The following is a 72089-nucleotide window of genomic DNA, read 5'->3' as shown; positions in this document are numbered from 1 at the left end:
GGATGTATGCCAAGGAATGATTAAAGGCTATTGACTCTAAGCTGGTCAAGGAGAGAATTGAGGACATAGGTTGGTGAGGGTGGGATAAAATGAACTGTGAAAAAGAGGTGTGGAAGTGGGGGAGAGTTGAATGGGTTGAAGGTCCTGACAGAGTCAAGAACAAATGGAGTGGAATAGTAGGGAAAATGGGACTAAAGAGAGTAACAGGTTCACACAGGATGCTGGGAATTGATATTTTGGTGGTAAGACCAATATTGCCTAAGACAAGGTTGAGGGTATGATTCTGAAGTGCACAGTGAGAAGGACAAGACCACTGGAAGTTAGGAAGTCAAGGCACTGACTGGCAAATTGGTGGATTGCCTGTTTAGTATCAAACTGATGGAAGGAGTTTAAGAGAGATGAGTATTTTAGCCACATGCTAAGTTTTCAATAAATGATACATAGAACTGGTTTACATTATAAACTCTACTATTGAACTATTAGCTTGTTAAAAATAGAAGCTCTTTATTTTTTATCTTTAATGTCTAGAAGAATGTCTAGTGCATAATAGCTATTTAATAAATGTTTGATAAGCCATCTCCCATAGTTTCTGTTCTTAATTTTCCCCTTAGCCCAAGATCAATTTAGCAGAATTGACATGAAAAGGGGAAAGTGAGCCACATATCAGAGATGAATGAAGACATAAAGATGACTCAGGAAAGCGTTAAGCTTTGGTGTTGTTCTCAACAAAAACTTTGTGATGACTTTACCATCTTCAGAGGGGAGGACACTGCATCTTTAGAGGACACCCCTCTAAAGACACTGAATCTTTAGAGGGTAGGTCCTCCTCTGTCTTCTGTTGAGAGCATAGTCAGCTTCTTCTGTTCCCTAACAGTTCAACCCCAGTTCCAAATGTTCATCTCTCACACGCACACAAATTAAAGTCCCTATGTTAACCAAACTCTGTTTTCTTGTAGAATAATTTAGCTTCATTATATAAATATGCCTTTTGCATTCTCACCTACCTCCTACTCCAAGTACTTTATAAACACATCTCTTGCAACTTAATTGAATACAAGTCCTTAAATGACCAGTGATGTTTCAGAACTTCTCACAGATCAGCATTCAGTATCTTTCCTGAGCTCTTCAACCAGTCTAGCTCTCTCCCCATCAGGTACCAGAAGAACCAGAGGAGGATTAAGGCAAAAGTCATGCCAACAGATGCATGAAAGGTCAATCTATAAAGGTGTTAAAATAACACTGGAATAAATTGTCATATTTTAAATTCATCCTCTATCACAAGATTATAATGCCCTCAAATTAAACACATCTCTCTACTGCAGATCTAGCTCTACCGAGCATTTTTTAGATGAACATTTGTAGGCAGATAAAAGTCAACTGCAATTAGCTGAAATTCCAAAAACTGAATGATGCTTGTTTACTGAAATGCTATTTTATTTTGTTACCTAAATTTTAAGTAATTTTAAATTATTTGCCTCCTAAGAAGTTGTATTAGTTTGCTCATTAAAAAAGAAAAGAAATCTGGAGACAGAAGAGCAGCATGTTAATAATATTTATATCTAACTTGAGATTAAATGATTTAACTGATTTAAATCCAGGCAACATGGCCTAGAACCTGAACTCTTCACTATTATACTACTTTTTTTGTCATTTTCCCCTCAAAATATTGGCACTGGTTTGGCAAGCAAAAGTAAATTACTGAGTAAATGTTTCTTTTTGCACAATTTGTTGCAATAGACATTTATTTTCTTTCCATCTCCCAGAAAGAAACACTAAACAACTATTTAAAGAAAATTGGCTTTAGAAGGTACAAAAATTTTAGTCTCCCTGAGGCATGCACATGTTCTGTATTTAGTCCTGAGTGGTAGATTGCATTGTTGTTCTCAACTCTATACCTTCCCTTGAATCTATCCTTTGTCATGTGATTCTGCAGTTCCTCCTGCAAGATGTGGAGTTTATTTCCTGGCCTTTGACTTGGGGTCAGGTCATGTAACATTTTTAGCCAATGGGATATTAACAAGTAGAGGCTTGAGGTGTGCTTATACAACTGGATGTGTCCTCTTACACTCTGCCCTGGACATGAAAAGAACATGGCCTGAGTAGCCCTGTGATCCCCAAAGAATGGGACGCCTGGAACAAACCTAAGCCTCACCTCCAGTCTGTAGTCAATCCCAGTCTCCCTCAGCTGTCATTGTTTTTCAGGTACCAAGTCGTGTCCAACCCTTTGTGACCCCATGGACTGCAGCACGTCAGGCTTCCCTGTCCCTCACCATCTCCTGGAGTTTGCCTAAGTTAATGTCCGTTGAATCAGTGATGCCATCCAACCATCTCATCCTCTGTCACCCTCTTCTCCTTCCTAGAATCAGGGTATTTTCCAATGAGTCAGGTGTTTGCATGAGGTGACCAAAGTATTGGAGCTTCAGCCTCAGCATCAGTCCTTCCAAAGAGTATTCAGGGTTGATTTCCTTTAAAATTGACTGATTTGATCTCTTTGGTGTCCAAGGGGCTCTCAAGAGTCTTCTCCAACACCACAGTTCAAAAGCATCATTTATTTGGTTCTCTCCCTTCTTTATTGTCTAGCTCTCACATCTGTCCATGACTACAGGAAAGACCATAGCCTTGACTATACAGACTTTTGTTGGCAAAGTGATGTTTTTGCTCTTTAACACACTGTCTAGAAGCAATCTAGAAAGTGCTTTCCTGCCAAGAAGCAATCTTCTTCTAATTTCATGGCTGCAGTCACCATCCACAGTGATTTTAGAGCCAGAGTGAGGAAATCTGTCACTTCTTCCACCTTTTCTCCTTCTATATGCCATGAAGTGATAGGACCTCAGCTGAGCCCTGCCAAATCTCAGATGCAGGAGCAAGAGAGAATTGTTTGCTGCTGCCTGTCACTGACTTTCAGAGGGGTTTTTAATCGCATCAATATGGCCAAAATTAACTGATAAACTCTGTTGAAGACCCATGAGGCTTTATAGTCCATCCTTCTACTATCAGACTCTGGTCCAGGAGAACCTAACCACAAACATTCGAAATAGAAAAAATATTTTGATTGTCCTTTGGAAGTAAAATATTTCTGCCTTTTAGTATTTACATAAAAGTCTGCTTCCTTATTGTGAGCAACCAAAAAAGAATACATAAAAAGTAAATACAGAAGAGAGTTTGGGGGGCTCTTTGCATTGTTTTCTTTCTTTTTAAATATTTGGTACACTTTACTTTCTTGTCATTAGCACAAAGAAGAAGACAATACAAAAAAGAAAACCCCTCAAGAACAGGATTGTTTTCTCCTTAATGTCAGGACGAGTCATGTTTTAAAATATATATGAAACTACGTATTTCATATGGAGGATCAGGGAGATAGAAACCAATTAATGGAACCAGCAGAAGAAAAAAAGGGTGGCACACAATTTTTGCAGGACTTAAAAGGCCTCCCAGGAAGATGGACCTATTGGAGCCTGAGAAGTTTTTATTCAGAAGTGGGGGAAATCAGCAATGAGTACTTACTCCAGTGTATTACAGAAAACTCTGTAGCTGGCATCACTCCAAAATGAAAATCTGAAAGCATTTTCTCATAGGAATGGTTTTCTACATCATGGTTAGAATTTATAGTTTTAACATAATATTCAGTCACTCATTTCACAAATTTTATTTAGCACCTACCATGTATTCAACATTCAAAAAAACAAGATCATGTCATGCAGTCCCTTCACTTCATGGCAGAGGGGAGAACGTAGAAACATTGACAGATTTTATTTTCTTGGGCTCCAAAATCACTGTGGATGGTGACTGCAGCCATGAAATTAAAAGATGTTTACCATTTGGAAGTAAAGCTATGACAAAACTAGACAGCATATTAAAAAGCAATGACATCATTTTGCTGACAAAGATCCATATAGTCAAAGCTATGGTTTTTCCAGTAGTCACGTACGGATGTGAGAGTTGAACCATAAAGAAGGCTGAGCGCTGAAGAACTGATGCTTTTGAATTGTGGTGCTGGAGAAGACTCTTGAGAGTCACTTGGACTGCAAGGAGATCCAACCAGTCAATCCTAAAGGAAATCAACCCTGAATATTCATTGGAAGGACTGATGGTGAAGCTGAAGCTCCAACACTTTGGCCATCTGATGTGAAGAGCTGACTCATTGGAAAAGAACCCTGATGCTGGGAAAGATTTAGGACAGGAAGAGAAGAGGGGAGCAGAGGATGAAATGTTTAGATAGCATATTGGATCAATGGACATGAATTTGAGCCAACTGCAGGAGATAGTGAAGGACAGGGAAGCCTGGCATGCTTGTGCTATAGTAAATTATAAGGATAAAGACTTGAAGACTGCCATCCAAACCTAAGCAACAAGTATAGCATTGTCTATGGGGAAATGAGTGTTATTTTAAACTACTTTACAAATGACCGTTCAGAATATAATCTCTCTATAAATTAGGAACAGCGTTCTATACATTTTCGCACTAAGTATGTCAGGGAAGCTCAAGGAACTTGTGGATTAAAAATAGACATGTTGGCTAATTTTTAAAGGGAAACTGAAATGAGATTACTACATGGAAAGAGTGGGTCAAAACTGCAGTTTATATGATTGATTAGTCAGCCTGGAATGGCTTCATTCCAACTGGCTGGTATTATAACAAATACAGCCAGTAACTTTAATAGGTGCTTAGCTGAAAAGAAGATAGTTTATCGCCTGCTGTTTTAGAAACCTATTGACAATTCAGGAGAATGCATTTAAACTACAGTTCCTTCTTCAATTAAACACTGTATATATTGAGAACAATTTTCAGAAATATCCCAAGCACATTTTAGATTTTAAAAAGGATAATTTACGCTGTGAAAGTTTGGAAAGCTAGACTGAGAAGCCATATATAGAAAAATCAGAAAAGATTTCCAAATGCCTAACAGCTTGTTGAACCTGGAGGATTCTACCAGTATAGAGTGAGAGACTTTACTGTCATGCCCATAAATCCTATCCAAGGATAGAGCCTATCTTATTAGATCAAAGTGTGAATTAATTGACTCTTTCCACATAACAGGATCTACTTCAGCTCACACACCAGTTTATGTGAAAATGAGAGCGAACAGCGGAGTAAAGCATAAAGGACTTAAAAGCGGTAATAGTATTCATAACCAGCTGAGTAATAGCAAATTAAACACAAGACGGTGCATCTCAGTTTTGAAATTGATGATGCTGAGGATGTCATAAAGAAGGGTTTAGAGACACAATAAATGCAGTTTTGAGAGAAGTTAATTATGGCATTTTCATAATTTAAGGCAAAGAGGAATAAAAGTGGGTTATTTAATGAACAATCTTGAGACTTAAAATAAAAAAAATTAAGAATCAGGAATGATACAAAATTTAAAAGACTGATTACATTCCATTAAAATATTACTGAAATCAATGTGCCTTTAATTATCCATCTCTGTCACTCCATGTATAGTTTCACCACAAAGCCACTAACACAAAGATTAAAGAGTCCACCCTCTCACTTGTATCAATTCAGCTAGATTTTATTTAAATAATAAATGTTGTACCTCTGATTGACATATAGGACACATGTGCAAATAGAGTAAAATAAACCTTTCCATTTTACGTAACATCTACTTGTTAAGAGGCCTGTCTAAATCACAGATGTCATTGTTTTCCTATGGGTGACTCTGCCATGTTAGTGTAGATTATAATTGCTTAACAGGAAAAAACTTTATAAACTTTTTTGAGCCAAATATATAAATTTCTGATTTAGTTTTCTTATTACCCTTATTTGAGATGCATATAAAATTGTTGATAGAGCTTGGGCAACATTTTAAGTATCAAAACTAACTGTCATTTTAGTTATTTTTCATATTTCCTTTTGCAAATAGACACTTCCAAATGTGTAAAGGTTATTATCTCCCACTCAGAGAAGGCTGTTTCTGAACTTATAAGTGAATATATCTTGCCGAATGAGCCAGTACAGATATCATGGATCAAAGAAATAACGTGAATCAAGAAAAGACTGTCGTCGTCACTTTCGTCTCCATGCGGAAGTCAAATTCATAGGTTTATGCAGAAAGTGAGTTTATTAGCTTATGCAAAAAAGATAAATGGGTAAAGGATGATTTAGAATATTAAACAAAACAAAGAAGCATACAAAACTCATGTTTTTTTTAAATTTAAATTTATTTATTTTAATTGGATGCTAATTACTTTACAATATTGTATTGGTTTTGCCATACATCAACATGAATCTGCCACGGGTATACACGTGTTCCCCATCCTGGGCCCCCTTCCACCTCCCTCCCCGTACCATCCCTCTGGGTCATCCCAGTGCACCAGCCCTGAGCATCCTGTATCATGCATTGAACCTGGACTGGCGATTCGTTTCTTATATGATATTATACATGTTTCAATGTCATTCTCCCAAATCATCCCACCCTCTCCCTCTCCCACAGAGTCCCAAAGACTGTTCTATACATCTGTGTCTCTTTTGCTGTCTTGCATACAGGGTTATAGTTACCATCTTTCTAAATTCCATATATATGGGTTAGCATACTGTATTGGTGTTTTTCTTTCTGGCTTACTTCACTCTGTATAATAGGCTCCAGTTTCATCCACCTCATTAGAACTGATTCAAATGTATTCTTTTTAATGGCTGAGTAATACTCCATTGTGTATATGTACCACAGCTTTCTTATCCATTTGTTTGCTGATTGGACATCTAGATCCTGGCTATTATAAACAGTGCTGTGATGAACATTGGGGTAAACATGTCTGTTTCAATTCTGGTTTCCTTGGTGTGTATGCCCAGCAGTGGGATTGCTGCATCGTATGGCAGTTCTATTTCCAGTTTTTTAAGGAATCTCCACACTGTTCTCCATAGTGGCTGTACTAGTTTGCATTCCCACCAACAGTGTAAGATGGTTCCCTTTTCTCCACACCCTCTCCAGCATTTATTGCTTGCAGACTTTTGGATCGCAGCCATTCTGACTGGCATGAAATGGTACCTCATAGTGGTTTTGATTTGCATTTCTCTGATAATGAGTGATGTTGAGCATCTTTTCATGTGTTTGTTAGCCATCTGTATGTCTTCTTTGGAGAGATGTCTATTTAGTTCTTTGGCCCATTTTTTGATTGGGTTGTTTATTTTTCTGGAATTGAGCTGCAGGAGTTGCTTGTATATTTTTGAGATTAGTTGTTTGTCAGTTGCTTCATTTGCTATTATTTTCTCCCATTCCGAAGGCTGTCTTTTCACCTTGCTTATAGTTTCCTTTGTTGTGCAGAAGCTTTTAATTTTAATTAGGTCCCATTAAATCACCGTTATTCAGAATCAGTATCCTGTATATCAGTGAATGTGAGGATGAATAAGTTAAAAATCGAGTTACGAGTATAATTACAGGATTATAATTAATTTTCTTATACAAAATACGAAAATAAACATGATACTATGGTGAAAATTTTGAGAAGTGGTAGAAAATCACGTGCAGCGCATGCCACATCTGATGACTATACCCTTGTACACAAAGTAAAATATCCTTTATATACAAAGGAAAATGCATGCAAGATGCTGGTTAGAAACAGCCACCATTGAGCCAGAGACTGTCAGAAATAGAACTCCAGAGGAAAACCCAGAGAACAGCTCTCTCATTCATGTCAACGGCCACAACAGGATATTCCTCGAAACCCCGGGAAAATGAGACAGATACTATGAGTGTATGCTGCTGCTGCTAAGGCGCTTCAGTCGTGTCTGACTCTGTGTGACCCCATAGAGGGCAGCCCACCAGGCTCCCCCGTCCCTGGGATTCTCCAGGCAAGAACACTGGAGTGGGTTGCCATTTCCTTCTCCAATGCATGAAAGTGAAAAGTGAAAGTGAAGTCGCTCAGTCTTGTCTGACTCTTCGAGACCCCATGGACTGCAGTCCACCAGGCTCCTCCGTCCATGGGATTTTCCCCTATGTGTATGTTTTCTTTTCTCCATGAAGTTGCTTTGATTTCAGAATTTCCTTAGAAATAGATGAGACTTAGGACTGAAATCCCTTTCAGGAGCACCAACCTCTGAATGAAACAATTCCAGGGTTCTGAAGTCAAAATCACCTTCCATGTCAAGGGCAAATAATCATTTGGTTTCCAATTAGAGTTTGGTTCTATAGCACCATGCCAATGATTTGAAAGTTTTGCTCTCCTTTTTATGAAAAAAAAAATCTTAATAGCCCACTATCTTTTCTTTTGTGGTGGTCATAAAAATCCCCCTAATTTTTTTAAAAAACTACCTCTACTGCGTGTCACTCTAAGGCTTATAATAATACACTTGTTGAGGCCACAATATGTCATGAAATGAAGCATCTTAAATGACATCCTTTTAAAGTCTTGAGACGCCTGTATTTGTTATTCTAAGAGTAGCTGTAGGAATAGCGACATTAATTATTGAACTGAAGGTAGATGAATGCATTCTTCATGGTGTTCAAAAGCACTCTGGGAGTAGAGGCTCAATCCCGAATCCCTTCTGAGCACCTGAGCCTGTTTCCAAGGTGCTTTTCCTGCCCTTGAAGCCCCACCTGACGCCAACCAAGTCCCTCGTTTTTACTAGAGATGACTTGAAAGGGAATTGAAAAATCCACATGCTGCCTAACTTTATTTATCTGGGCAGTTATTAAGGCAGTAACTTATCCTCACATAAACTGCTTTTGTGTTTCCAAGTGCCAAATAGAGAGAAATCCCAGCCCTTTCTCAAATATGTTACTGAAAACCTCGTTTGTCCTCTTCCCAGAAAACAGGCACTTATGTATAGTTGTCTCTTATTTTGTCTAGGAGGCTCTGAAAACACTTCAGTCAGAAATGAACAAGACGTAGCTGTCATTTTCTCTGTGGCAGAAATCTAGCTTCAGAACACATTTTAAATTCCTTTTTCTAAGGATGAGAAGGGCTTAGTTTAAAAATTCAGACGAAAGATGACAAAATTCCATTAACTGATAGTGAAACGATATGCTCAAAAGGCAAGATGTGAGGGAACAGGCTCAAATTGTACAAGATGTGATTTAGATTTGATATTATAAAGAATTTAACGACATAATGGTTATGAAAATTGGGAAAATTTATCAACAGATAATTGGATGTGCTTTATTTTCAATAAAGGATTTCAGAAACAGAATACAGTTAGAATCTTTCAAGGCTTCAAGCCACATTTATGATTTTTCTGTATTGTTTTCATCTTCCATTTGGATTCCATTTGTGTTACAAGTTAAATTGTTTTAATCATCTTTGCCCCTTGGTTCAAATGAATTTTATTTCTGAATCACTATGAACAACAGTCCCAGCATCAAAAGAGACCCCTAACTTTTACATATGGTACTTGTTAATAACACAAAATCACAGACAGACCTCCATTTGGTGAATTGTGAAGCTAGTCTCCATTGCCCCCCTAGAAACCTATCCTGCCTCTTTTCCTCCCCCAAGGACATCCCCTTCAATTTTTTCCAATATTCAAAATTTTCATGTTTTCCTTTTCATCATCTTGCTTTCACAATTCATGTAAATTATTGATAGCGCCTTAAGACACCATTGCCTCAAATATGCTGATGAGAAATTAGATCCTTGGGATATTAATGGAACTTATTTGAGAAAAGATCTCATGGTCAAGTATATTTTAAGAAATGTCGTGTCAATTTTTTTTTATTAGCTCTTGGAGCTTTAGTATGCTGTTGCTGCTGCTGCTAAGTCGCTTCAGTCATGTCCGACTCTGTGCAACCCCATAGATGGCAACCCACCAGGCTCCCCTGTCCCTGGGATTCTCCAGGCAAGAACACTGGAGTGGATTGCCATTTCCTTCTCCAATGCATGAAAGTGAAAAGTGAAAGTGAAGTCGCTCAGTCATGTCCGACTCTTAGTGACCCCATGGACTGCAGCCTACCAGGCTCCTCCATCCATGGGATTTTCCAGGCAAGAGTACTGGAGTGGGGTGCCATTGCCTTCTCTGTGTAGTATGCTGGTATCATGCATTATGATTCACCAGGAGAGAGCTGTAGCAGACAACATTGCCCAAACTTATCTGGATATAGAACATTTTTTTTTTTTTTTTCTGAAACAACTAAGGATATCTTGAGTTCTCAGGAAGACATTCTAAGAAATCCCAGGAAAAGAAAGTACGCTAGATTGCTGATGGGTCTTCAACCCTGAGGTTTTACCAGCTCCTGTTACTGTGGTCATGCATCCAGGAGTCTTTTACTCAAGTTCCTAAACTCATTCTCTGTATGTATGTTAAGTTGATATAGAAGACTAAAGTATTAAAAAAAAACAAAAAGACTAAAGTATTAGGAAAAAAGTATGTAATATTTGGATCCAAAATACAACTGTTGTCAATGGCATGTGGTCTAGAATAAACAGACTAGTTACATTTTAATTTTAGATGTATTGTTTGCATTTGGCTCTATATACACCTCAGTGCTAATACAGAATTTATTAAAAATTAATTTTCTTCAATATGATTTAATGAATCCAAGAATTGTTTGTTTAATGCTTACTATGTGCCAAGCATTAGGCAAAAAACTCAATAAATATTTGATAACATTATTAATAAGTATGATAATAATATTCAGTGAGATAAACTATCTTACAGGTACAAGGCAAACATTTTATTAAAAGCTAACCAAAGATCTGTTATGTCAACATCAAATACAAATCAACTATGCACTATCTTTTCAAAGGATTGAAATGAGATTTTTATCTCTTTTGACTTATTTCCATGAAGATAACTTTTTAAGTAATTTTCTTGTTTGTGTATATTTACATTCTTTAATATTAATTCATATATATATATTTTTTCTTATCTAATGTCCAAAATGCCCATCAGAACAGTAGTTATAGAGCCTGACTTTCCTACTGTAAAATATTTCATACTTTAAAAGGTATGTGAGTGGGACTTCCCTAGTGGCCCAGTGGCTAAGTCTCTGAGTTCTCAGTGCAGGGAACCCAGGTTCAATCCCTGGTCAGTGAACTAGACCCACATGCTGCAACTAAGATCTGGTGCAGCCAAATAAATAATGTATTTTTTAATATTAAAAAAAAAGCTAAGTGAGTTCTTTCAGATCATAAAAGTCTCCCACTCTAACCTAAAGAAAACACATAGAACATGAACAAAATGGTTCTAGAACATTTTACTCCATGCTTATTTAATAGTAGACAAAGTCCAGCACTATTAGTGGTAAGTTGCTGCTTCTCTATATTAATTAGCCTGAGGCTATTCATGCAGTCTCCAGCTGTGCCTAATTTGTAATCTGTAAAATGCTAATAACCCCCCTGTTTGCATACATGATACTTTGCTAAACATCAAAAAGAGTGACTCAGTTTTCAGAGTCTAAAGAAAAACAATCTTTTGTGGTACACCTGAAATAAAACATTGAATCAATGAAGCAAAACAGGAGCAGTTAATAAATTAAAAAAACACAGGTGAGGCACAGAAAGGGTATGTCAAGTTGAAGACTTCAGGCACTTATTATCATATAGATTGGTCTTAAAGTTGCGTAAAAAAATTTGGCAAGGAAGGATGCAATTTCCACCAGGAGGACAGAGTAATATGAAAGAACTAAATTATCTAGAAGATTCAGTTCTATTACTACAGTTCTATTGCTAAATCTACCAAACAGAATTTGAGGGGTTTTTTTAATGCCAGGGCTGTGATGAAGTACTTGGTAAATTAAATGTTATTAAATTTCAAGTGCATTATTTTCAGCCAACTGCATCTGTAAGATATTTTAATAAGTTATGCATATGCTAGCTATATGAAAAACTTGTAGGGAGCATTCACACTGAAAGCAATGCTCTGGTAAACACATTTGATTCAATGTTTATAACTGAAAGGACTCAGCTAGATCACTAATGTTTCGAACCAAAGAAGCATATTTCATCTACAGAACTCTGCATTTTTTTTTAACATTGATGCTAATCCTCAGAACATACCTGTCACTGCAGGGAGGTCTAGGACTGGGTGATCTTATCAAAACAAGGAAAAAACTGTTACGACATGGGGCCTAGAATCAGAGACTTAAATCTCAGAAAATCCTAAAATCCCAGCAGTAGCTATAAAGCTTTAACACACTCAAGCCTTTTAAGTCAAAGAAATCCCAGAGCACACCTGAACTTAGCTTTGAGAGGAAAGAAACTGTGCACCTCACAGGGGTGTAATATAAATTCACATACATGAGATTTTGCCCTTCTATTAAATCAAACCAAGAAACATGTATTACAACAGTCCCAAGAGATGTCAGGAAGTATGAATTGGTAAGGGACTTAATCTATATCTATACACATGAGTTTTTTTAATTAGAACTTTGTCTTTCACACTAGCAATTTATTTTAAAAAATAACTTAATCTCCATTAGGTGTAGAAATATGTGTGGCAAGTCAAACATTCAAGCTGAGAGCTCTCTAATTAACTTCCCTTTTTGGTTTGTCTACCAATCTATGGAAGAATCAGCCTATTTGAATGACAGTCATAGATGAGGAGGAAGAAAAACACACCACCCAGAAATGTGGATCAGTATATTTCCTGATTTCTCAGAAGCAACAGTTCAAGGCATTTTTGGAGGAAACTCCTCTAAAACTGTGTTGCAATTAATTTTATTTCCTCTTTAGTTACAGATCAGCTGTACAGATGAGGGAAAGTCTATATGTGACCATGTGCCAGGAGCTGGAACATAGTTACGGAAAGGGCAAAAGCTCTCTCTGTTCTCAAAGAGCTAATATTAGGACATGCTGATTTCATATTTTAAACATTTGACACAATGATTTTAAGTACCCATGGCATCATTTTTTATTTTCCAATGTGCTAATATATTCCCATATTGTGATGAAGCATGTAGTCTTAATTATTGGAGATATTAAGACTGGAGAATCACTTTTGATGCCTTAATTCATGCATTGTTTCACTCAACAGATATATACTGAGCAGTTACTATGTGCTGGTCAATGTGCTAGATGCTAACAATAAAATGATTAACAGAACAGTCCTTGCCCTCAGCAGCTACAAGGGGTGACAATTAATAATGCATATACAGTGCATGCAGGCGTACTCAGTCACTTCAGTCGTGTCCGACTCTTTGCAACCCTTTGGACTATAGTCCAGCAGTCTCCTCAGTCCACAGGATTCTCCAGGCAAGAATACTGGAGTGGGTTGCCATGCCCTCCTCCAGGGGATCTTCCCGACCCAAGGATTGAACCCGTGTCCCCTTCATCTCCTGCATTGCAGGCAGATTCTTTACTGCACAGGGAAATGCTGCATATGCAGCAAAAGGTATTTATTAAGCTCCTAATATGTGCCAGAAGCAAAGAAGTGAAGTGAAGTCTCTCAGTAGCATCCGACTCTTTGAGACCCCATGGACTGTAGCCGACCAGGCTCCTCTGTCCATGGAATTTTCCAAGCAAGAGTACTGGAGTGGGTTGCCATTTCTTCTCCAGGGATCTTCCCGACCCAGGGATCGCACCTAGGTCTCCTAAATTGCAGGCAGACGCTTTACCGTCTGAGCCAAATGTGCCAGGCATTATGCTAAATCAGGAGATACAGCAGTGAGTGAACATAAGTTAGAATACTGTTCAAACAGAGTTCACATCTGAGTGGAGAGACAGAAAAATAAACAAGGAATAAAGTTGATGAGATAAAGAGCAATTCAGGAGGTTAAGTAGGAAATGGAAGGCACTGAAAATGTTTAAACAAAGGATTAAAGTGATCCAATGTATATTTTAGGAAGGTTGACTGATACAGAAAAAAAAGAAGGCAGCTAGGATGTAGCAAACCTGCTATTCTTCTATTGCCTGAGTCCGGACAAAAAATGTCAGTGGAGAGGAGCAGCCAATAGTATAGTGATTCCCTGTGAACAGAAGAGAAACTGGGACAAGCACAAGATCCTATAGATTACAACAGTACCAACAATAACAACACAATAACCATAACACCAATTTTATGGTGTTTGTTGTGTACCTGTCAATTTGATTGGTACATGTTAGAAATTAACTCTTCTAATTCTTAGAGGAGATATTAGTATATCTATTTTTACATACAATGAAACTGAGGCCTAAAAGTTAATCAACTGCAAGATCACATAGCTAGTAGGTGGTGGAGGAAGAATTTGAACTCAAGTTCCTGACTCTAACTCAGAATGTTTAACTCTTAAAGGAACAATTATACTAGCAAGAATGTTTATTGTTCAGTGGTCTGAATCAAGTCTTACATTATGTGCAATTATATAGCTAATTATTATAAAACTTTAATAATTAATGTAGTATATGCTATATAATTATCATTTACAACATAAGTTACATAAGTACAGTATTATATTTAGTTAGCCAAAGTGTTCACTCCAATTTTCCTTTGCTTGTCTCTTCTCCTCTTCAATGTTAAGAGTTCCCCAAGGCTCTGTCCTAAGCCCACTTATCTTCTTTTCCTTCTCTGTCTCCCTAGCTGACCTTTATCTTTTTCATATATTCAAAGATTATTTTTTGCCAGAGACCAGCAATCAATAAAACAGACTAGAATTCATATATCCAAATATGTCTTCTGGGTATCTTACTTGGTGTCTCACAAAGCATATGAAAAATAGCATGTCCAGAAGCTAACCCAATACCAAATCCGCTTGAATTCCTGTCACCACATCTCAGTAAATGATCCTTCCATCACCCAGTTTTTTATGCTATAAGCCTGGAAACTGTTATTGATTCCTTCCTCTTCCTTATTTGCAGTACACAGTCCATCACCAAGTTTGGTCCAGTCTCCTTATAAATATATTTATGATCCATCCATTTGTCATTTTTCTCCATCTCCTCTTCCATCACCATTATCAATTAGTTGTATCATTGCAATAACCTCATAATCAACTTACTATCTATTCTTGTCATCTTAAATCCAATTGCCATGCTCAGCAGAAAACATCTTTATAAAACATAAATTGCTTCTTACAATCCCTTTACTTGAAATCACTCAAGTCTTCTCCTAGCTAACAAAAGAGGTTCTAACTCCTTACCATCATGTATGACTCCCTGCGTGATGCGGCTTTTGCCTACGTCTCTAGCCCCATCTGTTGCCACTGTCACGCTGATACAAATAATACAGCCATATCAGCCCTCATACGCTACCTGGACCAAGAGAAATTCTTCCCACAGCATTTCACTCTGCCTGGAATGCTCTTCCCACATTGTTCCCCCATGCTAGCCCAAGCATATCATCAAGATCTCATCCCAGATTTTTGTTCTTTCAGTCCTTCCCAGATTCCTTGATCTAAATTTCCATGTTATCTTCTTGTAACATTGAACATATTTTGGAATTACATATTTATTTTGCACTCATATAATTTTTATCTTCCCCAATAGACTCTATGTCCAGTAGTAAAACTTACTGGAAAATTAAAGCAACTCAATTTTTTTAAAATATGAATTTATTTAATTGGAGGCTAATTACTTTACAATATTGTATTGGTTTTGCCATACATCAACATGAATCCACCACGGGTATACACGTGTTCCCCATCCTGAGCCCCCCTCCCACCACACTCCCCGTACCGTCCCTCTGGGTCATCCCAGTGCACCAGCCCCGAGCATCCTGTATCATGCATCGAACCTGGACTGGCGATTTGTTTCTTATATGACATTATACATGTTTCAATGCCATTCTCCCAAATCATCCCACCCTCGCCCTCTCCTACAGAGTCCAAAAGACTGTTCTATACATCTGTGTCTCTTTTGCTGTCTCGCATACAGGGTTATCGTTACCATCTTTCTAAATTTCATATGTATGCATTAGTATACTGTATTGGTGTTTTTCTTTCTGGCTTACTTCACTCTGTGTAATAGGCTCCAGTTTCATCCACCTCATTAGAACTGATTCAAATGTATTCTTTTTAATGGCTGAGTAATACTCCATTGTGTATATGTACCACTGCTTTCTTATCCATTCATCTGCTGATGGACATCTAGGTTGCTTCCATGTCCTGGCTATTATAAACAGTGCTGTGATGAACATTGGGGTACACGTGTCTCTTTCAATTCTGGTTTCCTTGGTGTGTATGCCCAGCAGTGGGATTGCTGCGTCGTATGGCAGTTCTATTTCCAGTTTTTTAAGGAATCTCCACACTGTTCTCCATAGTGGCTGTACTAGTTTGCATTCCCACCAACAGTGTAAGAGGGTTCCCTTTTCTCCACACCCTCTCCAGCATTTATTGCTTGTAGACTTTTGGATCGCAGCCATTCTGACTGGTGTGAAATGGTACCTTACTGCGGTTTTGATTAAAGCAACTCAATTTTAAACAGGACTACTAATGGCTCATATACTTCAGGGGCAAATGTTTAGGTCACTCATTCTGTGATTTAAAAAAACCCAAATAGCTGATATGCTTAGTCAATAGGTTACAACATACTACTCTTTAATCAGAATCAGTAATCCAGTCAATGTAATGACAACCTTTTTTGTCAGTTATTGACAACCTCATGCTAGTAGATTGGCATGATGATACCAAGGTAGCTAAGGAAAACTCTAATTCCAGGCCAATGGATCAACATTGTGTTCCCTGTGGGAACCATTTCTCCCTTGGGAACTAAGACTTCTCAACAAATAGAGGCCAAATACATGGAGATAGGAAGATAAATTTGCCAGTGATGTTTTTCCATGCATATGTACATAGAGATCTGGGCAAATACAGTTTATAAACATTTGTATATGGTTTTAATTCTTTTTTTCATATAAGACTCCATTGTAGACATATTTCTCTGTTAATAAATAAGATCTAGCTCATTACTTTTAATCCAAAAAAAGGTTATGGTTCTATTCCCCCATAAGGACATACACTAATTTTGTCTCAAATTCAGAAAAGTTATTTTAGTATAAACTACATAATCTTTTTCCTCTTCTCCAGTAAATCAGCTATATTATCTTACTGGTTCCTTTATTAAAAAGATAAATAAGTTCTTGACATGTATTCATTTAAAAAAAAAAAAAAGACATTGCCATGTGAGTTATATGGAGTAATATTTGAATGGAGTCACCCTCACTTTCACACCTTGATCCCCACTCCATGTGTTCTGGCCCTGGGGAAAACAGCACTATGTACCAGTCACTGGTTCAAAGTATATTTCCTGTCTCTGTGTGTTATAGTAACAAAAACATCGTAGACAAAAAAAGACAGTGTTTTAGCAAGGATAAATCACTGATCCCTCAAAGATGGAAGAACATCAAAATAAACAACTTTCGGCAGTGGGGCACCCTGGTTCCCAAGAGGAACTGTGCCATATTTGGGACTTAACATTGGCTTCTACTGTTGACATACTATACAAGTGGCAAGACCAGCCCCAGTGGCGGGGGCTGGGGGGACCTCTTCTGAACATGCAAAATTCCTTTTTATGTCATCATGAGCATTTTATTAATATTCCCATTAAGCAAGCATTAGCATGCTAGGGAAAGAAACTTACAGGTCATTTCATCCACCTGATTACCAAAAGCGACCTCTGTAGTAGGTGTGATTTGGTAAGCATTCATGTGGGTCACAAATATCCTCACATCCTGTGTCCATTTCAAAGTTCCTATCACAATCTCTTCCCCATGCCTCCTTGTCACTGATTTCCCAATTGTGTTGTTTTCAGGTCCTTGACCATTTGGATAAACTGTTAGATATGTCCCTTGAATCCATGTAGATTTTTTTCTATCCATATCTTATTTCTAGACAAATAGGACAAGATATACTGCTTGATATTCTGTCCACTGGAATGATTCTGTTTTCCATTGTCCTTCCTAACCATTCCTATGTTAGACTGTAATGCTACAGCATCAGACTCTGGCTGGTGCCTGCATATTATACAGAATCTGAATTTCTAAGTCAAATCTGAATGTTTTCTTCCTAAATCAGATAATAATAGGTATTTTCCATGAGGCATAGACGTAGGTTGAGTGAAAGATGTCAAGGCAGCAAGAGTAAGCTCTATGAAGAGTTTAAGAACTTGCTCTTGAAACTCATGTGTCTTTCAGGCTGCTAGGGACTATTGCCACACAAAACAACTTTTGCACCATGAGAGAAATTGTTGCACATTCTATTATAGCTTAGTGATTCAGTAACATCCAGTTCATAGCATGCAGCTTATGTCTCATGTCATTTGTTATTCCATGGGGAAGGGCCCAATATCAAATTTTGTCTTTAAAAGGAATAATGATTTGTGAAAAAAAAAAAAAAAAGATATAGCTTTGCTTCCAAATCTTAAAGATCTGTGATGTGGTTCTCCTGGAGATTGGAGACTGCCTGCAATACAACAGACCAGGGTTCAATACCTGGGTCGGTAAGACCCCTTGGAAAAGGAAATAGCAACCCACTCCAGTACTCTTGCCTGGGAAATCCCATGGACAGAGGAGCCTGGCAGGCTATAGTCCATGGGGTCGCAAGAGGTGGACACGACTTAGCGACTAAACCACAACCACATGGTCAATGGAATCTTTTTTTAAGGGTTTATTTTTGGTGGGGGGGGGGTGACTGCTTACTGCTAGTGTAAGGAAATATAACTGATTTCTCTATGTTGGTCATGTGTCCTGCAACTTTATCGAACTCATTTTAGTTCTAATAGTACTTTTGAGGATTCTTTAGGATGTTTCTAAATATAGGACCATATTATCTGCTAATGTATGTTCACTCATCCTCTCCAATTTGATTGCCTTTCATTTATTTTTCTTGATTAATTGCTCTTGCTAGAACTTCCAATACAATGCTGAATTGCAGTGGTAAAAGTGGTCATCCTTATCTTGTAACTTTCAGTATACAGGTCTTACGCATATTTTGTTCAAGTTACCCTTGCTGCCCCCAGTACTGCTAAGTCACTTCAGTCGTATCCGACTCTTTGTGACCCCACAGCAGCCCACCAGGCTCCCCCATCCCTGGGATTCTCCGGGCAAGAATACTGGAGTGGGTTGCCATTTCCTTCTCCATTGCAGGAAAGTGAAAAGTGAAAGTGAAGTCGCTCAGTCGTGTCCAACTCTTTGCGAGCCCATGGATGCAGCCTACCAGGCTCCTCTGTCCATGGGATTTTCCAGGCATGAGTACTGGAGTGGGATGCCATTGTCTTCTCTGCAAGTTCTCCTTAGCTATTTCATATTTTGATGCTGTTGTAGATGATATTTTTAATTCCCATTTCCAATTTTTGTTACAAATATATAAAAAGTACAACTGAATTTTACATATTGGTCTTATATCCTAGTCAGTTCAGTCACTCAGTCGTGTCCAACTCTTTGCGACCCCATGAATCACAGCACACCAGGCCTCCTTGTCCATCACCAACTCCCAGAGTACACTCAAACTCACATCCATCAAGTCGGTGATGCCATCCAGCCATATCATCCTCTGTCGTCCCCTTCTCCTCCTGCCCCCAATCCCTCCCAGCATCAGAGTCTTTTCTAATGAGTCAACTTTTCACTTGAGGTGGCCAAAGTACTGGAATCTCACCCTTAGCATCATTTCTTCCAAAGAACACCCAGGGCTGATCTTTAGAATGCACTGGTTGGATCTCCTTGCAGTCCAAGGGACTCTCAAGAGTCTTCTCCAACACCACAGTTCAAAACCTTCAATTCTTCGGTGCTCAGCTTTCTTCACAGTCCAACTCTCACATCCATACATGACCACTGGAAAAACCATAGCCTTGACTAGACGGACTTTTGTTGACAACATGGTGTCTCTGCTTTTTAATGTGTTATCTAGGTTGGTCATAACTTTCCTTCCAAGGAGTAAGCATCTTTTAATTTCATGGCTGCAATCACCATCTGCAGTGATTTTGGAGCCCAGAAAAAAAAAGTCAGCCACTGTTTCCCCGTCTATTTGCCGTGAAGTGATGGGACTGGATGCCATGATTTTAGTTATCTGAATGTTGAGCTTTAACCCAACTTTTTCACTGTCCTCTTTCACTTTTCATCAAGAGGCTCTTTAGTTCTTCACTTTCTGCCATAAGGGTGGTGTCATTTGCATATCTGAGGTTATTGATATTTCTCCCAATAGTCTTGATTCCGACTTGTGCTTCCTCCAGCCCAGCATTTCTCATGATGTACTCTGCATATAAGTTAAATAAGCAGGGTGACAATATACAGCCTTGATGTATTCCTTTTCCTATTTGGAACCAGTCTGTTGTTCCATGTCCAGTTCTAACTGTTGCTTCCTGACCTGCATATAGGTTTCTCAAGAGGCAGGTCAGATGGTCTGGTATTCCCATCTCTTTCAGAATTTTCCACAACTTATTGTGATCCACACAGTCAAAGGCTTTGGCATAGTCAATAAAGCAGAAAAACATGTTTTTCTGGAACTCTCTTGCTTTTTCGATGATCCAGCAGATGTTGGCAGTTTGATCTCTGGTTCCTCTGCCTTTTCTAAAACCAGCTTGAACATCTGGAAGTTCACAGTTCACGTATTGCTGAAGCCTGGCTTGGAGAATTTTGAGCGTTATTTACTAGCGTGTGAGATGAGTGCAATTGTGCGGTAGTTTGAGCATTCTTTGGCATTGCCTTTCTTTGGGATTGGAATGGAAACGGACCTTTTCCAGTCCTGTGGCCACTGCTGAGTTTTCCAAATTTCCTGGCATATTGAATGCAGCACTTTCACAGCATCATCTTTCAGGATTTGGAATAGCTCAACTGAATTCCATCACCTCCACTAGCTTTGTTCGTAGTGATTCTTATATCCTAAGGCCTTGCTAAATTCACATATTCACTCTAGCGGTTTTTCTATGCCTATTTGAAAATTTACTAATTTGCTATCATGTCATCTATGAATATAGAGTTTCACTTGTTCTTTTCCAATCTATATGATTTTGATTACTTTTTCTAACTTAAATACACTAGATCTTTTAGTATAATGCTATATAAAAGTCATAGTAAGAGTAGACATCCTTGACATGTTCCTGTTTATCAGTGGGAAAGCATTCAGTCTTACCATTAAGTAGTTTGTAAGCTGTAGGTTTTCATAGGTTTCCTTTATCCATTTGAGGAAATCCCCACTAGTTCCTAAGTTTATGGGATTATCATGGATGGTGGTTGAGGTATATCAAAGTATTTTTCCCTGCATATTTCAAGGTGATCATAAGTGTTTTCTCCTTTACTCTCTTAATATGATGAATTGCATTGATTGATATTTTTAAACATTTATTCCTGGGATAAACTCCATTTGATCATAATTTATTATCACTTCTTGATAGTGTTTGAATTTGACATGCTATTATTTGGGGAGGGCATTTTTAATCAATATTTAAGATGATTTTGATCCTTAATTTTATTTTCTTATAGTATATATATTTAGTTGTACCAGGTTAATATTGGTATCATAAAGAAGAGCTTTTCTATTTTATGAAAGAACTAGTGTAAGATTTGTTTTATGTCTTCTCCAGATGTTTGATAAAATTTCTTTTAAATCCATCCAAGTCTTTAGTTTTCTTTGAGAAAAGTATTTTAACTATAAATGCATTTTAATAGACATAAGACTATTTAGATTTTCTATTTCTTACTAAGATGGTTAAGTACTTGTATTTTTCATAGAATTTATTGGATTATTTAATTTACCAGCATAAAGATGCTCATAAAAATCTCTTATTGTACTTTCATATTCCTGAAGCTGTAGTGATGCTCAGTATTTCAATTTCATTTCTGTAGCTGATAATTTTTATTTTCTCTTTTTCCTTGATCATTCTAATTAAAATGTCAGTCTAACTGTCAATTAGGTAAAATTAGCCAATACTCTTGCTTAAGTTTTCTATATTTTTATCGATTTATTGGTTCTATTAAGTACTAAGAGTGGATATTGAGACAACTGATGATAATTTGCCTTTGCCAATTTTTCCTTTCAATTCTGTTATTTTTTGTTTCATGTATTTTAAAGCTATGTAATTGACCAATAAATAAATAAAGAATTGTGACTGGAGTCTCCAATTCCATAAAGAATTGGAGACTAAGGGATTAGTCTCCAAAATTTAAAAACAAGTTATGACACTTAATAGCATCAAAACAATCATCCCACTCAAAAAATGGAACAGACATTTCTCTAAAGAGGACATACAGATGGCCGATAGGCACATGAAAAGATGTTCAGCGTTGCTAGTTATTAGAGAAACACAAATCAGAAGTACAATGAGATATCACCTCACACTTGTCAGGATGGCTGTCATCAAAAAATCCACAAACGACAAATTCTAGAGAGGATGTGGAGAGAAGGGAACTCTCCTGCACTGTTGGTGGGAATGTAAATTGGTACACTTACTATGGAGAACAATATGGAGGTTCTTTAAAAAACTAAAAATAGAGTTACCATATGACCCTGCAATTCCACCCCTGGGTATATATCCAGAGAAAAGCATGGCCTGAAAAGATACATGCACCCCAATGTTCATTGCAGCACTGTTTACAATAGCCAAGACATGGAAACAACCTAAATGTTCATTGACAGAGGAATGCATAAAGAAGATGTGGTACTGTGGTACATATGTACAATGGAATATTACTCAGCCATTAAAAAGAATGAAATCAGGCCATTTCCAACAACATAGATGGACCTAGAGAGTGTCATACTGAGTGAAGTAAGTCAGACAGAGAAGGAGAAATATCATATGATATCCCTTATGTCTGGAATCTAAAAAGAAATGATACAAATGAACTTACAAAACAGAAAGAGACGAAGGAAGAGATAGTTAAAGACTTTGGGACGGTCATGTGTCTTGTCATTTAATACAATTATAGGCTGATGACTTATAAATTTATAACTTTAGCTCCAGTTTCTCCCCTAAGGTCATGTACACACAGATATATTTAAAATGGATAACCAACAAAAGCCTACTGTATAGCACATGGAATTCTGCTCAATGTTATGTGCCATCATGGATGGGAGGGGGTTTGGGGAAGAATGGATACATGTCCGAGTTCCCTTTGTTGTTCACCTGAAATTATCACAACATTGTTATCGGCTATACCCCAACACAAAATGTTTCTGGTGTTAAAAAAATAAAAATAAAATTTAAAAAGAATTGTACATCTTCTTGATGAATATTTTATCATTATGAAATAATCCTCTTTATCTCTATAAATATCCCTACTCCTGAAGTCTCTTTTTCCTTAAAGTAACACACGTATGTAGTCCTGCTTTCTAGCTTTAGCGATTGTATGACATACGTTTTTCTATTCTTTTAAGCTACTTGATTCTTGCTTTCCCCTCACTCCGCATTCTGACAATCACTGTTTTTTCACTGAATGGTTAAACCAGTTCATATAATTATCACTTTAGTTGGATTTAAACCTGCCATCATGATATATATATATTTTTTACTTATCCCATGCTATTTTTTTGGTTTCTATTTTCCCGCTCTTTTCCTTCAATTTTTTTTGGATTAAGTAGTTGTTTTTTTAAGTTTCCCATCTATTTCATTTGCCAAGTACCAATCTCTCTTCTTTTACAGGGGTATGTCTAGATATAACTAATCCATCTTTAATATATCACAGTCTACCTTCATAATAGCACACTGTCATACATAAGATTCACCCTTCTCCACTCGTTTTTCAACTATTTTAGTTGTACTTTATTTCCAAATACGTTCCAAGTGTCATAGTACAATTATTATGTTTTTCTTGAGGAATAAATTATCCTTTTAAAAAAATCATAAAACAAGAAAAAAAACTTATGTATCTTATAAAAGAACTTCTTTGGCTTTTCTTGCATTGCTGGTCTGCTATAACAAAATTTCTCTGATTATTTCTCTGAAAATGTCTTTAATTCTCTTGAAAATGGCTTTAATCTCCACTTTGAAGAGTATTTTGTGACAGCAAATTCTATACTTCGGGGGTGTTTTTCTTTCAGTAGTTGAAAGATATCATTCCATAGTTTTCTGGCATGTGTGCTAACAAAAAGTAACAGGTCACTCCTATCTTCCTTCCATTTCATATAATAGGTCCTTTTTTTGCTAGGTGCTTACAAGATTTATTTTTTATCACTGATTTTCAGAAATTTGATTGTGCTGTGTCATATTGAGTAGTTTTTCTTTTCTCTTTTTTTTAAAAAGGCTGCTTTGTATTCATTGAGTTTCTTGGGTATGTAGATTTAAGTTTCATCAAATATAGAAAGAACTTTTCTTATTATTAAAAAGTATTTTTCTTCTCCATTTCTGAAATCCAGTTACAGTATTTTATACCGCCTTATGTTGTCTCACATGCCACAAGGCTCTATGCATTTATTGCAATTTTATATTTCTATGTTTCAGTTTGGATTGCTTTGTTTCCATTATTATGTTTTCAAACTCACTGCTTTTTATTTCTTCAGTATCTGATATCCTCTTAAGTCCAACTGGGAATCTTTAGAATTTCTGATAATGTATTTTTTGCCTTAGAATTTCTATTTTCTTATTTAATATGTATTTCTCTCATAACTATTGATGTTTATTTTTCCTTTAAATCCTTGAACATATTTTAAATTATCTTAATTTTTAAAATTTTTTGACATCCTGTATAGAAATAATGTATACAACTTCATGGTTTTGAAGATAAGTATAACCCATAGATCAATCACCACAATCTGTGCTATTGCACCTCCAAAAGTTTCCTCCTGCCTTCTTATTTATTCATATTATCACTGTTGTTCTCATTATTTTGTGATAACACTTAACATAAGATCTACCCTTTTAGCAAATTTTTAAGCAATACACTATTGTTAACTATAGGCACTAAGGAAAGTTATGACCAACCTAGATAGCATATTCAAAAGCAGAGACATGACTTTGCCAACAAAGGTTCGTCTCGTCAAGGCTATGGTTTTTCCAGTGGTCATGTATGGATGTGAGAGTTGGACTGTGAAGAAGGCTGAGCGCCAAAGAATTGATGGTTTTGAACTGTGGTGTTGGAGAAGACTCTTGAGAGTCCCTTGGACTGCAAGGAGATCCAACCAGTCCATTCTGAAGGAGATCAGCCCTGGGATTTCTTTGGAAGGAATGATGCTAAAGCTGAAACTCCAGTACTTTGGCCACCTCATGCAAAGAGTTGACTCATTGGAAAAGACTCTGATGCTGCGAGGGATTGCGGGCAGGAGGAGAAGGGGACGACAGAGGATGAGATGGCTGGATGGCATCACTGACTCAATGGATGTGAGTCTGAGTGAACTCCGGGAGTTGGTGATGGACAGGGAGGCCTGGCGTGCTGCGATTCATGGGGTTGCAGAATCGGACACGACTGAGTGACTGAACTGAACTGATGCTGTATAATAGATCTCTAAGACTTTCTCATCTAGTACAACAAAACTTTGTATATTTTGACTAATATTTCCCCACTTCTCTCCACAGATCCTGGCAAACACCATTTTACCATCTGCTTCCATGTGGTTGACTGTTTTAGCCTTCACATATAGGAAAGATCATGTATTTTTCTTTCTGTGTCTGCCTTATTTCACTTAGCTTAATGTCCTCCAGTTTCATCTGTGTTTTTGCAAGCAGTAGGATTTCCTTCTTTTCAAAGAATGAATACAATTCCATTGTACATGTATTCGTTTTCTTTATCCATTTATCTTTCAATGAACATTTAGGTTTTCCCATGTATTGGCTATTGTAATACTGCAATGAACATAGGAGTGCAGGTATATTTTTGAGGTCCACATTTCATTTCCTTTGGACATACACACAGTGGTGGAATTGCTGAGTCATATGATGGTTCTAGTTTTAATTTTTTTGAAGAACCTCCATTGTCTTCCATAATGGCTATACTAATTTACATTCCTGCTAAAGTATGAGTACCCTTTTCTCAACATCCGTGCCAACACTTGTTATTTTTTTGTCTTTTTGATAACCTGTCTAATAGGTGTGAGGTGATGTATCACTGGTTTTGATTTGCCTTTCCCTGATGATTCCTGATAGTGCACACCATTATAATGTACCTGTTGACCATCTGCATGTCTTGGAGAAATGTCTGTGCAGATTTTTTACCCATTTATTTTTTATGGCAGTGGGTAAATTGAGAAGAGGAGAATGGGAGGGTTCAGTGTGGTACAAAGATCCCTGCAACTGTTTAGGGGCTGCAGATCTACAGGGTAAACACAAGTAGTTTATAATTGTCAATTTATTGCACAAACAACCTAATAGCAGCATGAATAAAAATAAAAATTTCAATATAGTCTCTCCTCTTTCATTTCTCACTCCATAAACTATTCTAGACCCTGTGTGAATGCTGGTAATTATTCAGCTTAGAGATGCCAAGTAGTTTTTCATTGCCCAGCACAAGCAATCTCACTCATGTATACAGAAAAGTTTAGTATTTGAGCAAAGACTCAGGAAAACCCTTGTACAGAAATCCAGAACTCCTTCTGTACCTAGCTCCCTACTCTCTGTTAACAATGACTCACAAACTCCAGCTGTATCAACCTATTTAATTCCAATCTCTGTCCTTTCAACCCTCTAAAACTGCTATGCTCTGCTTGGGTTTCCTCTCCCTATAGCATGGTTCACTCTGTCTCTGAGAAGGAAGGCAGAGCAATCAAAGCTCATCTTGTTTGTTTCTCTTCTCTGGCAATCCTAGCTTGTAGTTTGTTTTCTGGAACAACTTCTCAGTGTTCAGTTAGAAAAATAGATATAATTTAGGTGTTTCAAATAGTAATGGATTCAATACAGGAAAACAGATGACTATTAAACAATTGGGAATTTTGAAAGAACAATGTCCAGGAAGGACACCACTATATTTAAGCTCTGTTATTAACTTTTAGAAAGGTAGGAAGTTGGAGAAATATAGAAAACTCAGACAATAAATTTATGCACCTCTACCACAAACATAGGTGACTTCAGAATAAAGCCTGAGGTCACCGCAAATTTCATGTCTGCCAAAACCCATGCATCTTCTCCCACTGCCAGAGGGGAAAAATGTAGTATCTTTTTCTCATCTACCTTCTATATAGTTCAGGAATGCTTCTCAATGGAGCATAGAAAGGAGAGCATAGAAAGAATGTAGAGTTTTCAGTAATCAACATAAATTGAACCCTTGATTTGGAGCCTGTTCGCATCCTTTATCTGCCACAGTTATCTGCATGACCAAGGCAAGTCACATAACCTCCAGTGTCAGGGATCCAGCCCCAAGACCACCTTCAAGCTCAAAAATTCCTGAAGGACTTCTAGCACTCAGAAAAGCTGTTATATTCATATATATTTATCACAGGGAAAAAGAACATACTAGAATCATCAAAGGCTGAATGTATATAGGGAGGAGTCCCAGAGAAATCAAGTATAAACATCCATTTGTCCTCCCCTCAATGAAGTCACACAGACAGTGCTTCAGACAGCGCTTCATTCTCCCAGCAACAATGTGTGGCAATGCATGTGAAGTGTTGCCAACCAGGGAAACTCACTCAAATCTTGGTATCCAGAGATTTTATTGGATATTGGTCATAAAGGACAACACAACATCTGTGTGACTGACCTCAAACTCTCAGACAACTGCCTCCCAGAAGGCAAATTGCTAGAATGGCCTAAATCTTCAGGCATACAAAAACAGTTTTTCACTAAAAATTAAAGTGTTGGTGTAAACTCTCTGATGTGGTGTAGGGCCCTCAAACCTAGAAAGACACTCATAGCAGGCTGGTTTCCGAAGGCTCGGAGGTCATCTCCCACGAGCCAACAGACTTAAGAAATGCACAGCAGCCAAGACCTGCTGATTAGCCCTTTTCTGCACACTTCCCTGAGTTTAGGTTTCACTATTTATAAAGGGAGGCTTGTTCATGATTATGTATACAGAAAGTGCCTGGCATGTAACTGATAAGGAATATGTATACATATATAATTGGAGAAGGCAATGGCACCCCACTCCAATACTCTTACCTGGAAAATCCCATGGACAGGGGAGCCTGGTGGGCTGCAGTTCATGGGGTCGCTAAGAGTCGGACACGACTGAGCGACTTCACTTTCACTTTTCACTTTCACACATTGGAGAAGGAAATGGCAACCCACTCCAGTGTTCTTGCCTGGAGAATCCCAGGGACCGGGGGAGCCTGATGGGCTGCTGTCTATGGGGTCGCACAGAGTCAGACACAACTGAAGCGACTTAGCAGCATACATATATAATATCCCCCTAAAAGAAAAAGGACTTTAGCCTTTGCAATATCAAAACATCTGATGGACTTCCTTGGTGATACAGTAGTTAAGACTCTGTCTGCCAAGGCAGAGAACACGAGTTTGATCCCTGGTCTAGGAAGATTCCACATGCTGTGGGGCAACTAAGCTCTACAACTATTGATCCCGCCTGTCTAGAACCTGAGCTCTGCAGCAAGAGAAGTCACTGCGATGAGATGCCCACGTACCACAACAAAGAGTAGCCCCTGCCTGCCTCAACTAGAAAAAGCCTGTGGACACAACAAAGACCCAGTTCAGTCAAAAAAAAATTTTTTAATCTGCATGGTTTTACATATTAAATAAGCAGATAATTAATTTTTTCATACAATCCTGTTTCTTCAGGGTGGTGATCCAGAAGTATTGGTACCTAAAAAAAAAGTCATCTACAGTATGCCATTTATACTCATTATGTACGTAGACTTTTATTATTAGGGTAGATTCACATCACGTGTAGGCTGTGCTCTGTAACAGTACCTAGCTGAAGCGGCAAGTCAGAGACTAAAAAGCAGCCCAGTTTTTGCTTGCCAAGCTGTACACCCCAAGCTTTACCTAGGAACATCTTTTTAAAATTTTCACACATAGGCCTCTTAGAGCATTCTAAATATGTACCATAAGAACTCTAATTACCATTTTATTGAATATAAGATGTATAACTCACCAAATGAAATGATGCTTTGAAACCCTTTGATTTAGAATAGGAATAAACAGTTGATATTCTTCCAGAAAAAAAGTACACCATGAAAATATTCTACACACACCACACCACTTCCAAAAGCTACAAAGAGGAGACGTTGCTCAGATCCTCTGCTGTTTATTTTAGCATTAAAGCCATTAGCCCTGGTTATTAGATTCTCACAGGAGATGGGAAGGATTACCACTAATCGTAGGCAGTATAAATTATCATGTATGCTGATGACATTTTAATGTTCATGACAAATCCAGACAAATCTTGGTAGGCTTTGTTGGATTTACTGGATTAATTTATATAATTGTCAGAATATAAAATTAACTGTGAAAATCTGGGCTGACACCAGTGAATGACTTTGCCTAAAACAATTGATCACTTACTTGCCTCTCCCTCAGAAACTACTGAGGATACAATAAAATGTCAAGGAGTCCCATAATCTTAGCAAAATCATAAATATTGAAAATAAAACCAGGCAAAGGTTTACCAACATCAATTTCCTGGCAGATATTTGCTAGCATTTTGGGTTGTTTTCTCCTTATATTCTCCTTTCTTTTCCCCTCTCATGCAGGCATTAGTCTAGGCTTTTCTTACCTGAATACTATCTATCTTCTCAAAATATCTGTCTTTGTAGGGCAGGTCATGAGCAATGGAGTGGCAATTTTTATAAGCTTCTCCATATCAAGGATAAGGTTAGAGTGCATAAAGGAGAAAGAAGGATGAAAGTAAGGAGACATATTTCAGTCAGCAGAGAACTTTTCTCTCGGTTTCCTTGGTTTCTAAACCAAATGACCTGGAAACTGAAATTGAAGTTTGTTTCAGTTTTCTTCTAACTCTTCCCAACCCAGCCCACTCTCCAGTAATATTGAGTCCCACAGAGTGAGACTCCACAACAAAGAAAACTAACTGTCAATAAGTATTCAGTTCTTTTATATATATGTATATAATTTAATTAATGTATTTATTTTTGGCTGTACTGGGTCTTTGTTGCTGCACAGGCTTTTCTCCGGCTGCCACAAGCAGGGGCTACTCTCTAGTTGCGGTACACGGGCTTCTCACTGCAGCGGCTTCTCTTATTGCACAGCATGGGCTCCAGGGCACAGGCTCAATGGCTGCGGCACTCGAGCTTAGTTGCTCTGCAGCACGTGAGATCCTCCCAGACCAGGGATCGAATCTGTGTCTCCTGCACTGGCAGGCAGATTCTTTAACAGTGAGCCACCAGGGAGGCCCAATTCCTTTATTTTAAAATCATATTTGAGCAGTATGACTGATACTATTGAGTCAGTCATGATCGTCTCTTGATTTGATGCAGAATCCATCTAACTTGGTGAAGTCTTCCCCAGAATTCACTAAAGCAAGGGATTTCTAAATGGTTAAATAATGCATATTTAACTCCATGGGGTCGAAAAGAGTCAGACATGACTGAGCAACTGAACTGAACTAACTGAATAAGGCATAAACTGAGAATTCTGGGAAGTTATGGTTTCCTGATATAGACAATGGCTCTCTCAGCTTCTTGCTGCCTTCTTCCTGCCTGGGACACAGATAGGATTCTGGAATTATAGCAGTGAACTTGCAAACAAAATTTCTGTCCTTCTACATACTAAGAATGACAGAGCCTGTTCAAACTCTGTATGTAATGTTGTTTGTCAGTCGCTAAGTTGTGTTTGACTCTGGGACCACATGGACTGCAGCACACCAGGCTTCCCTGTCCTTCACTATCTCCCAGAGTCTGCTAAAACTCATGTGCAATGAGTCGATGATGCCATCCAACCATCTTGTTGTCCCCTTCTACCCCTACCTTCAATCTTTCCCAGCATCAGGGTCTTTTCCAATGAGGCAGCTCATTGCATCAGGTGGCCAAAGTATTGGAGCTTCAACTTCAGCATCAGTCCTTCCAATGAATATTCAGGACTGATTTCCTTTAGGATTGTCTGGTTTGATCTCCTTGCAGTCCAAGGGACTCTCAAGAGTCTCATCCAGAACCACAGTTCGAAAGCATCGATTCTTCGGTGCTCGGTCTTCCTTATGGTCCAACTCTGTCAACGGGGTTTTCTATTACTTTCAGCCAAACATCCTCTTTGTAACTGATGGCAGCAACATCTCTGCTTATAAGTTTCACACAGAAAAGATATTACACTCAGCATCTTTAATATAGCAGTGAAGCAGTCCATTTCCATGACAGCACTACATCTCCATAATTGTCAGGCAAATTAAAATGTAGTTAATTGTTATACAATGTTCCTAATATAGTGCCATTTGATGTTTATGGTAAAAACAAAGCCATCAAGATGATGGAGTGTAAGCACAAAAAGATCCCTAGAAGAGAGAGCATCGTTATCGTTAAGCCGTGCCTCGTCAGAAAAGGGCTGCTGCTGGTTCAGTTGTAGTTTATGGTGAGAGCTGTGATGGCAAGGCAAGGGAGAGGACTGGCAGATTAACCGACTGGCTTTTAAATCCACTTCAATACGTCTCCAAATATGGCTTTTATTAATACCAAGTGCAAGCTCAGTGCTATCACAAAGCAAGCACTGCTGCGGAGTGTAGAATCCCAGCACACACAAGAAATTTTGACAAGCACTAGAAAACATTCTGTGGTAGAAAAGAAAATATTTGTCTAAGGTCTCACACAGAAGAGCAACATTTCCATATCTTATTTACTTCTTCTCAAGAGGATAGATGATTTTTACACTGAGTGAGAAAAGGGAGTACTAAACCCAGTCATCATGACACTCATCTGCTTCTCACCAATCCATACTTGTTTGAAATTTCCCCACAATCACACTGCATGTGAATTAGGCAATGCCAAAATTGCTGCACCCTGGCAGAATTGTCAGTGTCTGATGACTGTGATCCAAGCTCCAATGTTTGCATGTATCCCTTCACCTAGTGGCCAGCCGCTGCTCACAGGGCACAGTGGAGCTGGCGACTGTCTGCACGCTGTATCGGCACAAAGAGTCCACAACACTTGCTCCACACCCATCTGTCTTATGCAAGGCAAAATGCTTCAGTTACGATGACATTATAAAAGGAACCACTGATAACTGGGAGAGCTATCAAGGGTATCCATCCACACCAAAATAAACATCATATTGTTAATTGTGGTTGACATGTAATTTGCAAAAACACTTTAAGCTATTTGTATTACTAACAGCCATCTGAGGTCTTATTTTATCTCCTTAAATCTGCAGCAGTTTTCTGAATGAATTTTTATGAACACATTTAAGAAAACAATTAGAAGTGCAAATAAAGAATTCCCTAAAGGCCCACTTATCTTGTGTGATCAGAGCCCTGGTAAACAAGCCCTTTGAATAGCTCAGGCACTTTCCCCCGTCTCTTCCTTACCATGATGATAAACCAGTCTAGTAAAGAAGAAATGCAACTGACATGTGAATTATCTCCTTTGAGAGACATCATGTAACATTAAAAATTAATCTCTTTACCTTTTGATGTTCCCAAAATTTTTTCTCTCTGTTTAGGCTGCAGGAGTTCTCTTCTAAGCTAGAAGTAACAAAATTTTCAGGAAGACACTATGATCCTTTTCCTCTACAAGTAAACTATGTTTAAGGATTCATTACCATTCAGGTCCTCCTTACATTATTATAAAGTACTTGAAGTATGTGTCTACATGGTATTTATGTATATTCAAAAAAATATTGTTAGGTTCTCAAAATGCAAGATTTGTTTATAAATATGTTCAATAAAAGTGGAAAAATAGGAGTTGACTATATGGCACCATGAATCAAGGCAAATTGGAAGTGGTTAAACAGGAGACGGCAAGAATGAATGTTGACATTTTAGGCATCAGTGATCCAAAATCACTGCAGATGGTGATTGCAGCCATGAAATTAAAAGAAGCTTACTCCTTGGAAGGAAAGTTATGACCAACCTAGACAGAATATTAAAAAGTGGAGACATTACTTTGCCAACAAAGGTCCATCTAGTCAAGGCTATGGTTTTTCCAATAGTCATGTATGGATGTGAGAGTTGGACTATAAAGAGGGCTGAGCACCAAAGAATTGATGCTTTTGAACTGTGGTATTGGAGAAGACTCTTGAGAGTCCCTTGGACTACAAGGAGATCCAACAAGTCCATCCTAAAGGAAATCAGTCCTAGGTGTTCATTGGAAGGACTGATGTTGAAGCTGAAACTCCAATACTTTGGCCACCTGATGCAAAGAGCTGACTCATTTGAAAAGACCCTGATGCTGGGAAAGATTGAAGGCAAGAGGAGAAGGGGACAACAGAGGATGAAATGGTTGGATGGCATCACCAGCTCAATGGACATGAGTTTGGGTAGGATCCGGGAGTTGGTGTTGGACAGGGAGGCCTGGCATGCTGCAGCTCAGGGGGTCACAAAGAGTCAGACACGACTGAGTGACTGAACTGAACTGAACTAAAATGTACTGAAATGGGCCAATTTAATTCAAATGACCATTATATCTACTGCTGTGGACAAGAATTCCTTAGAAGAAATGGAGTGCTCCTCATAGTCAACAACAGAGTCCAAAATGCAGTACTTGGGTGAAATCTCAAGAATGATCTCTGTTCATTTCCAAGGCAAACCATTCAATATCACAGTAATCCAAGTCCATGCCCGAACCACTATAGCAGAAAAAGCTGAAGTTGAACAGCTCTATGAAGACCTATAAGATCTTCTAGAATTAACACCTAAAAAAGATGTCCTTTTTCTCATAGGAAACTGGAATACAAAAGTAGAAAGTCAAGAGATAACTGGAGTAACAGGCAAGTTTGGCGTTGAAGTACAAAATGAAGCACAGCAAAGACTAAGAGAGATTTGCCAAGAAAATGCCCTGGTCATAGCAAAGACCCTCTTCTAACAGCACAAGAGATGACTCTACACATGGATATCACCAGATGGCCAATACAGAAATCAGATTGATTATATTTTTTGCAGCCGAAGATGGACAAGCTCTATACAATCAGCAAAAACAAGACTAGGAGATGACTGTGGCTCAGATCATGAACTCCTTATTGCAAAAGTCAGACTTAAATTGAAGAAAATAGGGAAGAGTACTAGACCATTCAGTTCAGGTCAGTTGCTCAGTCATGTCCAACTCTTTGTGACCCCATGAACTCCAGCACGCCAGACTTCCCTGTCCATTGCCAACTCCCAGAGTTTACTCAAATTCATGTCATTGAGTCAGTGATGACATCCAGCCATCTCATCCTCCGTCATCCCCTTATCCTCCTGCCTTCAATCTTTCCCAGTATCAAGGTCTTTTCAAATGAGTCAGTTCTTCACATAAGGTGGCCAAAGTACTGGAGTTTCAACTTCAGCATCAGTCCTCCCAATGAACATTCAGGACTAATTTGCTTTAGGATTCACTGGTTTGATCTTTTTGCAGTCCAAGGGACTCTCAAGAGTCTTATCCAACACCACAGTTCAAAAGCATCAATTCTTGGGCATTCAGCTTTCTTTATAGTCCAACTCTCACATCCATACATGACCACTGGAAAAACCATAGCCTTGACTAGACGGACCTTTGTTGGCCAAGTAATGTCTCTGCTTTTTAATATGCTGCCTAGGTTGCTCATAGCTTCTCTTTCAAGGAGAAAGAGTCTTTTAATTTCACCATCTGCAGTGATTTTGGAGCCCCCAAAAATAAAGTCTGACACTGTTTCCACTGTTTCCCCATCTATTTGCTATGAGGTGATGAGATCAGATGACATGATCTTAGTTTTCTGGATGTTGAGCTTTAAGCCAACTTTTTAACTCTCCTCTTTCACTTTCATCAAGAGACTCTTTAGTTCTTCTTTGCTTTCTTCCATAAAGGTGGTGTCATCTCCATATCTGAGGTTATTGATATTTCTCCCAGAAATCTTGATTCAAGCTGATGCTTCATCCAGCCTGACATTTCACATGCTGTACTCAACATATACGTTATATAAGCATTGTGAGAATATACAGCCTTGAGATACCTCCTTTCCCAATTTGGAACCAGTCTGTTGTTCCCTGTCCAGTTCTAACCATTGCTTCTTGACCCCCATACAGATTTCTCAGGAGTCAGGTAAGGTTGTCTGGTATTCCCATCTCCTGAGGAATTTTCCACAGTTTGTTGTGATCCACACAGTTCAGGTATGACCTAAATCAAATTCCTTATGATTATACAGTGGAAGTGACAAATAGATATAAAGGATTAGATCTCACAGAGTGCCTGAAGGTTTATGGATGGAGGTTTGTGACATTGTATAGGAGGCAGTGATCAAAACAATCCCCAAGAAAAAGAAAGGCAAAATGGTTGTCTGAAGAGGCCTTAAAAATAGCTGAGGGGAGAAGAGAAGCAAAAGGAAAAGAAGAAAAGGAAAGATAGACCCTACTGAATGCAGAATTCCAGAGAAGAGCAAAGGGAGATAAGAAAGCCCTTTTTGGGTGAACAATGCAAAGAAATAGAGGAAAATAATAGGATGGGAAAGACTAGAGATCTCATCAAGAAAAGTAGAGATATCAAGGGAAGATTTCATGCAAAGATGGACACAATAAAGGACAGAAAAGGGATAGACCTAACAGAAGCAGAAAATATTAATAAGAGGTGGCAAGAATACACAGAAGAACTATACAAAAAAATATCTTCATGACCCAGATACCCACAATGGTGTGATCACTCACCTAGAGCTGGACATCCTAGAGTGTGAAGTCAAGTGGGCCTTAGGAAGCATCACTACAAACAAAGCTAGTGGAGGTGATAAAATACCAGATGAGCTGTTTCAAATCCTAAAAAATGATGCTGTGAAAGCACTGCACTCCATATGCCAGAAAATTTGGAAAACTCAGCAGTGGCCACAGGACTGGAAAAGGTCAGTTTTCATTCCAATCCCAGAGAAGGGCAATGACAAGGAATGTTCAAACTATTGTGCAATTGCATTCATTTCACATGTTAGCAAAGTAATGCTCAAAATTCTCCAAGTTAGGCTTCAACAGTATGTGAACTGAGAACTCCCAGATGTTCAAGCTGGATTTACAAAAGACAGAGGAAGGAGAGATCAAACTGCCAACATCCGCTGGACCATAGAGAAAGCAAGAAAGTTCCAGAAGAACATCTACTTCTGCTTCATTGACTATGCTAAAGCCTTTGATTGTGTGGACACAACAAACTGTGGAAAATTCTTAAAGAGATGGGAATACCAGATCACTTTACCTGCCTCCTGAGAACTGTATGCAGGTCAAGAAGCAACAGTTAGAACTGGACATGGAACAACAGACTGGTTCAAAACCAGGAAAGGACTACATCAAGGCTATATATTATCACCCTGCTTATTTAACTTACATGCAGAGTACATAATGAAAAATGTTGGGTTGGATGAAGCAGAAGCTGGAATCAAGATTGCTGGGAGAAATATCAATAACCTCAGATATGCAATGACACCATCCTATGGCAGAAAGCAAAGAGGAACTAAAGAGAGTCCTGATGAAGGTAAAAGACGAGAGTGAAAAACCTGACTTAAAACTCAACATTCAAAAAACTAAGATCATGTCATAACGTCCCATTGTGTTATGGCAAATAGATGGGGAAACAATGGAAACAGTGAGAGACTTTATTTTCTTAGGCTCCAAAATCACTGCCAATGGTGACTGCAGCCACGAAATGAAAAGACACTTGGTCCTTGGAAGAAAAGCTATGACAAGCATAGATAGTGAAGTAAAAAGCAAAGACATTACTTTTCTGACAAAGGTTCATACAGTAAAAGCTATGGTTTTTCCAGTAGTCATGTATGGATGTGAGAGTTGGACCATAAAGGAGGCTGATCAACAAAGAATTGATCTTTTGAACTGTGGTGTTGGAGAAGATGTTTGACAGTCCCTTGGACTGCAAAGAGAGCAAACCAGTCAATCCTAAAGGAAATCAGTCCTGAATATCCTTCGGAAGGACTGATGCTGAAGTTGAAACTCCAGTACTTTGGCCACCTGATGCGAAGAACTGAGTCATTGGAAAAGACCCTGATGCTTGGAAAGATTGAAGGCAGGAGGAGAAGAGGACAACAGAGTAGGAGATGGTTGTATAGCATCACAGATTCAATGGACATGAGTCTGAGCAAGCTCCAGGAGATGGTGAAGGATAGGGAAGCCTGGTGTGCTGCAGTTCATGCGGTCAAAAGAGTCAGACATGACCAAGCAGCTGAATAACAACAACATACAGCACGAGTCCCAAGCACAACACAGAATCTATCACCAAACTACCATCAAGGGAGTGGCTGCTGCTGCTGCTGCTAAGTCGCTTCAGTCATTCCCGACTCTGTGTGACCCCATAGAAGGCAGCCCACCAGGCTCCTCCATTCCTGGGATTCTCCAGGCAAGAATACTGGAGTGGGTTGGCATTTCTTTCTCCAATGCATGAAACGGAAAAGTGAAGGTGAAGTCGTTCAGTTGTATCCAACTGTTCACAATCCCATCGACTGTAGCCTACCAGGCTCCTCCAGTCCATGGGATTTTCCAGTAAAGAGTACTGGAGTGGGGTGCCATTTCCTTCTCCACAAGGGAGTGGAGATAGGTACAAACATAATGATAATACAAGTAGAAATTGATGTATCATTTATGGCTTCCCTGGTGACTCAGACAGTAAAGAATCTGCCTGCTAATGCCGGAGACCCAGGTTCAATCCCTAGGTCAGAAAGAGTCCCTGGAGAAGGGAATGGCTACCTATCCCAGTATTCTTGCTTGGGAAATCCTATGGACAGAGGAGGCTGGCAAGCTACAGTCCATGGGGGTCACAAAGAGCCAGACACGACTGAGCAACTAACACTTAAGTAAAAATTAAGCAATAAAGGAACTCAAGGGGACACTCTTCCTAACTGAGAAACTAGGGAAGGATTCACAAGAGGATCCATCTGAGAACATGCAGCAGAAAGTATTTCAAAAACTAGGGAGAGAGACCCACACTTGGTAGAGGGCACAAGAATGAGAGGAGAAAGGTGAAGAAACAAGGGACAATAAAGACTGGTTTGTCACAAAAAGTCAGAGGCATGAGGTAATGGGACTGAAAATAAATTCCAATTAAAGAATTGGACCGGGGACTTCCCTGGTGGTCCAGTGGTTAAGAGTCCATCTTCAATGCAAGAGACACAGGTTCCAGCCCTGGTTGGGAAACTAAAATCCCAACTAATCCCTTCCGTGGCGACTACTGCGCACACACATTCTGGAGCCTGCGTGACGCAACGGGAGAGAAGCCTACTCCGCAACTAGAACAGCCTCCACACCGCAGCATAGGACCCCACATGCTGCAACTAAGACTTAACACTGTCAAATAAATAAATAATGTATTTTAAAGAATAAATTTTAAAAAATAAATAAATGAATCACATGAAAGTCACTGGCCTGGAACAGGGAATATACACGTGTTAGCAAATGGAAATCTGAACACAAACTATGGTCCACTAGAGTAAGGCTAGCTCAGAGGTCCTTGGAAACCAGTCTAAGAAACTGAATTTTTATTTGGTAGATAATAATGATAAATCTTTATGACACTGTCATGGTGCCATACAAAGGCTGCAATTTTAGTCTGGAAAGAGCATCTAAGGCTAATCACAGATGAATAGATGGGGCTGATGGTTCAGAGTTTCCTGTACACAGTGTAGAACACTGGCCATCTGAGCTCTTTTTCTCAACCAATCCTTCAAGAAGGCCTAATATTTACTCTCCTCCAGGAAAGAATCATGTAAATTAATCAAGCACTACTACTCCTAGCCAAGGGGATCACTGGTTTTATCTTCCACTCAAGATTTGGATTAAAGCTTTCTCTGTAGTCTTTGTGAGTCTTCAGAGTTCCCACCTTCTTTAAACATTTGTGCCTACATGTAATAATTTCCCAAGTTTCCTATAGTTTTCCAGCCAACAGGAGAGACAACAAGAGGTTTTCACCTCAGCAAGGAGGCTAAAATACATCAATATAGTTAAATTACAAATAATCTTCAAGAATATGTATATTACAAATATATTTGTTAAACACAATGCTAATTCAATTTCCTTAAATGCTTGACAAGACCTATTTTCTGCAAGACTTCTTGCTAACAGGCCCTTAGTCACATTAAGTGCTCACAAAGTGCATGGAAGTTGTATTTTATAGTACAGCCCTAATTGAGCTGTCTATGTTAAAGAAGCTGAATGTTAAGGAAATGTTTATTATACAAGCACCCTTAATCTGAAGCTGGAAGAAAACATTTCTGTAGCTTTGGGTATAATTTATCCCTGCAAAAGGCAAGAAAAGAGGCCTTTTATCACCCTCTCATTTCAGTGAATTATGTTTATGGAGTCCTTCTACTGCTATGAATCTGGTTTCACTCCAACATGAAGAGGAGTTAAGTCCCAAATCCCTCTCAGTTGAATCTCATTATGTTCCTTGTCCCTTTTTTCCCATCAAGACATATGCTTTCACTATCCATACAGTGCGGTCACGGTCATTTACACCTGCTCTTACTTATAGCAGCCATTTATTTATAGCAGGGCAAACAAAGTGTAAATCTAGGTATATAGAGACATTTATTATTTCAAATATTTATTTCAGTTAACTAGTCATTGGAAAATTACTTATTTTATCTTTTTAATCTTTTTGTTTTTTTCCCTTGCTGGGAGAAGTGGAAGAAGTTTTCATTTTGCTGAATTGACATTTTCCTCTTCTTTGATACTTTTGAACTCCAATATCAAGGTAATGACAGCTGCCAATTAAATTAAGTATGTCTATATTAAGCAAATAAAGCAGAATTTAAAAATTTTCTTTTTATTTTGCTCTACACTGAAAGATCAAAGAGTAAGTTCATCAATAAGATAGTATTGATTAAATCAAGCTATTCATCTGCATCTACTTAACAAAGGAGATATTTTGTATGTATAGAGTATAGCATTGTTTTATCACCTTTAAATTTATTTTAAAATATAGTGAACAGAAGCTTTCAATCTTTTCCAGCATCAGAGTCTTTTCCAACGAGTAAGCTCTTTGCATCAGGGAAAGATAGAAGGCAAGAGGAGAAGCAGGCGGCAGAGGATATTAGATAGCATTGCCTTCTCAATGGACATAAATTTGAGCAAACTCCAGGAGATAATGGAGGACAGGTGAGCCTGGCATACTGCAGTTCATGAGGGTGGCAATGAATCGGACACAACTCAGTGACTAACCAACAACAACAAACAGAAGTTTACATAGCTTAATTTTAAATACTTTGTGATTATTACCTAGAAAATAAATTTCCAAGAACAACAATTAAATTCAATTGAGAAAATGAAGTGAAAGTGTTAGTCGCTCAGTTGTGTCCAACTCTTTGTGACCCCATGGGCTGTAGCCCACCAGGCTCCTCTGTCCATGGAATTCTCTATGCAAGAATACTGGAGTGGGTTGCCATGCCCTACTCTAGGGGATCTTTCCAACCCAGGGATCAAACCTGGTCTCCCACATTACAGGCAGATTTTTTACTATCTGAGCCACCAGGGAAGCCCAAATTTCAATTAATAAAATTAATAAAATATAGCAATGAAGAAATCATTCTTCCCAACATGAAAATATCTAGCTTTCATGTGGTGTATAACAGTGCTGAGTAATTCATTCATTCATTCAACAAACATTTATTGTCATCTGACTATGCTTCACATAGTCTTCTGAGTATTAGTTATACCACAGTAAATGACTCCACCCTAAGATATCCCTCTGTTCACTGAGCTTCTTACATTCCAGCCAAACATTCAGCAAGACAAGGGATACAAAATAAGAAAAGAATTATGTAACTAACTAGAAATGGTCAATTTTTTTAAGGTATAAATTTTAGTAAGGTAGAATACAAATATTCCAAATGGAATTTGGCCAGGGTACCAAAGTAAAAACTCTCTTTATCCTGTCACATAATTGACTCTTTTCAAAGCCATATCTTCCTTAAATCCCTGGAAGAGCGCCCATTGTTTCTGTAGAGACTTAAAAAGTCATCTTGATTTCAGGGACTAAAATTAGACTACATTAGAACATGAACAGGATTGCATTTATCTTCATGAAAAGATTATTCAAGCATAGTAGAAGAAAATGCAGTTCAATAGATAGCTATCACACTATTATAAGTTGAAATTCAAAACCAATTCTCCAAAGCTCTTCCCATAACATCTCACTATGGCAGGAAGTAGCTGACCAGCAGAATGTGATGGAAACTCAAACAAACTACTGCCATAGAAATTTCTTAAAACACATCAAAATTAAGTAACCATTAAGGAAAGTAACCAATCATCAAACCACTGATGTTTCCTACCAAATTTCAAATTTATAAAGCTCTTTTCTTTGGACGGAATGATGCTGAAGCGAAACTCCAGTACTTTGGCCACCTCATGCGAAGAGTTGACTCATTGGAAAAGACTCTGATGCTGGGAGGGATTGGGGGCAGGAGGAGAAGGGGACAACAGAGGATGAGATGGCTGGATGGCATCACTGACTCGGTGGATGTGAGTCTGAGTGAACTCCAGGAGTTGGTGATGGACAGGGAGGCCTGGCGTGCTGCGATTCATGGGGTCGCAAAGAGTCGGACACGACTGAGCGACTGAACTGAGCTGAAAGCCGTAATAAGCACACTCTTGACATTTAAACCACAAAATATTTTTTTTTGAAACAACAAAAAAAATGGTTTGTTGCACACTGCTTTTGAATGCTGAATAGACAGTGCTAGTGAGTGGGGAGAGGATTATTAGAGCTCCTGACTGCTCTCCATATAGCATATGCTAAACTTCCTCACCTTCACTCACAGTTCTACAAAATTTCTATAACTCCATATATTCAAATCCTACCCTCTGTACCACTGTCAGCAGGGAGGCAATATTTTTCTATCCCTCCAGCTTGTTCCTCTTGCTTATGGCTCCGTGGGAAATCTGATTTTTCCTGTGGGAGCAGGGCTGCTGCCGGTAGCAACTGAGGCTAAATGTATCCTTGTTCTCATCATGAGCAGAAAGAGAGTCACTTCTTCCCAAAAGTCCCAAAACTCTTTACACCTCTTAATGTTCCAGATTAGCATAGGCCTATTCATTTCTGAGAAGGAAATTTGGAGAAGGAAATGGCAACCCACTCCAGTGTTCTTGCCTGGAGAATCCCAGGGACAGAGAAGCCTGGTGGGCTGCCTTCCATGGGGTCACACAGAGTCGGACACAACTGAAGCGACTTAGTAGCAGCAGCAGCAGCAGCAGCAGCAGCAGTAACTCAGGAGAAGGCAATGGCACCCCACTCTAGTACTTTTGCCTGGAAAATCCCATGGATAGAGGAGCCTGGTGGGCTGCAGTCCATGGGGTCGCGAAGAGTAGGACACGACTGAGCGACTTCACTTTCACGCGTTGGAGAAGGAAATGGCAACCCACTCCAGTGTTCTTGCCTGGAGAATCCCAGGGACGGGGGAGCCTGGTGGGCTGCCGTCTATGGGGTCGCACAGAGTCGGACACGACTGAAGCGCCTTAGCAGCAGCAGCAGCAGCATTCATTTCTGAGTGAATCCCTGACAACGAGCATGTGGTCACCATAGTCAGTTTACACAAATCATCTGAAGTGCAGCGGTTACTAGAGAACTAGCCACAGTGTCCACTAGAGCAACTCCCAAAGCCCAAGCCAATGAACTCTTTTGCAAAGCTTCCCTCATCCTCTTTCTCTCCTCTTTCTTCTCTTAGGCTAGAAGTAACTTTTCATTACCCACATCTCTGATTATGTGTCTTTTGTACTATTCGAAGGTGCGTCTCAGTCTTTTGCTTTATTATGGTTATTGAGTGGTAATCCAAATGTGTCCTGGGATCCTCAGGGCAGCCTCTATTTATACTCCATGTTGACTTGAGACCAGATTCATTACTCTTCACCTACCTACACAATTCCCCCAAAATATCCAACTCCAAAAGCACTGGCAGTGAGTAATCCATATAATTTATTTATGGATTCACAAAAAGAAAAGGAACACGGTTCACTTCATATGTTTCAGGCCACACAGCAGGCCTTTCCAGATCTGGCCTAATGCCTGCTAAATATGGCATCCATGAACTCTGTAAGATAGCTGCTTAGCACTGTCTCCAAAATCCTTATGCTCCTGATTCTATGTGACTAATTCCTGTCCAGCCTTTTAAAGCAGGAGACAGATTCAACAAGGAATCTGCCTGGACATGATGGTCCTCATAGTCACTCTTTGTTGCTTTCTTCCCCCAGGTGTTTTCCATGGGGGAAATAGAATGGACTGTTTCCTCACTTTGTAAGTCATAGTGGATTAGTTTCTTGCTTATCTCTGCCTGGCTCCCCTGCTTCAGTCCTAAATAACAATAAATATAACAATAAGAGTAAATATAATGCTTATCCTGATGTTCTTTGATGATAGCCTAACAAATATTCCATTAGACTTCTCTGTTTCTTGTAAAAGTCTTCTAGTTATGCACACCACTTTATCTCCAGCCATAGTGGTGGGTGGAGAGCAGAGGTAATGATTTTTTTCTGGTGAATTTGTATATTCTTTCTCTTTCTATAAGAGTATATGATCTTGTAAAGTAAAAAAAAAATAATAATAAAAAATAAAACAGTAAACACTTATCAAAAAAAAAGAGTATATGATCTTTAAGGGCAGACTCAATTTTTTAAAATTTATTTTTATTGAAGGATAATTCCTTTACAGAACTTCATTGTTTTCTGTCAAACCTCAACATGAATCAGCCATAGGTATACATATATCCGCTCCCTTTTGAACCTCTAACAGATCTTGTACACCGCATCCCATTCTCTCAATTGTTAGATAGAGAAGGAAATTATGTATGTACAAAAGTTACTAAAAGAATCTTAAGTTTTAATGTACTTCTCACTACTTTCTCTAGAGTACTGAGCCCTTATGGCTGCCAGACAGAACTCCTCCAATCTGGGTCCAGGATCAGATGAGCTGGAATGTAACTGGTTTTTATTGATTTAAAAGATCAGAAGCTCTTAGGTAACTCCTCTACTTTATATATCCTTTCCCAACATCATTGATCTTTTTGGAAGGAGATCTAATATAAAAACTTAGGTTATCTGTGAAGGTATTGATAAGGTCACTGCTTACTCCATTATAGGAAAGTTTTATAATTTTAAAGCCTAAAATACCACGAGAATGAGTTGTTCTATAGAGCACAAGTGGCAAAATCTCACAGCTAAAAGTCACTGTAAGGCTCCTTGCTTGCCTCTGTCTGGTCCTTATCCTAGGCCTTAAATAACAATAAAAATAACAACAGTAATGATAACAACAACAATAAGAGTATCTTACCACTTATTGAGTATTTACTATGTGCCAGTCACTGTTCTAAGTGTTTTTTTTACTTTACTGAATGTAATTGCAATGCTACCAAACTTAAGTTCATATGAGATAGGGTACGGCTAATCTCATATATGTTAGGAAATTGAAGCACAGAGAAAATACTTGTCCAAGACAGTAAACAAAACAAGACTGAAATCTGGCTCTGAATAACTTTCTTTGCTCCATTCTGCAGAGAAGTGTAACCAGTGGGCTCCAGTCTGAGTGTCTGAACACAGGTTGCTGTCTCCTTCCTGGTGAGAAGTCAGCTTGGAACAAAGCTTGCCCCCTGGGATGCACTCACTCTATTTCAGTCTCATTATGTGTGGTGTTTAAGTAGACCTACCTGACTTGACTTCTGCCCTGGTTTTATCTAGTTTTCCTCTAGGATCAATAACAGAATGCATTGACTCAGTACTTGATCCCCTTAGCAGACCCCACTCCTCCAGCCCCCCAGACTAGACTGCTTTCCATATCACCTCAGTCACAGACTTGTCTCTGACTTACACTGAATGACCCTGAAGATCTCAGGGGCCGGAAAACTCACTTCTGGAGTGTGCTAATATCCTAAAACAAGCCTAAGGGACAGAGGGCGTAGGACTCCTGGAGCTGTCAGAGATATTCTACCTTTTAATGGCTTGAAAAACATAAGCCTTAAAAGAAATTAGAGTGAGGGAACTGCAGTTATGAGGAAACCCATAAAAACCCTTATACTCATAACAACAAAAAAACCCAACATGCAAACAAATACAATACCACTGGTATTCTACACATCTAAAATTAGAAATAATGGGTATAAAACAATCACTATTCATTTATAATATCTTATTCATAGTAATATGTTTTGATTTTTAACTTTTCCCTCCTCTGTAGCTTTTTATGTTATTATGTAGTACATTTTGAATAAGCCACTTAACAAGAGGAAAAGACATATGTTACACAAAAACAAAAACTCTATTTTTAGATTTAGCTCATTTCCTTAAAAAATAAACCACCATGGAGACAGCAAATGTAATAATAAAAGTTAGCATTTACTGACTGCTCAGTACATGTAGGGCACTCTTATTGTTGCTGTTGTCAAATTGGAGATGAAGAAATTAAGATCAGTAATATCCTAACAAAGAGTATGTAGCATGTGGAAAGCAAGAGACAGCTTTTAATTAGCTAGAGTGCCTGGAGATCTTGAAATTCCATCTTGTCTAGGGATTTTATAATGTAACCAAAGTCACATTATAAAAACCCTAGAACCTTTAAGGATTTGTGAGTTCAAAAAGGTATGAAAGAAGAACTGAAAGGAGACAGGTTGTATAAGTAGAATTTGAAGTTGCATCTCAGGTTTCTGAAAAATGCAGAGGGGACACTGACTTTTCTTTTCTGGGCAGAACACACATAGCACTGACTGAGGCATGAGTCAGATAGATTCAAAAAGAACTGTTTCAGTTTGGTACCAAGATGACTTGTCCAGGAACTTGGAATACTGTCCAAAGAAATCACACATCCTGAGTTTCAGGAGAAATTAGGATGAAATTTATTTTAAAAAGACAATACTCCCAGGACTTAGTGGATATAAACAAAGGAAACTACAAAAATCATACTGATGTTTGTCAAGTCTACATCTAGCTAAATAAACTACTTGAAATTGTACCAGTGAGTTGTCAAACTTGTACCTGACTTGCTGCTGTTGTTGCTATTCGGTCGCTAAGTTGTGCCCGACTGCAACCTCAAGGACTGCAGCATACCAGGCTTCCCTGTCCTTCACTATCCCCTGGAGTTGCTCAAATTCATATCCATTGAATCAGTGATGCTATTTAACCATCTCATCCTCTGCCACCCTCTTCTTTTTCCTTCAATCTTTCACAGGACAGGGGCTCTTCCAATGAGTCGGCTCTTCTCATCAGTTGGCCAAAGTATTGGAGCTTCAGCATAAGTCCTTACAATGAATATTCAGGGCTGATTTCCTTTAGGACTGACTGATTTGATCTTTTTGCAGTCCAAGGGGAAGGCATCAATTCTTCAGTGCTCAGCCTTCTTTATGGTCCAACTCTCAAATCCATACACGACTACGGGAAAAACCACACCTTTGACTATACAGACCTCTGTCAGCAAAGTGATGTCTCTGTATTTTTTTTAATATGCTATTTAGATTGGGCATAGCTTTTCTTCCAAGGAGCAAAGGTCTTTTAATTTCATGGCTGCAGTCACTGCCCATAATGATTTTCAAGTCAAAGAAAATAAAATCTGTCACTGCTTCCACTTTTTTACCTTCTATTTGCCATGAAGTGATGGAACCAAATGCCATGATCCTAGTTTTCTTAATGTTGAATTTTAAGTCAGCTTTTTCACTCTCCTCTTTCACCCTCATGGAGAGGCTCTTTAGTTCCTCTTCACTTTCTGCCATAAGGGTGGTGTCATCTGCATATCTGAGGTTATAGATATTTCTCTGTGCAATCTTGATTCCAGCCTGTGATTCATCCACTCTGGCATTTTGCATGATGTACTCTGCATATAAGTTAAATAAGCAGAGTGACAATAAACAACCTTGATGTACTCTTTTCATACTTTTGAACCAGTAAGTCATTTCATGTCCAGTTCTAATTCTTGATTCGCATACAAGTTTCTCAGGAGACAGGTAAGGTGGTTAGATATTCCCATCTCTTTAGGAATTTTCCACAGTTTGCTGTGATCCACACAATCAAAGGCTTTAGCATAGTCAACGTAGCATAAGTAGATGTTTTTTGGGAACTCCTTTGCTTTCTCCATGATCCAATGAATGTTAGCAATTTGATCTCTGGTTCCTTGTGCTAAGTCGCTCAGTCATGTCCAACTCTTTGCAACCCCATGGACTGTAGCCCTCCAGGCTCCTCTGTTCATGAGATTCTCCAGGCAAGAATACTGGAGTGGATTGCCATGCCTTCCTGCAGTCTGGTTCCTCTGCCTTTTCTAAATCCAGCTTCTACATCTGGGAGTTCTTGGTTCACATACTGCTAATACCTAGTTTGAAGGATTTTGAGCATAATCTTACTAGCATGTGAAATGAGGGCAACAGTACAGTAGTTTGAGCATTCTTTAAAATTTCCCTTTTTTGGCATTGGGATGAAAACTGGCCTTTTCCAGTCCTGTGGCCACTGCTGAATTTTCCAATTTTGCTGACTTATTGAGGGCAGCACTTTAACAGCATCATCTTTTAGGATTTGAAATCACTCAGCTGGAATTTCATCACCTCCACTAGCTTTGTTTGTGTAATACGTCCTAAGGACCACCTGAATTCACCTTCCAGGATGTCTGCCTCTAAATGAATGACCACACCATCATGGTTATCTGGGTCGTTAAGACCTTTTCTGTATAATTCTTCTGTGTATTCTTGCCACCTCTTCTTATGCTTCCATTAGGTCCTTACTGTTTCTGTCCTTTATCATGTCCATATTTCTATGAAATGTTCCCTTAAAATATCTGATTTTCTTGAAGAGATGTCTAGTCTACCCATTCTTCTGTTTTCCTCTATTTGCATTGTTCATTTAAAAAGGCCTTTTTATCTCTCCTTGCTATTCTATGGAACCCTGCATTCAACTGGGTATATCTTTCCCTTTCTCCCTCGCTTTACATTTTTCTTCTTTCCTCAGCTATTGGTAAAGCCTCTTCAGACAACCACTTTGCTTTCTTGGATTTCTTTCTCTTTGGGATGGTTTTGGTCACTGCATCTGATACAATGTTACGAACCTCCATCCAGAGTTTTTAGGCACTCTGTCTACCAGATTTAATTCCTTGAATTTATTTGTCACCTCCACTGTATAATCATAAGGGATTTGATTTAGGTCATACTTGAATAGTCTAGTGGTTTTCCCTACTTTCTTCAATTTAAGCCTGAATTTTGCAATAAGCAGCTTATGATCTGAGGTGCAGTCAGCTCCAGGTCTTGTTTTTGCTGACTGCATAGAGCTTCTCCATCTTAGGCTGCAAAGAACATAATCAATATGATTTCAGTATTGACCACCTGGTGATATGTCCATGTATAGAGTTGTCTTTCGTGTTTGCAAAAAGTGTTTGCTAGGACCAGCATGTTTGCTTTGCCCTGCTTCATTTTGTACTCAAAGCCTAAACTTGTCTGTTATTCCGGATGTCTCTTGACCTCTTACTTTTGCATTTCAATCCCCTATGATGAAAGGATTTTTTTTTTTTTTTTTTTTTTTTTGGTGTTTGTTCTAGAAGGTGTTGTAGGTCTTCATAGAACCAGTCAACTTCAACTTCTTCAACATCAGTGGTTGGGGCATAAACTTGTGTTATTGTTGTTTAGTTTCTAAGGTGTGTCTGACTCTTTTGCAACCCCATGAACTGTAGCCCGCCAGGCTCCTCTATCCATGGGATTTCTCAGGCAAGAATAGTGGAGTGGGTTGTAATTTCCTTTTCCAGGGGACCTTCCCAGCCCAGGGACTGAACCCATATCTGCTTGGCAGGTGGACTATTTACCACTGAGCCCCCTGGGAAGTCCCAGACTTGGGTTACTGTGATGTTGAATGGTTTGCCTTGGAAACGAAATGAGATCATTCTGTCATTTTTGAGATTGCACCCAAGCACTGCATTTCAGACTCTTTTGTTGACTATGAGGGCTACTCCATTACTTCTTAGGGATTCTTGCTCACAGTAGTAGATATAATGGTCATCTAAATTAAATTAAATTTTCCTATTCTGGTGTGACTTGACCCCATCCCAAAATGTCCTAGTGGCTTTTTGAGGTTGGGGAGGTTGTACTTATGTTGTATATATTCTCTTTCATGGTAGGTAAAAGCAAAAAAAAAGAAATCTTGAATCCTTGGCATAAATGCTAGTGTCAGTCCAACTCTTTGCAACACTATGGACTGTAACCCACCAGGCTCCTCTGACCAGGTAAGAATACTGGAGTGTGTTGCCATGCGCTCTTCCAGAGAATCTTCCCACCCAGGGATCAAACACACGTCTCTTATGCGTCCTGCACTGGCAGTCAAGGTCTTTACCACTAGCGCCACCTGGGAAGCCCTGAAAACGCTGGAATGGTGACTATTACAGAAGTGCAGAGTTAGTGTGGAGAAGCTGAATGTGGGAGAGCCAGTTATTCAGCCCAGCTGAGAAGTCGTGAGCTAACCATTGAGTTAGAGGCAGGTAGGCAGGAGTCCAGAAGGACTAGCATCAAAGGGCCAGCAAGAGGAGTGAGTTAGGAAGCAGGCAAGCCTGGGGAAGGCAGACTCTCACGCCTCCACAGATGAGGCAAACACTGTCAGAAATCAAGTAGGCAGACCAGAAGCAGAAGGTATAACCACCACAGAGCAAAGGAAAACAGGTGGCGAGAGCCCTCAACAGACAGGCTAGAACCAGGAGTTCCACAGAGATTGAAGAGACAGGACAAAGCAGGTGAGAAAACAGATTTCTAAGCATGCTGAAATGTATGACATATGTGTGCCTGTTTCTGCACAGAAGTAGCAGAAACTGAATACTGATTCTAACAATATAACCCATCTAATGCTGAATTCTGAAGTTTTCCCTTTTTGCACAAATGAATATACTATCTACTAAATACATACATTATACTTGACTATCCATTTTCTTAAATGACCAATGATACAAAACGTTTAGTTTGAGAAAGTTTTCTGTTTCCTAAGGGATCACTGTTATTTCTCAAAACTAAATTTTCACAGTCAGATGTCAATAATAGTGGTCATGATCAAACACTCCTGAGATTCTAAATTTTTTCCATAGTACTGTCTTTCATCACATTTAAACATAATTCTCAGATGAATAGTATCTATACCCACTCACTTAATGTGGAGAAGAAAATGGCTGAATAGAAATTAATATAATCATGGTTTTCATGGACAAGTTAGAATAAAATATGTTCCTGCTGAAGACACAAAACAAAAAGGAGATGTCTGAGCTTTGGATTTATTTAAATGTTTTAAATGTCTGCAAAACACAGGGTAAAGGTTATTAAACCAGAAATATTCTTAAACTAGAAATCAAAGATGTGGGGTCTACTCTTTGCTGTGCCCCTAAGTTACTGTTTACTAATCTCTTGATCACAGTTTCCTTCTTTTAAAATAAAAGAATATTCCTTCTAAGAGTCTTCTAAGCATTATAGAGGCTAATAATTAGAATGTGTTAACCAGAAAGGCTATAGGATATCTTTATCTGAAAATATATATAAATCAGAAAATTTTAGATGGAATAAAGACTTAAACGTTAAATCATAAAAATATGGAAGGTTTAGAAGAAATTCATAGTCATATTTTACACTAATTTTATAGTGAGAAAATATTTTCTAAACATGACACAAAACCCTAAAGAAAAAAATAATACATTTTATATGAAAATTATAAACTTTGATACAACAAAGTAAGACACAATATGACATAAAGTTAAAAATAAACTAATAAAAATGCAACATAGATCAAAAGTGAAAGGTTGATTTCTCTGTTATATAATCATTTTCCAAATCAATAATAAAAATGATGTAAACACCACAACTGAAAAATGGCAAAAAAAAAAAAAAGCAAGAGATCCTTATATCACTAAATATATGAAAAGATGTTCAGCTTCACTAATAGTTAGAAACATTTAAGTTAAAAAATAGAGGTACAATTATTCACCTCTCAGATTGGCAATTTTTAAAAATAGCATCACCAGTATTTGTTGAGAACATGAAGAAACAAGTACTCTCATACACTTCTGGTTATAGTATAAACCAGTGTAACTTTTTCAAGAGTGATCTGGCAGTAGGTATTATAATTTTAAATGTGTACACCTTTCTCACCTCAGTTTCCTTAGCAGAATTTATCTTACAGAAATACTTGAATGAGTTTTTAAAAATGAACATAATAGCATTTTTGAGAAGGATGAAAAAGAAAACATTCAAACGTCTACCAGTAAGAAGCAGGTTACATAAATCACATTTCTTTCATTCAATGGAAAACCATGCATGGGGGCAAAAAAGGACGTTTCTGTATTGCTCATAGCTTTTTAACTTGTTCATATTGATTTCACAATACTAAGGACAACAATATCGATGATTATATTCTCTCATTCTCTTTGACTGTAGAAATAAAAATAATTCCACTGATTGATTTACCCCCTCTTTTTGTTTGGCCCTGCCTTGCAGTTTGTAGGATCTCAGTTCCCCAGCCACGGATTGAACCCAGGCCACCATAGTGAAAGCACCAAGTCCTAACCATTGAACCACCTGGGAATTCCCCTTATCCATTTATTTATTCAACAAATATTTTTGTGTGCCCATGGCACTGTTGCAATGCCCCATTAGAAAATTGTGTAAATGGGGTATCAAGTTCTATTCTAGGTCTTTTAGTCAGTTTCCCTTCTTAAATACAGCGAAGACTCTGTTTGTTAGTATTTACGACAACCTGAGAAGTTGATATATCTGATACAACAGCAGAAATAATTTTCATTCTAAAACCAACAGACGGAAGCAAAAAAGGTAGAACAGTTAAAGGGTGGTTGTGACAGGTTGGTTACAGAGTTGGTTGGGAATGCCAGAGAATTGTTTCTTACTGTTGCCACGTTTCTTACAGTACTCCTGTTGTTTTTTTTTTTTTTTTTTTGCTGGCATGAACGGACTTAAAAGAGGGAAGTCACTGCCTCATCATGTTTATTTGCTCTTTAAAATCTCAGTTCTTTCTCTCATGATATAACTTAAGAGGAAAAGATAAGAGGGAGATTTTCTGCAACATCATGAATTAACATTCATAACAGAGAAACTTGACAGGGCTGAAAATCAACCAGATGCGCTGGCTCTGTTCAGAATGTTGTCAACACATTGAAATCTTTTCTTAATGGTTGGAAGGAAGCCTCTGCTCTGATACCTACAAGAGCTGATCACATTCCTGGCTGCCCAGCCCTGTCCCAGGATTCCCAGGCCTCCTCTTGATACATCTGAAAGTGAAAGTGAAGCCGCTCAGTCATGTCCGACTCTTTGCGACCCCATGGACTGTAGCCTACCAGGCTCCTATGTCCATGGGATTTTCCAGGCAATAGTACTGGAGTGGATTACTATTTCCTTCTCCAGAGGATCTTTCCAAACCAGGGATTGAACCCAGGTCTCCCACATTGTAGACAGATACTTTACCGTCTGAGCCACCAGGGAAGTCCTCTTGATAAGGGCCTAGATCAGATCATATCAGATCAGTCGCTCAGTTGTGTCCGACTCTTTGTGACCCCATGAATCGCAGCACGCCAGGCCTCCCTGTCCATCACCAACTCCCGGAGTTCACTCAGACTCATGTCCGTAGAGTCAGTGATGCCATCCAGCAATCTCATCCACTGTCGTCCCCTTCTCCTCCTGCCCCCAATCCCTCCCAGCATCAGGGTCTTTTCCAATGAATCAACTCTTCGCATGAGGTGGCCAAAATACTGGAGTTTCAACTTTAGCATCATTCCTTCCAAAGAAATCCCAGGGCTGATCTCCTTCAGAATGGACTGATTGGATCTCCTTGCAGTCCAAGGGACTCTCAGGAGTCTTCTCCAACACCACAGTTCAAAAGCATCAATTCTTTGGCGCTCAGCCTTCTTCACAGTCCAACTCTCACATCCATACATGACCACAGGAAAAACCATAGCCTGGACTAGATGGACCTTTGTTGGCAAAGTAATGTCTCTGCTTTTGAATATGCTATCTAGGTTGGTCATAACTTTCCTTCCAAAGAAGTAAGAGTCTTTTAATTTCATGGCTCCAGTCACCATCTGTAATGATTTTGGAGCCCAGAAAAATAAAGTCTGACACTGTTTCCACTGTTTCCCCATCTATTTCCCATGAAGTGGTGGGACCGGATGCCATGATCTTCGTTTTCTGAATGTTGAGCTTTAAGCCAACTTTTTCACTCTCCACTTTCACTTTCATCAAGAGGCTTTTGAGTTCCTCTTCACTTTCTGCCATAAGGGTGGTGTCATCTGCATATCTGAGGTTATTGATATTTCTCCCGGCAATCTTGATTCCAGCTTGTGTTTCTTCCAGTCCAGCATTTCTCATGATGTACTCTGCATATAAGTTAAATAAACAGGGTGACAATATACAGCCTTGACGAACTCCTGTCCTAACAGAAATATCCAGGATCCTGCTCCAGGGCATGGCTAGTGTCCAGTCTGAAGGATCAGGGTCGTGCCTTACCTACCAATTGTTGAACATTTTGAATGGCACCTTGGAGGAATCATATACATTTCCACTTTTTCCTTTCAACAAATTGGGTACCTCTTGCCTTTAAGGGTATAGTTAGGGAGTTGGTGTGGTCACAAACATACTGTTATATTTACAATGGATAACCAAACAGGACCTACTGTACAGCATATGGAACTCTGCTCAATGTTATATGGCAGCCTGGATGGGAGGGGAGTTTGGGGGAGAATGGATACATGAATAAGAATGGCTGAGTCCTTTTGCTCTCCACCCGAAACTATTGGAACATTGCATATCGGCTATACTTCAGTATAAAATAAAAAGTTTAAAAAAAAGTTGGTAGCTCTTCCTTTGAGGGTACTCAGAAATCTCCTGAGTCGTCACCATCCTCACCATCTTCACCACTCAGCTGCCTCACTTGGTGTCTGCAAATCCCTAGTACCTCCATCATGAACATTCTCACATGTCCCTATTTCCATTACTCAGTCAGGCCCGCTCCACACCTGTCATCCACAGCTACACATGCAATGCAACGATCACTAACTCCCCACAGGTTTGGATGATGCTTTGGATCCCCCCTATTTTATGCTACTTAGGGCAAAGTTCTGGATTTCATTATCTGTCGTGTAAAAGTAATGTTCATTTTTGTTATCTTACTTAATACTTTACATCATCAACCTTTCTGTTCTAGTCCTAGCCTTGTCAGTTTTCAGTGTAATTTCAGACATTTTGCTCACCATATTCACTTTCTTACCTATTAGGACTCCCTTTACATCTCTGATCTGTCCTCTCATTAAAATTCAGAATTCACACCAGGCTTCTGCTTTGATTGACTGAGTGATTCTTCTCTGTGTGCATGTTTGGCAGGCATTTAATAGTAATTAAAGATTTCTCTGATCTGCTCATAGGGCTCTTGGATAATCAACAAGAAGTCACTTTGATTGATAGTCACTGTCACAAAAATAGGAAGGCAGGACCTCTGAACAAATTTCCATGAAGAAATATTCAGTAGATGAAATGTTCCAAGTGAATGTCCAGACATATTTAACCTCAAAGCAGCGTTTTCTTTAAAGGACAACATGAGCTTTTATTGTCTGGCAACCAAATGAAAGTGAAGCCAGGAATAGGAAATCTGAGAGTCCCTGAGGCCTGAAAAAGCCCCTGAGGTTCCCTTTCTCCTCCTCATTAGCTGGAACTCTTTGATGGTGTGAAGGATCAACTAGAAATCTATGGCAATAAAGCTGGGTGTGAGGCCATCCTGGCAGGTGAGAAATTAAGACAGGAAGTGAATCCTGCGGGTTTTAAAATAATGAGGAGAAATGGCAAAACCAACAGCAGTGGGTAAAGGGCATGAACAACTAAAGAGTCTCCATGGGTCATCATTGGAAAACATATTATTTCAGTATATATTCTCTTGATTTAGTGCCTGCTGCCTGAGGTCTGTGGTACCACTAAAGCTAATAAATCATCGGTCTGGATGACAGCCTGAGCACCTGTGTTTTATCATACAGCAGGAAACCTTGTAAATTACCAAGAGAAGCAACTAGTGACCATACAGCAGAGCTAGAATCAGTCAAAGCCTCAGTCCATTAAGCCCATTTCGTTTTATTTGCAGGTGCATTAAAAGAAATAGGGAGCACTGCAAAAAAGATGAGCCCTAGCCTTTTGATTAGTGTTTAATGAGAAGGACACAGGGCTGCCAGAGCAGACTCCTAATGGTCTACAGATGGAATATGTCCACAGTGGGACCCCACCTGCTTCTATCTGCCCATTGGCTGTGCTGCAATTTAGCTTATAAAAGCAATAGGGCAACTTCAAGGGAGTGAGTTTGTGGCAGGCACAGAAACCTTGCTTTGTGCTTTTGTGCCTTTGAGCTTTGTTTCACAGAGAAAGTTAGCTGATGAATTCACTTGGTGTGTCACACTTTTCAAAACTTTTGATTCTATTACTTCCTCTCAAACAAATCGGCCAGGGAAAAGAAAATGTGTCAAAGTCAGATATACCTTCCTTAGCAAATTCATCAAAGTGAGTAAGCTCACTCGTTTTACCCTTAACATTTTATTCACATTGTTTCTGTCTTGTTATGATAACTTCTGTATTCTTGAGCACTTACCAGAGGTAGAACTAAAAAGGAAGCTTGAGACTAAAGATGTTTGCACCACTCATTTAATGGCACTATCAGCCATAAGACACATATCCACTGGAGACAACCGGCAAGAGGGCTTTTGTCCAAGCACTTCTTGATTTCAAGTGTCTCCTGTCATTAAAAGAAAAATCTAGTGCTCCTAACTTAGGTCAAGGTGACATTTAACTATGTGGGGCCAAGTTTTTGATTACCTACAGGTCATTAATCTGGGTTGAATATATGCAGTGCTATTCTGAGATGATATTTCTTTACACAGAAGGACTCATAATGCACCTGCTGGGCTTCCAGATACAAGACCACAAGCCCAAATTTCAGCCTGCCAACTTCTGCAAGAAAGGAGAAAGGAAGTTGTGATTATCTCTAATCATCTGTACTTATAATAGCCAGATGGCCATAATTCAGCAAAAAAACAACAGCTCTCTCTCTTTTCCGTCATTCTTTGAGAAACTGTGAGCTAGATAGAGACATAAGGTAAGCGCTAGTTCTTCCCTTCAAGTACACACTCTCTGCTGAATACGGGGAGTCCTTTCTGCACATACACCCATAGAATGATCTCCACTTTGTGCCTGTCTGTGAGCGACCGTTCAGTCAGTTCTCACTTATTCAGGGAGAAGGCTGCCATATTCTGAGTAATTTTCATTCTGTGTATCCCTCATGCTCTATCATCGTCTCTTCATATGCTGTCTGCTATTTCTGGTCGTGCCATTGCTGGGGTGACAGAAAGAAGCATCACCCTTCAGCAACCCCCTCCCCGCCAGCCGTGCCAATGGCACTTCAAGCAGGGCTGCTAGAGTAAGTACTCCATCAACTTCCACCTCTCCAAGCTGTCAGCCCAAGATGATGTATCTACAAAGGGATTTCAGAGCTTTATAAGCAAATAATGCCTCCTCCAAAGCACATATTAACTGAGCAAACAATACGCCTTAATTCAGCGTGTGCATTTGCATATTTACACAGAAGTCCCTGCTGCTTATTTGCCTAAGATAATGAAAGAGCATCCAAGGGACTTTATCCATTGGCGCCTAAGCACACATGCAGAAAACATGATGGGTTGATTTAAAGTTTTAATTTCCTTCTTCTGTGGGGGAGAGTCATCATTTGGATTAATTTAGATAACCCATACTATCTGGTAAAAGAGGAACTAGCCTAGGAGAGAAATTCTTATCAATCTTTTTCTTTGCAGTGCTGCTGATTTATTTCAGGATGTTCTGCCAAGTTTACTTCAGTCTGAAATGAGGTAATGTAGAAAGACAGGGAGGCCTGATGATAGGAAAAACTGTGACGTTCAATGAAATTTTGTAGTAACATGAAATCCTAACACTGGAAATCAGAATCATAAAATATCTTCAGTCACAGCTGTCCATGGAATAAATGGTTACTCGCAAGCTCCCTAGGTATCTATTGGGTTGGCCCAGAAAGTTCATTCAGGTTTTTCCACATGATGTTATGGAAAAATATGAATGAATTTCTTGGCCCACTCAATAGTTAAAGAACAAAGTCAACAGAATGAATCTTTCTAGACTTTCACAAGGAATTTTCTTTCTTTAAAAAATTCCTGAAGATGATTTCTGGAGTATATCCTAATCAGCTATGCCTCTAAAAACCCTTTTTTAGCTTATTAAGCAATAGAAGCAATCATTTGTTCAACATTTCTTTTTCTCAGGTAAACTGAATTCAATTTATCATAAAATCATCAATTGAGTTGCATGAAGAAAGGTGTCAAGGTTAAAGAGGAAGACATAAAAATGTCTTCTATTTGCACACTAAATGGTAGTGAATGCAGAAAATCATAAGGAATCTACAGAACTACTTCTAGAACTAGTAAGTAAGCTTGGCAAAGTAAGAATATGAGATCAAGATATTAAAAGTATATTTCTATATACTAGTAACAATTGGAAAAAGTAGTTCAAAAATCAATACCATTTACACTAGTTTAAAAAATCAAGACAGTGTAGTATTGAAGTAACAATGGACAAACAGATAAATGGTACAGAATGAAGTTTTGAAAAATAGAGTCACACACGGTGAACATGTTTTAGGTGAAAATGCAAAGCAAGTCAATGGAGAAAGAAAAAGTCTTTTAAACACATAGTACCAGAATAACTATAAATATATGAAAAAAAAAATTGACTTCTTCCTCATACTGTGCACAAAGAGATGGATATGGGCCTGAACTTAAAGCTAAAATTCTAAAGACTTTAGAAGAATGACTAAAAGAACATTTATATGATTTGGTGTAGAAAATTTTTTCAGGGAACACAAAAAGTGCTAACTAACCGTGAAATACTAACTTCATCAAAATTTAAAACTTATCCAAAGACTTTTCATTCTTTCCATTAAGAAAATGAAAAAGGAAGCTACAGGTTGCAAGACAATATTCGCAATACTCTTATCTCACAAAGGACTTATATCTCAAAAATATTTGTAAAATTTAACTTTAAAAAGATCTAGAACTCACACTTCACAAAGAAGATATAAAGAATGGCCAATAAGCACATGAAAGAATGCCCAACATCACTAGTCATCAGGGACTTCAAATTAAAACCAGTGTGAGGTGTCACTTCATACTCTCTGTGGGTGTGCATGCATGTGCGCTAAGTTACTTCAGTCACGTCTGACTCTTTGTGACTCTTGGACTAACCCACCAGGCTCCTCTGTCCATGGGATTCTCCAGGAAAGAATAATGAAGTGGGTTGCCATGCCTCCCCCAGGGGAGCTTCCCAACCCAGGGATCAAACTTCTGTTTCCTGTGGCTCCTGCATTGCAGGCAGATTCTTTACTGGTGAGCTACTGGGGAAGCCCTCAGAAATGAATAGGCCCAGGCTAATTTAGACCATTAAGAGGGTAGTGTTGGGACTTTGGGGAAGAAACAACTCTCTTTCTCCTCTTGGATGAGAACAAGGACACATTTAGCCTCAGTTGCTACTGGCAGGACTCCTGTTACCACAAGAAAAATCAGTCTTCCAACAAAGCCAAAACCAAGGAGAGCAGAGGGAGGGATAGAAAAAGACTGCCTCCCTACTGACAATGATACAGAAGGGTAGGATGTATGGAGTTATAGAAATTTTGTAGAACTATGAGCAAAGTTAAGAAGGTTTAGCATATACTCTATGGAGAGCAGCCAGGAGCTCTACTGATCCTCTCTCCACTCACCTGCACTGTCTATCCAGCAATTGAAAATGGTGTATGATAAGCCACTTTTTTGTTTCAAAAATAATCTTTCGAAAAGTGCAATAGAGACAGTTCTCTTGGAAGTCTGGAAACGTGTCCCTTTTGCAGTAATATACTACAGTCAACTGTCCTAGGCACCACTAGACAGGCGCTTTAACCAGGTAAGCCTCACCACTGGTTCATACTCACTACAGCGGCTAAAATTAAAAGACTCATAGATTGGTAGCAGAAGTGTAAAATGGTACAATCACACTGGAAAACTATATGCCAATGTCTTAAGTTAAACATGTACCATACCCTATGATCTATTCCATGCTTAGATATTTACAAAAGAGAAATGAAAACAAAGATTTGTGGAGAAATGTTCTTAACAACTTTATTAATAACAACCAAAAAGTGAAAACAACCTACATACTATCAACAGGAAAATAGACAAACAAAAGATTATATATACATATATAAAAAATGGAATTCGAATCAATATGTTTTAAATGAACTACTGATAAAGAATATACCTGCCAACGCAGGAGATGCAGGAAATGCAGGCCTCTGGGTTGGAAAGATCCCCTGGAGTAGGAAATGGCAACCCACTCCAGTATTCTTGCCTGAGAAATCCCATGGGCAGAGGAGCCTGGTGGGCTACAGTCCACGGGGTCACAAACAGTCAGACATGACTGAGCAACCAAGCACACACACGATGATACCTGTTCCAACATAAAGAAACCACAAAAACATCATGCTTAGTCAAAAAAGACCCTATTAATCCATCACATGAATGAAGTTCAAAAACAGACAAAACTGATCTATGACCTTGGAAATCAGAGCAGTGGTTGCCTGTCAGGGGGTAGAGACCAACTGGGAGGAGGCTCAGTAGAACTTTCTGGAACTGTGGAAATGTTCTACATCTTGTTTGGGTTGTTAGTCACATGGACAAATCGTGGTCACATCTGTCTAAACTCGTTGCCTTATGAGATTTGTGCATTTTGCTGTGTGTAAATTTTACCTCAATAAAAAGGAAGAAAGAAAAGTAGTCAGATGGAAAATACAGAGGATCAGTTTTATATTGCCCATGCCCCAAAACATAATGTGTCATCTATAATCTAATTGCAAACTAATAATATACTAAAATACTCATTGAATACCTCCTATATACTAGGAACATTTCTGGATGGGCACATTTCTTAAATTTTAGTTATTTTTAATTGGAGGATAATTGCTTTACAATGTTGTGTTGGTTTCTGCCTTGTTTTTGTTGTTGTTCAGTAGCTCAGTCGTGTCCAACTCTTTGTGACCCCATGGACTGCAGCATGCCAGTCTTCCCTGTCTTTCACCATTTTCCAGGGCTTGCTCAATCTTATATCCATTGAGTCAGTGATGCTATCGAACCATCTCATCTTCTGTCATCCCCTTCTCCTCCTACCTTCACTCTTTCCCAGCATCAGGGTCTTTTCCAACGAGTTAGCTCTTCGCATCAGGTGGCCAAAGTATTAGAGCTTCAGCTTCAGCATCAGTCCTTCCAATGAATATTCAGGACTGATTTCCTTTAGTATTGACTGATTTGATTGTCTTGCAGTCCAGGGGACACTCAAGAGTCTTCTCCAAGACCCCATTTCAAAAGCATCAATTCTTCAGCACTCAGCCTTATTTATGGTCCAACTCTCACATCCATACATGACTACTGGATAAACCATAGCTTTGATTAGACAGACCTTTGTTGGCAAAGTAATGTTTCTGCTTTTTAATATGCTGTCTAGGTTGGTCATAGCTTTCCTTTCAAGGAGCAAACGTCTTTTAATTTCATGGCTGCAGTCACCATCTGCAGTGATCTTGGAGCCCCCCAAAATAAAGTCTGTCACTGTTTCCACTGTTTCCCCATCTATTTGCCATTAAGTGCATGGGACCAGATGCCATGATCTTGGTTTTTCAAATGTTGAGTTTTAAGCCAGCTTTTTCAGTCATCTCTTTCGCTTCCATCAAGAGGCTCTTTAGTTCCTCTTTGCTTTCTGCCATAATGGTAGTTTCTGCCTTATATCAACTTAAATCAGCCGTAGGTATACTTATGTCTCCTCCCTCTTGAACCCCCCACCCCATCCCACCCCTCTATGTTCTCACAGAACACCAGGTTGAGCTCCCTGAGTCATACAGCAAATTCCCACTGGCTATCCATTTTATTAATGCATATAGTAATACATATGTCTCAATGCTACTCTCTCCATTCATTCCACCCGATCCTTCCCTTGCTGTGTCCACAAGTCTGTTCTCTATGTCTGTGTCTCTACTGCTGCCATACAAACAGGTTCATCAGGACCATCTTTCTGGGCTTTCCAGGTGATGCTAGTGGTAAAGAACCCACCTACCAATGCAGGAAACATAAGAGACACGGATTCGATCCCTGGGAAGATACCCTGGATGAGGAAATAGCAACCCACTCCAGTATTCTTGCCTGGAGAATCCCATGGACAGAGGAGTGTGGAGGGCTACAGTCTGAGGGTCACAAAGAGTTGCACGTGACTTAGCATGCAGAGTACCATTTTTCTAGATTCCATATACATGTGTTAATATATGATATCTGTTTTTCTCTTTCTGACTTACTTCACTCTGTATAACAGGCTCTAGGTTCATCCACAGGTGGGCACATTTAATGATTTTTTTTTTTTCATTTTATCTTCATGGTAACCATATGAAAGCATATTTTTTTATCATTACCTCCACATTACAGATGAGAAAATTGAGGCTCAGAGATTAAGTAATTTATTCTGGATTACAGAGGTAACAGGTAAAGACATTTGTACCTCACTAACTACAGAAACTAAGCTCTAATATAAAAGCTCTGCAGATCATTTGAAAAGCACGCTTTTAGGGCTTTAGAATGGGTTCAATACCAACACTTCAATCAATGAGAAATCTTGATTAGAAAAAGATATACTGTATCCAAGAGGTGAAAGGTTTAAGAAAAAAAGAATGCATACGTTTAGTGAATTCAGCAAAACATTAATCATGATGATAAAGATTGCTGAGATTTGTTGAGCACTACTGACTCGATGGACGTGAGTCTGGGTGAACTCCGGGAGTTGGTGATGGACAGGGAGGCCTGGCATGCTGCGATTCATGGGGTCGCAAAGAGTTGGACATGACTGAGCGACTGAACTGAAATGAACTGAACTATATGTCAGACATCACCTAAGCACTTAAATTTTAACTCACTGAATCCTCAAAATGACTCTATGAAGTAGGCACTATTATCCTTGCTTTTACAGATGAGGAAACTGAAAAGGGAGATTTTCAGTCATTCAGTCAAGTAAGTAGCAAAGATCCACAAGACAGTGAGGAAGAACAGGCAAAATAAAGCGAAGGAATCAGCAGGATGTTTACATTCCTGAAAACTCAAAAGTGAGATGTTATCACCCAAGAACACAGGTGAAAACTAGCCGTGTTAAGAATGTCATAATGAGAAAATCTACAGACAGAGTGAGTAGAGAGTAATCAGGGATGGAGCAATACATGTTCCAGCTATATTCGCCTTCAGGGAAGACTTTACACAGGGAGTTGTGCATCAGCTAGAGGATGCTCCCACAAGAGGCAGGGCTCAGTTACACATTATGATTAAATTATCTCTGCTTGCAAGAATTTCTGAGGTATCATCAAGCCACTGTAGCTCAAACAGACATGGTCTTAGGTTTTAATGTAAAACAGCTAGGTGTCTGTGAATTAATATACTTCACTTGTTCTACCAGCAGCTACTGCTACATGAAATGAAACCCCAGTCAAGGGAACAGTAAAACATGTTCTCCCCATGTGGTGGCTGGCAGTGTGGGTTTGTGGCTGCCAGGACTCTCTCCCTGGCCTTGCAGCCACCAAGGCAACTTGAGACCACTCAGTAGGGTGAGGCTGGTAGTCAGGGAAACAAATAAAAAAATAAGAACGTCTTTTATTGTAAGACTATAAAATCATCCCAACTTCAAAATTTTGAGTCAAAAGATAGTGGAATGCAAAACAAGTCAGCTTCCCCATGCAGCTCAGCTCTGCCTCCTGCCTTGACATGTGTCAGGAAGCACAACAGCAGAAGAAGCCAAGCCCAAGTTACTCCTAATAGCTGAGCAAGAAGGCAGATGAACTTCACATTTTTTTCCTTACCACTTATCCTAGGCTGCAGGTTGAGGAAAAGCTATCAGCTCTGTAGACAGAGAACATAATGCAGCCTTGCTTGACTTTCCTACTCCAAGAACACTGGGTGAACATAAGGACTTATTTCTGATATACTAGTAGAGAAATGAAGGATGGCAAAGTCAAATCTAGAGGTAAATAGCTAAGATTTTAATAGGTTAACTGTAAGTATATGGTCTAGGAAAAAGTGAAAAAACATCTAATGGCAAGTATTCTTCTCTTTTTTGGGAAATTTGAAAAACTGTATGTAACCAATCTGGGAAGGAAACTAAAGAAAAAATGGTTTCTAACACACTAGTTTTCATTTCTCTGTGCTTCTAGAATATATAAAAATTCATGCCTTGAAAAAGCACTCCATAATGACAATAATGAGGACAATATAGTACATTTCGATTTGATTATTATGAGGACGAAACAATACCATCTCAATTATCTTTTAATCACTAGAAGTACCTGATGTAACCAGGTATCTTTAATATAAAACATATGAGTATTTTCTCTGTCTAATGCCAGTACCTACATATAATGTGACACTGGAGGTGGCATGGCAATTAGGGTATAATTGCTGTAATTACTGATGGAATTACTCATATTCCTCTATGCTACTTTTTCTAATTATCTTGGTTTAATGAAAATGTGTATTTTTGCAATGAACAGGATGTGGCCATCATTTGGCTGCCTGCCTGGGATGATGTACAGTGGCTGTCCCTTGAATGAACATAGAGCAGAGAGGTCACCACTTGTTTGCAGGAAGAAGAGGTTTCTGGAACACAACAGGCAATTTAAATGCATGTCATGAACATCCTGCAAAAACTCACAGATGGGTTTCATTGGAAGAAATATAACAGTAGGGGGGACATTATCCTAGAAGGAGCCCAATAGCTTTACAGTCTTCAGACTTTAATGAGAATGACTTGTAAAAGCAGTACAAAGGTTTCATACTGTTTGTCCATTCTTATTCTGGTCTCTGACTCAAAATGGATTCAAAACAGCTCCATTTATCTTGGTTTTCTTACACTATTCATCACAAGAACGATGCCTAAAAGATTGGTGCTTTAAACATTCTGAAAATGACAAGACTTGAAAAAAGCTTACTGTCACTCTTTTTACTTCATGTATTTTAAATACCTTGGAAACTTAATTGGTAGGCTATGCTGCCTATTTATTCATTTATTAGCCACCTAAAACACAGGTTAAGTAGCTACCCATTGAACACAGAATATATGGCCATTCAAAACATATATCTAATATATCCAGTTTTTTCTTAGGAGTAAAAGGTATCTAGTAAATCCAGGTAATTATTGGTATCACAGTTTTTTAGTATCACTAATCAGAAGAGCTGTAGTATATACTTTATTAAATCTATGCAAACTTTATGATAGGAAAATACAAATAAAATTGGGGAAATTGTCTTGATTCAATCACTTGACAGTTCTGAAGATCTGCTGCCTGGGCCTGTATTAGTTTCCTATGGCTTACAAATTACTACAATATTAGTGTCTTGAAACAATACAAAATTATTATTATTTTACTGCCATGGAAATCAGAAGTCTAGGGTCAATAGAACTACATGCCTACTGAAGTTCTAGTGAAGACTTTGCTTCCTTGCTTTTCCCAGCTTGACTCATGGCTACCTCACTCCAGCCTCTGCATCTCTTCCAACCAGCTGGCCTCATGCTTACAAGGACCCTCGTGATTACATTGTGCACATCCAGACAATCCGGGATAATCTCTTTGTCTCAAAGTCATTGACTTCGTCACATCTGCAAATTCTCTTCCCCATATAAAGTAACATAGTTACAAGGTTCTAGGGATTAGTATGGGGACATATAAGGGGGCCCCTTATTCTGCCTACCATAAGGCTTCTTTTTCTATCTTAAAATGGAGGCAGAGGATTTCTTTGCCTCCACTTTTTTAAAACGTCAATAGTTTCTGAAGAGAAGTCAATCACTATTAACTCTATTTTTAGAGAGCCAAAAATATCAGAAATTGCATGTTTAAGATTTCTATTACAGAGCTAGCTTTTACTTCTTTCAGTTTTTACGACTGACTAATCAATGGTTCCAACATGAATGTCAGCACCAAGAAAACATGCACCCAGATATGTGTTCCTAAATGAAATGAAGTGAAAGTTGCTCAGTCGTGTCTGACTCTTTGCGACCCCATGAACTACATATTTCATAGAATTCTCCAGGCCAGAATACTGGAGTGGGTAGCTGTTCCCTTCTCCAGGGGTTCCTAAATGAAATAAACTAAAATCCATTTGTTACCTTCTACCTGCCTCCATATACTGACATAACCACTAGATTCTTTTCCCTGAGCATCCAAGCTTTTGACTTTACTACTGCAGATCTTCTGAAGTCCCTTATCCCTGTCTATGAGATCTTTTTCATTCTTTGTAGATGCCCCTCCAGGAAAGGTTGGAGTCCATGGCAATTCCAAACTTCCCCCTTCCTCATTGAATGCAGATTGAATAATAAACTGAGCAAAGTTAAACCAGAAATAAACGTTCTTATGTGTTTCTGTATCTCAGTGTACATTTTGTTTCCCTAAAAGGTATTCATATAAGTGTCAGAAATGAAATAAGGCTATAAGTTGCACAACAGAAAAAAATTCCTGAGTAGGAGGATAAACAATAATCCTGGATAAATATTCCTAGAGAGGTCCACACCAATCCAACACCAGTCCCACAACGACTGGTCACATTTACTCAATGAATATGTAGAAATTAAATATGTTAGCATAGACGACAGAGTAACTAACAGATAATGAGTAATCAATGGGGTCATCACCTAACTGCATATCAGCTGGGATGAATTTATATAAACATAATACAATGCTGTGTGCTGTAGGTCAAACTGACAGGATCAGTGACAAATGATCTTGATTTTTACATATTTTAAATGCCTTGGAAACTTAAATTGCAGGCAATTCTATTTATTTATTTTATCAGTCTGCTGGTAAAAGTAAATAAAAATTTAAGGAACATTCATTATAATCCAAACACTGTTTCAATAAGTATGAATGTTGTGCACATCCCTAAGATTTAGTTCTATAAATCTGTAAATTCAGAAAGCATTTATTTATTTATCCAAGCACTGGATTAGGTATATAAAGATAGTAACCCTTGCCTCCATAGAGGGCTAACATTCTGGTGAGGAACATAGACAATGCACATGATAAAAAAAATAAGAGATATATTAGGTAGTGTTATGTTCTAAAGGGAAAAATAAAGCAGACAAGGGGATGTGAACTCTTGAGAGTGTGAGGAGGTTATATTTTGGACAGGGTAGTCAAGGAAGGAGTCACTGAAATGGTGACCTTTGGGGAAGATGGAAAATATGTGACATCAATTAGCCATGTAGGTATCTGGAAAAGGGGCATTACACACAAAGGGGATAGAAATTTCAAAGATCCTGGACTGCTGATAGAAGCAAGAAGGTCAGTGGTGGGAGCTAAGAGAGAAAGATGGAAGTGACAGTAATCAAATCAGAGGTAAAATGAGGAGTGGATGCCATGGAGTGTGTAAGTCATGATTATGACTTAATCTGAGTAAAATACAAAGGCACTCAAGTATTCTGAACTTCAATGGGATGACATAATCTGACCCATGTTTAACAGGGTCAGTCTGGCCTCAACTAAACTAAAGGAGGGTAAGCTCAGAATTAGGGAACCAGCCTGAGAGCTAATGCAATAATCCAGAAATGATGGTGGCTTGTGCCAGGCTGGTGCCAGTAGAGGTGGTTAAAAATGGTCAAATTCTGACAGAGAGGAGTTAAAAGGATTTGCTGGAAAACTAGATTTGGAGTGTGAGAGAGAGATGAATCAAGGATTACTCTGAGGTTTTGGGCTGAATAACTGGGAAAATGGAATTGTCATAACTGAGATGGAAAAGACTGTAAGAAAAACTGATTTGTGAGGTCAAAGTGTATTGGGCACCAATCTCAACCTTTGTGGAATGGGGCATGTTCCTTCCCTACATACCACCAACAAATTATGGGGACACCAGCTGGTGTCCTATAATTTAACTCAACTCTGATATTATATACCTGAAGATAACATTAGATTCCACAGGTTAAGGGCAGGCTCAATTCTTCAAGAATCCCCCACCCCAACTTCAGATGCCAGTCACAAGCCCAAGTAGTTATCTGTGCTTCTAACAAATTGGCCATAAATCAGAGATTTCCATGACCCCATCCTTCCTTGGGTTAGATTAATTTGCTAGAGTGGCTCGCCAAACTCAGGGAAGATTTTACTCAATAGATCACCAGTCTATTATGCAAGGATATAATTCCGGAATGGCCAGAAGGAAGAGATACATGGGGCAAGGTGGGAAAGAGTGAGGCACTTCCATGCCATCTCTAGGCACATCACTCTTTCCAAATCACCACGTGTTCACCAAGCTGGAATCTCTTTGAACTCTTTCTTTTGGGGCTTTAATGGAAGCTCCATTTCATAGGTCTAATTGATTAAATCATTGGCCATTGGCAACTGAACTCAATATTTAGCCCTTATCCACTCCCTGGAAGTAAGGGGTGAGACAGAGTTTCAACTTCTAATCACAAGGTTGGTTCTGGCAACCAGCCCTTACCCTTTGGTGCATTCCAGTCACCTCATTCGCGTAACAAAAGGCCTTTCTCTCTCATCATTTAGGAAGTCCTAAGGGAGAAGGCAATGGCAAACCACTCCAGTACTCTTGCCTAGAAAATCCCATGGATGGAGGAGCCTGGTAGGCTGCAGTCCATGGGGTCGCTACAAGTCGGATGCGACTGAGCGACTTCACTTTCACTTTTCACTTTCACACAATGGAGAAGGCAATGGCAACCCACTCCAGTGTTCTTGCCTGGAGAATCCCAGGGACGGCAGAGCCTGGTAGGCTGCCGTCTATGGAGTCACACAGAGTCGGACACGACTGAAGAGACTTAGCAGCAGCAGCAAGGGTTTTAAGGGAGAAGGCAATGGCACCCCACTCCAGGAGTCTTGCCTGGAAAATCCCATGGATGGAGGAGCCTGGTAGGCTGCAGTCCATGGGGTCGCTAAGAGTCGGACACGACTGAATGACTTCACTTTCACTTTTCACTTTCATGCATTGGAGAAGGAAATGGCAACCCACTCCAGTGTTCTTGCCTGGAGAATCCCAGGAATGGGGAGCCTGGTGGGCTGCCGTCTATGGGGTCGCACAGAGTCAGACACGACTGAAGCAACTTAGCAGCAGTAGCAGCAGCAAGGGTTTTAAGAGCTCTGGAACAGAAATGGGGACAAAGATCAAAGACCAAATATACATTTCTTAAAATAAATCACTATAATGGAAATTCAAGAGCCCAGTCTGGGATATGTTTAGCTTGAAATGCCTATTTTGCAGCCTATTAAAGACATCGAGAAGCCACTTAAATATATGGCTTGGAGACATATTCAGCTGTAGGCTGCCATCCACCTGGCTGGCAGGGAATCCAACCTCAGTCATTATCAGGGTAATTTTCCTCTCCATTGGATATTAGGATCACAGGCTTACATTATGCCGGAAACCAGGAAGGACACGTCCTTACTCTATGCGGATCCCAGCGTTGTAGTTGTTTCTTTTCCTCCATGCTGCTGTCAAGAACTGGTGCTTGAGTCATTGCCCAAAGGCTCGTCCACATGCATGACCTTCTCAAAGATTCTGAAGCAAAAGTATCTCTAGAGAGAGGAGGGAAATGTGGGCCTTTCAAAAGGTCTTTCCTTGAGATTTTTCCATAGAGTAAGAATGGGGAAAAGAGATACTATTACCAGTTAATGTTTTTAAAAATCTAGACAAAACTCTCATTTACACTAAGACTATGCACACCCTTAAGTATGTCTTTCTCTCTTACATTCAGTGTTTAGGTTTATACGTCTGTTCAAGTCTGTTAGTTTACTTGACTAGAACATGATGAAGAAATATGAAGCTCAGGAAAGTTCAGGGGTTGACCAGCACTCATACAACAAAAGAAATAGTATCCTTGGATTAAATGACTGCACATAAAACCTAGCACCCAAATTTGAAGTCAGGCATCCAGGTCTTTCTTTTTAGTGCTCATTTACCTTATCACAAGTTGTCGCCTTCAAGTGAATAGATGGAAATGATTTGTATCTAGCCTATTAATCATTTAAATGTAAATGAGTGCTTCAGAACTTATATACTTACAGTATATGTCATGGTCCATGTGCGGGTTGGAAAAGAATTTCCAGACATGAGGCAGAATGAGAGGGAAATAAAGTTTATTAGAGTGGGAGACGCTGTTAGAACAGCGAGCCAGCTCAAGGGAGAACCGACGTTGAGCAGGGGTCCTTATTCCACTTTTATACCCAGGGTACAAGGAATGGGATAGGGGTCTTGTGGGTCATTTGCTGATTGGATGAGGCATGTATACTGGGTGGGGGAAGAGTAGGGCAAATACCTTCTCCCTATGGGGTAGGAGGGGAGACAGGTTATACTGTTCCATTAATAGTTAGAACATGGGGGAGGGAAGGATGATAAGGGTCTGGGTTTCTGTTCCTGCGTTCCAAGACTCTCCTTGGTCTTATCTGCTCTTTCATCCTTGGATCACCACAGTATATAAGTATAGAATAATGCTTCTGGTATATTTACAGTTTAAAAACAGGTCCTCATTGTACCAAGGGTTTCCCAGGTAGCTCAAATAGTAAAGAATCGTCTGCCAATGCAGGAGCCACAGGAGACATGGGTTCCATCTCTGGGTCAGGAAGATCCCTTGGAGAAGAAAATGGCAACCTACTCCAGTATTCTTGCCTGGAGAACCCCATGGACAGAGGAGCCTGGCAGGCTACAGTCCATGAGTCAGACACGACTTAGCAACTACACCACTACCACCCATTGTACCAAAATGTATTGTACTCATTAAATAATCTGACCAAACCCAACATTTTAATCAATCAATCTCATTTATCTACTATATGAGAAAGTAAATATCCTTCTTTTTTTTAACTGTATGTTCAAGAGCTGATGTTAGAAATCTTTACTTGTCATTAAGCTGGCTCTTGTTTTTTTCTCATAAGTAAAATTTACTTCAAAGATACTTTCAAAAGATAGCTATTCATTTCAGCTGAAAAGCATTAGACCTTTAAATTAAAGAAATATTTCACTGAGCTTCTTCCAAAGCAAAATTTCTTAAAGTACTCAACCAACTTGTGAAATATTTTGGTTTTATATAAGCTTTCACTGATTCTAGGCAACAACATTTTGACAAACAAGTTTAGCATTGAAACTAGCAGTTGCAATTCAGTAGAAAGAAGTTCTCTCTTTTTCATTTCAATAACATTTCTGCACAAATTCCAAAACGATAGGGTCCCTGTTATTCTGGGTACAATGCTCATTACTCATGTCTGCTGGGGCATTATTGGATGTATACTTTGGAATAAAGGGGGCTTTTACAATGTCTAATATGATGTCCTTTGCAATCTGTTATTAGCCTGTGCATCGCCTTGCCAGTTAATCATCCCATTACAGAATTTGAAAATCTGACAACCCAGAGGGATTGAAATGCAGTGTGCTACAAGATTAGAAATAGCTATATGGAAATGAAGTAAGGATAACAAATGTTGTAGATTGGTACATAAAATAAAGACTTGAAAAATGTTTGTTCTGGAGATCTCTCAATACTTTAACTATAAAAGAAACAAGGGCAACAAACAAGCAGGGAGACCAGAGAATCATTGACTTGACCACAGGCGAGGAATAAAATAAAACCAGCAGTTTGTATGGTATTTCTTGGAAGCTCTCCAACACAATTAAAAATCAAATTAATATATACACCAGCTCTCTGTTTACCTGCCCTGTCACTTGAGAGCAGAAGAGGCCGATGCATTTCGTCAGTCATCCCCAGAACTGCACAGCGCCATTAATCTTGCCGCTTGTTTATGTGGTATGGTTGGTCCCTTTGCTTCTGTGTACTTTGCTGCCATCTCCAGGAAACTGTGATGACAAGAACAGTCCAAACTAGAAGGCTGTTACAGCCCTAGAAAAAAGTCTTGGGGTTTTTGAACGTGATTGCATTTGAAAGCATCTTTAATAGAAAGTCCTTTGGAAATTCAAAATATTTGCAGCTATCAATGGTATTAGATCACAGATACAATATATACTGGTTATTTGTAACTAAAAAATCACACTTTAAAACAAGTTTCATTAGCAAAATGCCAAATTCACAAGAAATCCCATTAAAATAACATGTTTAATTCCCATACTGTTAAAGATAATAGAAAAATACTTTGTCATGAATATCTTTATTGCTATAACAGGCCAAAGAATTAATGGTAAATTGGTCTACATTGATTATATTGAATTACTGTAAATTCAAATCCTTTTCTGGTGAACAAGTTCTCTAAAGGAGATAGCGCACACTGAAATTCCATTTGCTAGTGACCATAAAAGAGGGTAATAAAAAAGCTAGAGGCAGGAATTTGTGGATTTCTAGGAAAAAAATCTAAATCAGAGAGATTGGGGATCAGTGCTAAGGATTTTAAATTTGGTAAACTTCTACCTGTAGGATGGTTACTGCCAGACAAGCCCCCTTCACTGGCATGTAAAGAAAAAGGAAACAATTCTTATAGCACTCAGGGAAAAGTGAAGGTACTTCTCAGCCAGGAATAGACAGCAAGTGCATTGAGGTTCAATGTCATGTATGACGAGGCACAGACTCTGATCACAGTGTCAGTGAAGGGGAGGCTAGCATGTGACTGACCAACTTGGGAAAGAGAGAGTGCCTGCTCTGACTTTAATTATTTATGTTTGGTCAAAAATGTACAAAATAATAACTGAACAACTCTTTATTTCTTAGATGACATTTGATATCTGAACAATACATGTCCACACTTAAAGTAATGGATATCTGACCACACTTTTAATCTTTTAATAAAAGATCATGCACTAATCCTTAGATATTCTGGTAAAAGGTGTATCTTCAATGCCCCATAGAAAAGAATAGACCTCTAGTATATAGTCAAGGAATTCTTAACATGGAAAGTCTAGATAGTCCATGCTTCAGATCAGAATTTACATTATCTTTTCCCCCTCTTTAATGGAAATATCTTTTACAGAAGGGACAGTGTCTTATTTATCTTTAACCTTAGTTCCTAGCAAAATGTATGTCACTATAGACAATCTTTAAATGCTTGTTGAACTGAAATAAATATAATAAACATGTCACTAAAGGTTATTTGTTGATGATGACTTATAAAACTTCTAAAATAACATTTCCAATCCTTGGGACAACTGTCATTGTTTTGAAGCAAACTGCAATGGCACCCCACTCCAGTACTCTTGCCTGGAAAATCCCATGGGCGGAGGAGTGTGGTGGGCTGCAGTCCATGGGGTCGTTAAGAGTCAGACGCGACTGAGCGACTTCACTTTCACTTTTCACTTTCATGCATTGGAGAAGGAAATGGCAACCCACTCCAG

General features: G+C 38.9%; 1 long non-coding RNA gene across 1 annotated transcript; it reads left to right on the top strand.

The window, feature by feature from the left end:
- Nucleotides 1-49299: 49299 nt before the first annotated feature.
- LOC112579856 lies at nt 49300-65160 on the top strand. The gene is made up of 4 exons (XR_006545766.2): nt 49300-49412; nt 55581-55795; nt 64278-64447; nt 65062-65160. It is a non-coding gene; the product is annotated as an uncharacterized LOC112579856 (long non-coding RNA).
- Nucleotides 65161-72089: the final 6929 nt, after the last annotated feature.

This window comes from Bubalus bubalis, chromosome 17, assembly GCF_019923935.1.
Source record: "Bubalus bubalis isolate 160015118507 breed Murrah chromosome 17, NDDB_SH_1, whole genome shotgun sequence".
NCBI lineage: Eukaryota > Metazoa > Chordata > Mammalia > Artiodactyla > Bovidae > Bubalus > Bubalus bubalis.
This window is presented reverse-complemented; position numbering and strand designations above follow the sequence as displayed.